At 37.2% G+C, this 72089-nt stretch overlaps 4 protein-coding genes and 1 long non-coding RNA gene across 7 annotated transcripts; all 5 read left to right on the forward strand.

The window, feature by feature from the left end:
* The first annotated feature begins 2243 nt into the window (after nucleotides 1-2243).
* LOC145631069 (uncharacterized) lies at nucleotides 2244-5121 on the forward strand. Its single transcript, XR_014112334.1, has 3 exons — nucleotides 2244-2437; nucleotides 3137-3181; nucleotides 3871-5121. It is a non-coding gene; the product is annotated as an uncharacterized LOC145631069 (long non-coding RNA).
* Nucleotides 5122-15809: 10688 nt separating this feature from the next.
* On the forward strand, nucleotides 15810-18110 carry LOC145633163 (uncharacterized). The gene is made up of 2 exons (XM_081685442.1): nucleotides 15810-16230; nucleotides 16402-18110. Exons 1-2 carry the CDS (start codon nucleotides 15810-15812, stop codon nucleotides 18108-18110), a joined length of 2130 nt encoding a protein of 709 aa, XP_081541568.1.
* A 2450-nt stretch (nucleotides 18111-20560) lies between these two features.
* LOC145632299 (putative methyltransferase PMT7) lies at nucleotides 20561-29647 on the forward strand. The gene is made up of 7 exons (XM_081684638.1): nucleotides 20561-21021; nucleotides 23633-24047; nucleotides 25099-25388; nucleotides 26019-26402; nucleotides 27505-27751; nucleotides 27852-27990; nucleotides 29105-29647. Exons 1-7 carry the CDS (start codon nucleotides 20871-20873, stop codon nucleotides 29261-29263), a joined length of 1785 nt encoding a protein of 594 aa, XP_081540764.1. The 5' UTR covers nucleotides 20561-20870; the 3' UTR covers nucleotides 29264-29647.
* A 2328-nt stretch (nucleotides 29648-31975) lies between these two features.
* On the forward strand, nucleotides 31976-33552 carry LOC145631071 (uncharacterized). Of its 3 annotated transcripts, none has more exons than XM_081683171.1 (3): nucleotides 31976-32007; nucleotides 32601-32962; nucleotides 33142-33552. In XM_081683171.1, exons 2-3 carry the CDS (start codon nucleotides 32678-32680, stop codon nucleotides 33304-33306), a joined length of 450 nt encoding a protein of 149 aa, XP_081539297.1. In that variant the 5' UTR covers nucleotides 31976-32007; nucleotides 32601-32677; the 3' UTR covers nucleotides 33307-33552. The 3 variants fall into 3 exon arrangements, with proteins under 3 accessions (XP_081539297.1, XP_081539296.1, XP_081539295.1); XM_081683170.1 differs by lacking the exon at nucleotides 31976-32007 and adding an exon at nucleotides 32096-32154; XM_081683169.1 differs by lacking the exon at nucleotides 31976-32007 and having other exon boundaries at nucleotides 32102-32962.
* A 30973-nt stretch (nucleotides 33553-64525) lies between these two features.
* LOC145633164 (uncharacterized) lies at nucleotides 64526-66577 on the forward strand. The gene is made up of 3 exons (XM_081685443.1): nucleotides 64526-65018; nucleotides 65103-65749; nucleotides 65888-66577. The coding sequence occupies exons 1-3, from the start codon at nucleotides 64526-64528 to the stop codon at nucleotides 66575-66577; spliced, it is 1830 nt and encodes a 609-aa protein (XP_081541569.1).
* The last annotated feature ends 5512 nt before the right edge of the window (nucleotides 66578-72089 follow it).

Here is a 72089-nt window from a genome sequence, read left to right on the forward strand (position 1 = left end):
AGTAAACAAACATTATTTGGTATAGTTGGTACGAGTTTCACTATTTGACATTGAGGTCATGGGTTCGACTCCTACTAACAGCAATATTGCGATTGGAGATTCAAGGAAAGTCGAGTCGGGTTGACCCGAGTGAGGTCGACCCAAATAGCAACTCTTTTTTGGATTCAAAATATTTTTTTCCGTTGCAGAATCTAGCAACGGATTTTTTTTTCCGTTGCTGAATCTAGCAACAGATTTTTTTAAATCCGTTGCTAAAGCTAGCGACAGATTTATTTTTCCGTTGCTAAATCCAGCGACGGATTTTTTTTTTCCGTTGCTAAGTCCAGCAACGTATTTTTTTTTCCGTCTCTAAATTCATTTAGCGACAAGGTTTTTACCAACGGAGTGATTCCGTTGATATATCCGTAGCTAACTATGTCCAGCGATGGATTTTTAGCAATTAGCAACGGATTTCACCTGTTGCTAAAAGGCCAAATTTTTGTAGTGTTCAATTAAGTATTATAGAGTGTCAATAAAGAATATTTGGAGGTATTATAATCAAATTATGCAATCTCAATTAAGTATTGTAGAAGCCTAATAAAGAATATATGGAGGTATTATAATCAAATTAGGCAGTCTCAATTAATTATTGTAAAAGCCCAATAAAGAATATTTGGAGGTATTATAATCAAATTAGACAATCTCAATTAATTATTATAGAGTCCCAATAAAGAATATTTGGAGGTATTATAATCAAATTAGACAGTCTCAATTAAGTATTGTAGAGTCTCAATACAAAAATTTTGGAGGTATTATAATCAAATTAGACAGTCTCAATTAAGTATTGTAGAGTATCAATACAAAAATTTTGGAGGTATTATAATCAAATTCGGTAGTCTCAATTAAGTATTATAGAGTCCCAATAAAGAATTTTTGGAGGTACTATAATCAAATTAGGCAGTCTCAATTAAGTATTATAGAGTCCCAATAAAGAATTTTTGGAGGTACTATAATCAAATTAGGAAGTCCCAATTTGGTATTATAGAGTTCCAGAAAAAAAAAAAAAAAAAAAAAAAAAAAAGAATATTTGGAGGTATTATAAATAATCAAATTAGGCAGTCTCAATGAAGTATTATTGAGTTCTAATAAAGAGTATTTAGAGGTATTATAATAATATTATTTGTGAGATTAAGTTGCAAAAAATACAAAACAAAGGTAGTATATCTATTTTAATAAATTAAACCCTAATCATTTGAGGTTGCCTATATATTGATTGGAAGGTTCCATTTGAATATTACAAAATATATATATATTTCAACAAAAAAAATTTTGAAGGGAAACATGAAAATATTTAATTCAATACGCATACACCTTTTAAAATGTCTTTTTTTGACTCAAAAAACAATTTTAATCTAATTTTTTTAGTCAAAAAGACATGAAAACATAAATAAAAAAACAACCAAACTACAAATACTTGACTTGCACCAAAAAAAAAAAAAATTACAATTAGACAAAATAGATGCATATAGTTTATGTTGTTCAATTGTCTTAATTCAATGTATTTAGTTTGACATTAAATAATTATTTGTAATTTTTTTGAGGAAAATAATTATTTGTATTAATTTAGTGAATGTTAATTACGAGTACTAGAAAATCCGTACTATGTAAAAAAATCAATACTTAAGAAAATCCCAAAATGTATGAGTAATGCTAAATTTCAAATATTAATATAATATTTAACCCTTTGTTAAGAGAGAATATCATATGTTTATAGATAGAGAATAATGGACAAAGAATCAAATATAACATTAGTGATGAATAATAGCAATAAGGTTCATTTAAAACTTATATTCTCCTTACATATTAATAAGAATATTCCAAAATCTAAATACTTATAATCAAATTTAGAGTATTTTTTTTGTTCAAAAAAATAAAATAATAAATTCAGAGTATCTTTTAAAATTAAATGTCAACGTTAATTTGAGAAAAAAATAATTATCATATACTACATATATTTTTTTATATATACACTACATATTCATATATTGAAAAAAAGATAATTATATTGAAAAAAAAAAGATAATTAAAGAAATCTATAACCATTATAAAACATGCAAAAGTATTCACTGTAGCTGACTAGCTGGTGAATAGTTCTTTTGCGTGTTATTACCTAGACGCCCCTAGATTAAATAGAATGCCGAGTTTGCCCTTGCTGTCAATTGCTTTCTGTGTTGCCATGTGTGATGGAAAATCCAGCTGTTCTTCATGCCTTTGTTTGCCTGACAGCTAAGGTGCTGGTTGCTTGTACAGGTAGCTTTTTGTGTTGAATTCCTGATTTAGTCTTGCTTACTTGCTTTGGTTTGGGTGTTTTTGCTGGTTTGTTTGGCGAGCTTTTCTACTTGATGGCTAGGTCTGGAATGGAGTTTTCTTGCTGTGGTTGGAAGTTTCAGAATGGCTGGTATGTTTCCGTTGCTCTTTTTACTATCTAGCCTTTCAGTATTTGGTTTGTTTCTTGCATTGGAATGCCTTACTTGGGCGCCACTGCAATGTCTGTGTCAAAGGGAAAAAAATTAATGACTTTGATGTCGGTGAGCTTGTTGACCATAGTCTATATATATAGCTTAAGGGTGTTCTTTTCTTTGGACATGGCAAGCGATCCATGCGCAGTAACAGTTTCTTTTTGGCGGTGGGCGATCTGAGTTCCCTGTGCGGAATTGTTTGTGTGAAAGGTGGTACTTTGTTATGGATGATATTATATTACTTATAGTATAGGCTTCATTTGTCCATATGGTTTCTGTTTCGGATTCTCTAGCAAATTGAGCCTTAATTTACTAATAGATTATTATATGTACTGTGATACAATGACTAATATTGAATATACAATTCTACAATGTGTTGGATGTCTGTTATAATTCCCTATACTTATGTGTCTATGCTCATTGAATGTTCATGATAGTGGTGTCAGGTTTGTTTCTGTTGTGCACTCTCTGAGAAATGGTGATAAAATTGTCTTTATCAAGTGGTTTATATAGTGTTAGTAGTGTGGATATCAATACATTAGGTGGATGGGTTAGATTGCTGTGGTAATAGGAATATTGACAAATAAATTGATTGATTTGCATGTTCTTATTTCGCTTTTTTTCCTTTGGGCTTACAGGTTTGCTGCTATTGTTGTTTGTGGTGTTGTTGGACATTTGTTAAGGTACTTTTTCTGCTTCTTTTTATGTGTTTGATGTTGGATAGTTAAGACCCTTTTTAAAGATGTGGTCCTTTACTGGTTGGTTAGCTGCATATAATAGTTTTGGGGTTTGTTAATTAAGTGGTTATGTAGTCTATTTTATGTTCGATTTAAGTAGAAATAGTACTTGTTACCTATTATATGTAGAGCCAAGGTAATATTTGTTTGGTTGTTTTTATATGGCATAGCTCTTCAGTGTTAGCTACTGATAGAGTATGAATTAGTGTTCACCAATGGTTATCTTTAATTGAGTACACATGGGAGGGGATTAGACATGGACTGGAACAAAGTTGTACATTTTGTTGGACTAATCGAGCTGCTTTCTATATATGCCTCTTCAGATTTAGAGTTCCTTTTTGTTATAGAGCACCAATGGCATGATTGTTCTGTGGTGGAGTGTTTGTGATTTTAACAATACTTATTTACCTGTATCTGTGTTTAGTACAAGATATCTGTCCTCTGCTTCTAGATTCCTTATATGATTTGCCTTTGTTTCCATTATAGCTTTCCTTTTCTGATTAGATTCTTATTAGTGGAATTTAGTTATATTTTTACGGTCTGGTGTGCGTAGGGTTTAGTAGTCTTGTTTAGGAGAGAAAGCCCTTTTCTCTTGTTAGATGATTTGTAGCTGAATATCGTTTTTGCCATTACAGGTTATGGCTAGACGGTCAAACAGAGTTTTTGTCCCTTTTCAGCCTCTTTTGGAAAAGGTTGTTGCTTGGCTGCAGTTCCCTTCGCCCGTTTATGGATTTATAGATGCTACTAAGAATAATGTCTTTGTGCGAGTTAGTAAGCCAAACTCTCGTGCAAGGTTCATTTTCTACGGTGGAGATGCCAGTTCAGTTGAAGAATCTCGTGAAAGAGCGGCCCACAAAGCTGTGAAGAGATTGATGTGTCGGTTTAGTGTGCGCGTGTCTGATTTTACTTATGAGCGCATTAAGATGTATCGATTGTGTGCGAAGTTGTATAAGAATAGATGTGTTGAGTTAGTGCAGGACGGAGAAGATTTAAGTCGTATACGTGCGGAATGCAGTACAAGGGAGGATGCGCTGTTTCATGATGTTCATGTGTCATTGGATTATGCATAGTTTTTGGGAGTTTTAGTTAGGAAGACTGGTGTTTCTGTGACTGGCATTGAAACCACTAGATTAGAAGGACATGGCTATATGTCTTGGTTAACGGTGACTTGCCCTCGTAACAGTATTTCCATGGAGTGCATTTTCAGTGACCCCTGTTCTGAAGTGTACATTGCTGAGCAGCGAGTTGCGAAGAAAGCATGTTTCTTTATAGCTTCTGTTTGCAATCTAGAAATAGTTGATGCTAATTATGGTGCTGTAGCAAAGATTAGTGGAGAATGTTCTTTGATAAGGGAGAAGTATATGGTTTTGAAGGGTCATCTTGAATGCTTGGAGAGTAGTTCAAAGCAAATTGATTCTGTTAATGGATTAGGTACTGCTGTATGTGTGACGCCGACTGATGAAGCAAATCAGATTCCAGTTTTAGCCCTCCCACCAAGTCTTCCGTCTAAGCGCAGAATTGATAGGAGCGAGCCATCTACCAGTGGTGTGGGAATGCAGATTCCTGACAGTCTTGTTACTGGTCTGTCTGATTTAATTAGAGGCTGTCTATAAGTGTGCTAGGGTTGAATAGCTATGTTTAGTATGGCTACCTGCCTTTTGGATTTAGGTGATTGAGGGTGTGTGAGCAGATGGTAGTCTTTTGTTTAGGATATGCTAGACTAATTAGGCAGCTTTTGTTGATTACCAGTAGACATGAAAAACATATGTAATAGATGGTATCTTGCTGCTGAAATTCTGTACTTGAATATTTGTGTTGTAATGGTGTTCTTAATTCGACTGTAATGCCACCATGGCCTCTTTTTAATGAATGCAGTTCATTTGTGCTTCTTATTAAGTATGCCCTCTTTGCCTATGGTCTCTTTAACATGAACTTTTTTGGGTTTTGGAATTTCCTGATTCAGTATTTAAAGTGTTGTTGTTTTTGTCTTTATGGGCCCTTTTACAGAGGCTACCTGTGTTCCTTATTGTCCTACAGTTTATGGTTTTTCATTTTTACGGGTATTACAGATATTGTCAAGAGAAGGTTTTGGAGAGTCCTATTACGTTCCAATTCTTCGAGCTTGCTCTGCAGTGGTGGCAATGGGTACTGCCTTAGCTGAACTTACTTCCACTTTGTCTCAGTTAATATATCTGTGTTTTTGTGCCATTTGCTACCCTGCAGTAATTGGTATATGTTGTATGTTAGATTGTCGTTATGGCATTCCTCGTCTGTCTCGGCAAAGCTATAGCAGATTGAATAGGGCATCACAAAGAACATCGCAGTCAGCGTTTGCTAGGTATACAGCTTTAACGGATGTTAGACTATTTATGATATGTATTATTGTGTTTGTAAAAGAGACAACTTTACCTTAATTTGCAGTCCCTCTTTACCAGACACTCAGTGTGCTGCTAAACGCCCTCGACAAAGTTGCACCTCAAATCGACAAAAATGCATGCAGGAACTTAGTGCTCCACAGCTACATAGGTACACTATATCCATTGAAGTAGCCATTTTTGTGGTTAGCTGTGCTATGATGCATATAGTAGTATTTTAGTAATTAGTTCAGAATCATTTGTAGGTGTATTATCATCTTTATGCTAGGCATGTGTGCCCATCAAATGTTAAGAGTAGTTAAAATAATAACTTGGCCTTTATTAGCAGCCCGTCTTTACTGGATGTTCAGTGTGTTGCTAGACGCTCTCGACAAGGTCATACCTCAAAGCGGCAAAAATGTATACAGGAGCTAGCGCCGCCACAGCTAAACAGGTATACTGGATTTATTCAAGTAGCTTTCTTTTTGCTCATCAGTGTTGTTCTATGTGTGTTGTCATCTTGCTGTTTAGGCCAGCATCATTTCTTGTCTTCATATTGGTCATCCGTTGCTGTTTGATTGTGTTAGATATGGCGCTTGCTGATGCTTATAATGGCTATACTATATAACAGTGGTTAACGCTAGGCATTCTATAGATGCCAGAATGCCTGTCTGAGATAAGTGGCTGCTACTAGCTGTACAGATGGCATAGTAGTACAGTATTAGCTTTGCTGCATTGTTGTACAAATGGTATAGTAAGACACTATTTGTTCTATGCAGTGGTGCAGCTTCAAAAGTACCTCTCTCATCTAAAAAGAAGGCTAAACAAAGTCATGTAGAAGGTAAATTGGTATACTTATTATGCACCTTGATTTGTTTACTATCGTGATTCATACCACATTACCTATATGCTTGCATTTTCTTGTGTTCCTGTTAGATATCCTTGGTGCTGCTACAGATCGAAAGCTTCCAATTGAACCTTTTAGACTTTCTTTGCCTGATTTTTGTGGCAAGTGTGGTGCAAAGAAATTTATGTTTGAATCTTTGCATTTCTGTTGTGGGAATGGAGATATTACGATAGCTGCAACTGATTATCCTCATGAGCTTGTTTACTTGTTTACTTCAAAAGATGAAGGCGTTGTGCATTTTCGAAAGTATGCTAGATTATACAACAATCTGTTTGCATTTAGTTCGTTAGGGGGCCATTATTATGCAAGTACTTACAAAGGGATGTATCTATTCAAGCTGCAAGGCCAAATGTATCATTTTGTGCCAGATTTATTGCCTGATGATAGCAATCCCAAGTACCTACAGTTATACTTCTATGATGGTCAGCATGAAGCAGAAAATAGATGTTGATCTTAAGTTTTGATGATGACTTAAGGAACCTAAGCAAACCCATAAAGGCTTTAACATGTGTCTATTAGCTTTGATGTATTTGACAGGTTCTTATAGGCAACGAAGTTCTAGAGTCAGAATGGAGCATGGAACAAGTCTAAAGAATGAGCTATGGACGAGTATAGAAGACAATCAGAAACCAAGTTCCTTGAGTGAGGAACTGAAGCTCCAGAGTCGAAGCTTCACTGAGTTCCAAGAAGTCTATTGTATCTTTATTATTTATTTTAGGCTTCTTGTATATTTGCTAAGTACATTGATAATTGATAGGATTTTAAGTGGATTTAATTTCAGTTTATAAAGATTTTATTTTCCTTTGTTTAAAAAGATTCTATTTTATTTTCGGAAAATTATCTTTTAAGAAAAACTATCTTATTTATTTTAAAGATTTTCTGTTTTGATTTTATCCTAATATTTTGGAAAATCTGACTTGGTAAAACTAATTTTGTAAACGTCTTTTTACTAAGTCAAGGAGGTTGAGAAAATAAAGGAACCACTTCCTTATTGTGTGATTCAGCTTGCTGCCCAAGCCTCCACGAACTACAATTCCTTATTTCATGGAAGTTGTGGTGTAGTGGGAGTTAAGGCAGACGTGAGGTGCTTCAACTGATTTTCTCTTATATAAATAGGATTAGATTTCTGTTTTGAAAAATACACTTGAGCATTACAATACTTAGCTTTTCTAAAAGAGTAAAAAATACACTTGAGCATTACAATACTTAGCTTTTCTAAAAGAGTCAAAAATCCACTTAAGTCCTTGAGTGTCTTAGCATCTTAGAAGTTTTAATCTTGAGTTGTATTGGGGTAGAGTTTGGGTAAACTCTAGAGTGTTTAAGTTGCTTTGAGTGAAGCAAGGAGAAAGAGAGAGATTAGAGTGCTTAACTGATTGAGGGATCAGTTGAGGGGGAACTTAAGTTCGTAGAGGAACTTGAGTTTAGAGTCTTAATTTGTAATAGGTTGTTTGCCCTATTATTATTAAGAGTTGAGTTTAAAATCCCTAGTGGTCGTGGTTTTTCTTCTTGATTAGGGCCAAGAAGTTTTCCACGTAAAATCTCTCTTGCACTTTAAAGTTTTTGTTTAAGTTTATTTAAGAATTTCGCAAAAATTACCCTAGTTCCTCAACAATACAATTCACCCCCCCTCTTGTATTGTTCATTTGAGTCAACAATTGGTATCAGAGCTAGTTCCTCGAAGAAATCAGGAAACCCTGACGAGTTAAGTTCCTGGAATCAAGATGAACAATCACGAGAAACTGGAAGAAGGTTACTCTACGCAGCGTCCTCCTATGTTCAATGGAAAATTCTACACCTATTGGAAGAACAGAATGGAGATTTTTATCAAAGCTGACAACTACCAGGTTTGGAGAGTGATCGAAGTTTGTGATTTTGACATTACCAAAACTACGAGTGAAAATGAGGTAGTACCTAAACCCATGTCTGAATTTGATAAGGAAGATTTTGAGAAAATGGAAATTAATGCACTTGCTGTTAAATTACTTCATTGTGGTCTTGGACCCCATAAGCACAATCGTGTTATGGGTTGTAAAAATGCTAAAGAAATTTGGGATTTACTACAAGTTACCCATGAAGGTACTAACGAAGTAAAACGCTCTAAAATTGACTTGCTTATGTCAAAATATGAACGGTTTGAAATGCAACCAAAAGAATTAATTCAGGAAATGTTAACTAGATTTACTAACATCATCAATGAGCTTGTTTCTCTTGGAAAGCAAATCCCTATTGATGAGCAGGTCAGAAAGGTTCTAAGAAGCCTCCCTCAAGATGAGAGATGGAGAGCCAAGGTAACAGCCTTACAAGAAACAAAAGACTTCACAAAGTTCAATATTGAGCAACTTGCTGGTTCCCTCATGACTCATGAGTTGCACCTAGGAACAAGCAACAGTGAAGGAAACCGAGGAAAAGGCTTGGCTCTCAAAGCTGGAGAACAAGAAGAATCTGAAGTCGATGAAGAAGAGGCTGCCATGCTGGTGAGAAGGTTCAAAAGAATGTTCAACCGAAACAACAAGTCAAGGAACTTCACCAAGAAACCCTCTACTTCAAAGACTGACTCTGGTTGTCACAAATGTGGATCTCTAGAACACTTTATTCGTGAGTGTCCACTTTGGGATACAGAGAAAAGTAAAGGGAAGGCAAAGGAACAAGTTAAGAGCAACAACAACAAAACTCCTTTCAACAAAACAGACATTAGGAAGGCTATGATTGCTGCATGGGAAGATTCTGAAAGTGAAGATGAAGAGGAACAACCTAAAGAAGAAACTGCTCATCTCTGTCTGATGGCCAAACGTGATGAAAAGGCCTACAATGATGAGCTTGCTAAAGAGGTATTCCTTGATCCTAATGTACTTAAGACTTATACTAAAGATGCTCTCATTGATTTAGTGTTTGAATTGGAAGATGACTGGACTCACACTAGTATACGTCTAGGTGAATGTCAAAGAGCTCTCAAAGTCTGCAAGGAACACAGTACGTGGATTGAAAATCAACGAACTGATGTTCAGAGTAGATTTTTCGAACTCTTTGACAAGAATCTTCTCTTAAAAGAAATGAATGAGAAACTCAAGTTTGAAAATATCATGGTTAATGTAGAACTAACTCAATACAAACTTGCTAATGCTGAAGTGTCTCCAAGTTCCTCCTCTGAATCCTTGCCAAAATTTAATGAGGATTTTGAAAAATTAAAATATGATCTTGATGAGTTAAGAATTGAAAAGGCAAAACTGGAGAAGGAACTTGAGCTTCGAAAAGAAAGAAGCATTAGTCAGTTTGGAATTCCTAAGTGGATTGAGAATGCTCAAACCAAAAGAACTGAAGGTCTAGGATTCATACGTTCTAAGCATAAAGGCAAGAAAAATTATGTGGACCTACCTAGTCATAAAGTTTGTACCTTCTGTGGTAAAACTGGTCATCTTGTTGCTACTTGCAACAAGAAGGAACAAACCGTTAACAAGAATGTTAGGCAAGTTTGGGTAAAGAAATCTGATATTGCTTCAACGTCCAAGGAACCCAAGGAAACCTGGGTTCCTGAATCTAACCATTGAGTTCTTTTGCAGGTCCTAGTGAGGGGGAACAACACGTAGTACCTCGACAGTGGTTGTTCAAAGCATATGACAGGAGATAAATCAAATTTTCTCTCACTAGAGGCCTATCCAGGAGGAACCGTGACCTTTGGAGACAACAAAAAGGGTGAAGTAATTGCTAAAGGAAAAGTAGGAAGGTCCAGTTCTCATTCAATAGAAAATGTACTTTTGGTCGAGGGTTTGATGCACAATTTGCTGAGCATATCATAATTTTGTGATAAAGGAAACTCTGTAAGTTTTACCTCTGATTCATGCAACATCATTAATGATAAAACAGGAAGGGTTGTTCTTGAAGGAACTAGAAAGGGGAACACATACATTGTGGATCTAAATTCTGTTCCAAGGAACAACCTTACCTGCTTGAGTGTCATTAATGATGATCCTTTATTATGGCATAAACGTTTTGGACATGCTAGCTTCTCACTCATGGATAAACTTAGAACTAGGAACTTGGTTACAGGGCTTCCCCCAGTCAAGTTCCTCATAAAACATATCTGTGATGCATGTGTGAGAGGCAAGCAAGTAAGGTCTTCTTTTAAAAGCAAAAACATTGTCAGCACTACAAAGCCATTGGAGCTAATTCATATGGATTTATGTGGTCCCATGCGTGTTCAAAGTAGAAGTGCAAAGAAATATGTTTTAGTTATTATTGATGATTTTTCTAGATTTACTTGGGTGATTTTTCTGTCTAGCAAAGATGAAACTTTTGATGAATTTGTGTCCTTTGCCAAAAGAGTACAGAAGACAAGTGGAAATCAAATTATCCACATTCGATCAGATCATGGAACTGAATTTGAGAATTCAAGATTCGATGACTTTTGCAAAGAAAATGGCACGAATCATAACTTTTCAGCCCCAAGAACTCCTCAACAGAACGGAGTTGTTGAAAGGAAGAACATGACTCTAGAAGACATGGCAAGAACTATGCTCATAGCAAGTAGTCTTCCAAGGAACTTCTGGGCTGAAGCTATTAATAATGCATGTTATATCATTAACAGAGTTATGATGAGACCAATCATCAATAAGACTCCTTATGAACTGTTTAAGGGCAGAAAACCCAATATTTCTCACTTTCGAGCTTTTGGATGCAGGTGCTTTGTTCATAATAATGGAAAAAGGAACATAGGAAAATTTGACGAAAGAAGTGATGAAGCTGTGTTCCTTGGCTATGCATCAAATAGAAAAGCTTACAGAGTTTACAATAAAAATACATTGTGTGTAGAGGAAAGCATTCATGTGATATTTGATGAATCTAATATGTTTATGAATGTGCAGGAACAAGACAATATTGATTATGAAATTGGTATGATTAGAGACAGGGAAGAAGATGAAGAAATCTCCAAGCAAACCAAGGATGTAAGTGAGGAACCAGAGCAAGAACATCAAGAAAATGCTGAAGTTCCTAATCAAGAAACCCCGGAGGAACAAGATCATGGAGAACCTGGCAACAAGGAAAATGTAGAAGAAATTGAAGAAGAAGTGCCTCAAATAGGAGTTCCTGCCATAGAGTTTCAACCAAAGCCATTCAAATACCAAAGGTCTCATCCAACTGACCTTATTATAAGTGATATTGGTAGAGGAACTCAGACCAGATCCCAGATGAGGAACTTCTGTGCCTTTCAAGCCTTCCTATCCATTATTGAGCCAAGAAATCATGAAGAAGCTCTAAAGGATGCTGACTGGATAATTGCCATGCAAGATGAACTCAATGAGTTTGAGAGGAACAAGGTCTGACATCTTGAAGAAAAACCTAAACACAAAAAGGTTATAGGGCTCAAGTGGGTATTCAAGAACAATCTAGATGAATATGGAACAATTATAAGAAACAAGGCAAGACTTGTTGTGAAGGGCTATAATCAGCAAGAAGGTATTGACTTTGAAGAAACTTTTGCTCCTGTTGCTAGATTAGAAGCTATTAGAATGTTAATTGCTTTTGCCTCTTTTATGGGTTTCAAACTATATCAAATGGATGTTAAGTGTGCTTTCTTAAATGGCTTTCTTGAAGAAGAGGTGTTCGTGGAACAACCTCCAGGTTTTGAAAATCCCCAATTTCCTAATCATGTCTTTAAGCTTGATAAAGCTCTTTATGGGCTGAAACAAGCACCTAGAGCTTGGTATGAAAGGCTCTATAAGTTCCTTCTTCAAAATGATTTTAAAAGAGGTAAAGTAGATAAAACTTTGTTTTTGAAATCTGAAGGAACTGATTTACTAGTTGTTCAAATATATGTTGATGATATTATTTTTGGAGCAACTAACGAAAACTTGTGCAAGTACTTTGCTGAGCTAATGAGTGGTGAATTTGAAATGAGCATGATGGGGGAACTCAACTTCTTTCTTGGATTACAAATCAAACAAACAGAAAGAGGTATCGCAATTCATCAACAAAAGTATGTCAAGGAACTACTGAAGAAATATAACCTTGACCAAGCAAAGACCAACCATACACCAATGGGAACATGCACAAGATTAGATGAAGATCTACAAGGAACTAGTGTAGATCAAACCAAATACAGAGGTATGATTGGATCCCTTTTATACTTAACTGCTAGCAGACCTGATATTGCATTTAGTGTTGGCTTATGTGCAAGGTTCCAATCTAATCCTAAGGAGTCACATCTTACAGCAGTAAAAAGGATCCTACGATATCTCAAAGGAACTGACCATCTTTGTCTCTTCTATCCTAGAAGTGATACTTTTGATTTAAAAGGTTTTGCATATGCTGACTATGCAGGAGATTTGGTGAATAGGAAGAGTACTTCAGGAATGGTTCAGTTTCTCGGACCATGCCTAGTTTCTTGGGGATCCAAGAAACAGAATACAGTGGCCTTGTCAACTGCTGAAGCTGAATATGTGGCAGCTGCTGCCTGTTGTTCTCAAGTACTATGGATAAAACAACAACTAAGAGACTATGGTATGAAGTATAATTGCATTCCTATCTATTGTGATAATACTAGTGCCATATGCATTTCAAAAGATCCAGTTCATCATTCTCGTGTGAAACATATTCACATAAGGCATCATTTTCTTAAGGATAATGTGGAAAAAGGCTTAATTAAGTTAGATTTTTGTGAAACTGAAAATCAGATAGCTGACATTCTTACTAAGCCTTTGAGCAGGGACAAATTTGAAAAGATGCGCATGGAACTTGGTATGATACAATTGAGTTAAGAAGACCTCAAGTTCCCCCAAGGTATAAGTCAATCATGCATGCATTGTATGTATCTAACACAATATGTATATGTGAAAACATAGTCCTACGCATTAGAATGTATGGCAATGCATATGGGATTGTGGCTGTATGTGAAGAAATCAAATTGCATTAGGCATGTCTGTGTTATTACAAACTATGTTGATTTGTTCCTAGTTTCTCCAAAATAATCTATAAGATTTTATTCTATCTTTTTGTGAATTAATTAACTAGTCAGTTGATTAATTTTATTTACTCAAAATCTTATCTTTTGAATTATTCCTCATTGCTTATCTTTTAAATTTCAAATTCACTCCTCAAAATTGTTGATTAAATACCCGTGATTGTTTGCATTCAATTTAAAGTTCCTGATCATAATTTTATTAACCTAAACCCTTCATGTCAAATCACATTAAAATCTGACCAAGTAAAAAGTTTATGCCATCCTTCATCAATCGACACCTACCCCATTCAATTAACCTTCTACACCATTCCACAGACCAATTTCACCCTTCTAAATTCCACCACTATATAATGAAGCCAAACCCTAACCACTGTTCCTCACCACCTTACTCCGTAAAATACACACTCCTTTTTAGTGATACCTCTCCAATTCCCATGGAAATCTCACCCAAAATTCAAAACTCTCCTCAAAAAGAATCACCCATGGAAATAGAGACTGAAACCTCAGTCAAAACCGTTGCTGAAAAACCCCAAAACAAACCCATGGCTCGCAGTGATTCGAAAAAGAGAAAGATCGAGGTTGAAGAAGAATTGGACTATGAGGAACTGGGTGAACCAATTCAGGGGGAAAAGTCAAAGTCCGCTGCTGTCAAAAGACTTGAAGCCAGCTCTGAGCGTTTCATTCCTGGGTTTTGTATAAATTTAAAGTGGTGCGAATCGAGTAAGTACTCTCAACTTCTTGATATACTTGAAGCACAAAATTGGATTAAGCTGTTTAGTGAATGTTATGACAATGTGATTGCGCATGCACCTTTAAAGGAATTTTGTGCGAATTTTAAGAATATAAATGGTGTTTGTGTTAGTAAAGTCAAAAACAAGAAAATTAGTTTTGATGCTGATGATTTAGCTGCTGTGTTTGGAACCCCTAATGAGGGATTTGATGAATACTTTAAGGGAGAAACTGGATAAAGTCAAACACATTCAAACAAAGCTTTTTGAAACAAATGAAAGTCAAACGCATTCAACAAAGATATTTGAATCAAATGAAAGTCAAACACATACAAACAAAGCTTTTTGAATCAAATGAAAGTTGAATGCATTCTACAAAGCTATTTGAATCAAATATAGAGCATTGTAAAGAAAAGTTTTACCCGTACCTCCAGGGCCATCAACAAAGAACGCGCCCCCTTTGTGCTGCCTGACATGATCCATAATACACTCAAAAGCAGTATTCTGTGCAAAGTTGAGCTTTGAACGACAGCTTAAGCATTCCTCTGGAATTGGTGCATCAAGAGCATCAACAATATCTTTGGTACGCCTGAACTCATCACTGACCTGAGAAATTAGTTGGTCCAAACCAAAAAAAGAAAGAGATTTGCCCATTGCTTCAAGATGTTGTTCTATTGATCTGACAGTAAGTTGTTGTATTTTCACCATCTGATTCGGAAATCTGTGAGAAAAATCTTCAGCAAGAAAAGTGTAATAGGCATTATTTTATTTTCCTTTGTTTAAAAAGATTCTATTTTATTTTCGGAAAATTATCTTTTAAGAAAAAATATCTTATTTATTTTAAAGATTTTCTGTTTTGATTTTATCCTAATATTTTGGAAAATCTGACTTGGTAAAACTAATTTTGTAAACGTCTTTTTACTAAGTCAAGGAGGTTGAGAAAATAAAGGAATCACTTCCTTATTGTGTGATTCAGCTTGCTGCCCAAGCCTCCACGAACTACAATTCCTTATTTCATGGAAGTTGTGATGTAGTGGGAGTTAAGGCAGACGTGAGGTGCTTCAACTGATTTTCTCTTATATAAATAGGATTAGATTTCTGTTTTGAAAAATACACTTGAGCATTACAATACTTAGCTTTTCTAAAAGAGTCAAAAATCCACTTAAGTCCTTGAGTGTCTTAGCATCTTAGAAGTTTTAATCTTGAGTTGTATTGGGGTAGAGTTTGGGTAAACTCTAGAGTGTTTAAGTTGCTTTGAGTGAAGCAAGGAGAAAGAGAGAGATTAGAGTGCTTAACTGATTGAGGGATCAGTTGAGGGGGAACTTAAGTTCGTAGAGGAACTTGAGTTTAGAGTCTTAATTTGTAATAGGTTGTTTGCCCTATTATTATTAAGAGTTGAGTTTAAAATCCCTAGTGGTCGTGGTTTTTCTTCTTGATTAGGGCCAAGAAGTTTTCCACGTAAAATCTCTCTTGCACTTTAAAGTTTTTGTTTAAGTTTATTTAAGAATTTCACAAAAATTACCCTAGTTCCTCAACAATACAATTCACCCCCCCTCTTGTATTGTTCATTTGAGTCAACAATAGAGTAGGTTGTTTCCTTGAAATAAGAGAAGATGTAATTAGCATTCTTATGCAGGTATCTAAAAAGAATCCATATGCTACCTTCTTTCGATCTTTACGAGACAGGGCTATTCATGCAGATACAAAAATTGTTCTTAATCGAAGTTCAGTACTTAATCAGCGAGTTTATAATGTTCCTGTTGTTGATGACGTAGCTGTGATCTGGCCAGAAACTTATTCATCGAGCGAAAGCTTGGGCCCTCATATATTAGTCACTGGAAGATCTGATGAATCTCACCGAATTTATCATAGTTATGGTTGTTATGATCCCCTTCAGTATCCATTGTTATTCCCTCGAGGAGAATGTGGGTGGACTCAAGGCCTTAAAAAAAATTCTCATCCAAGTAGGAGGTCAGCAGATTCGATTCCAGATCCTATAATGTCCTGTGCTGTGCATAGTGCAGAAGATTTATTAAGTCAGGAAGAAGCTCGTAAGTGCCTTGGGTTTTATATGTTATGTTGCATTTCTTTAGCATGAGCTCGGTCTTGATTTTGTTTTCTTTTTTTTTTTTTTTGATATTCTGTATATCCTGCTGCATATTTGTAATATGTTGTTGTTGTTGCTGGCTTTTGTAACTTTTATTTCGAATTTTTAAGTACAGGTTCAAAGCGGAAAAATACCAAGGCAGATAAGTTCATTTCTGCTAGGGAATACTATGCATACAGGTTGCAAATCCGCCCAAACAACATGTTGCTGCGAGCAGGTAGATGCTTTCAACAATACATAGTCGATATGTATGTGAAAATTGAAAATACCATGCTTGATTACTTCAGAAACAACAAAGAAACAATAAGGGCTGATTTGTATAAAGGTATATTGGATTCAATGGATTCTGGGGAAACTCTTGGTCATAATGTTGGACGACGAGTTATATTACCTCCTACTTATATTGGGGGTCCTCGGGATATGAAAAAGAGGTACTTAAATGCTATGGCTTTAGTACAGCGTTTTGGTAAACCGGATCTTTTTGTGACGATTACATGTAATGCTAATTGGCCTGAAATCAAGGCCGAGCTTGCGGCTGGTGAAAAGGCACAGGATAGGCCAGACTTGGTAGCTAGAATTTTTAGGGCGAAGTTGCTTACGCTTAAAGAAATTATGGAGAAGAAAGTATTTGGAGAGGTTGCTGCGATGGTATATGTCGTCGAGTTCCAAAAAAGAGGTTTGCCACACGCTCATTTTTTAATTGTTCTGAAACCTGAATACAAGCTGAAGTCTCCTGCTGATTATGATAGATTTGTTTGTGCTGAAATACCCATTGAGACAAATCTTACTTTGAGAAGAATTGTGTTGGCGCATATGATGCATGGCCCTTGTGGTGTGTTGAATCCTGAATGCCCCTGTATGCGGAAGAATGGCCTAAAGCTCAGCTGTAAGAACAAGTATCCTAAACAGTTTTGCAATGAAACAACTAACAATAAGGATGGTTATCCTATCTATCGTAGGAGAGAAACCGGGGAAAAGGTTATGATAAGAAATGCAGAGCTAGATAACCAGTGGGTTATCCCTTATAATCCTTATTTGTCTATGCTATTTGATTGTCACTTGAACGTTGAAGTTTGTTCAACAATTAAAGCAGTAAAGTACCTTTACAAGTATTTTTATAAAGGTAATGATCTGATTTCGTACAATGTTGTTGCTTCTGACAGCAATTATGTGGATGAGATTAAGCAATATCAATCAGGTAGATGGGTATCTCCTTGTGAAGCTGCATGGAGAATATTCAGTTTTGATTTGTTCGAAATGCACCCTGCAGTTTTGCCTCTACAGGTCCACTTGCCTGATATGCAGACGGTTCATGTTTTCCCTCATGAAAGGCTCCGTGCAGTTGTTTCAGATTCAAAGCGGTCAAGAACTCAATTAACAGAATTTTTTGCAATGAATGCTGCATCCGAACTTGGGATGGGGTATTTGTATGGCGAGTTCTGTGAACACTACACATGGCATCAAGGTGACAAAAAATGGAAGCAAAGAGTTCAGAACCGAATTTCAGTTGGTAGATTAGCGTTTGTCTTTCCTGAAGAAGGTGAACGGTTTTTCCTTAGAATTTTATTGTTAAATGTAAGGAGTCCTAAATCGTTTGAGGATTTATGTACTGTCAATGGTTGTCTGCTTCCAACTTTTCAGGAAGCTGCTCTAAAGCTTGGTCTTATAGAGGATGATGATGCAGCTAATTCAACCATGTCTGAAGCATGCGAAACTCATATGCCTGCTGCTTTACGGCGTCTTTTTGCTACAGTCTTGATGTTTTGTCAGCCACGTGATCCTCTTGCTTTATGGATTTTAAGGAAGGTGATCAATAGGGTATAAGAGGAAATAGGTGCTAGATGTTACATGAATACACAATCATTTAATAATGGAGTTTAGTAATAGGACGGTTTGTGAAAAACTACCTTATAAAACACTTTTTTTTTTGCGAGAAACTACATAATAAAAAAAGAGCACGCCCAAGTTGATTTCGCAGATAAACCTAGGACGTTTATCAAGGGTCGATTTCGTCAAATTGGCTAGCGAAATAAGGGTATATTTGTAATTTAAATTTGACTGGGAATCTTTGCTTTTAACTTCATACAAATGACGTTACTCAAAAGTGAGTTAACCATGGTTAATTGGAATTACCTCCCATGACCACAACAACCACCTTCGATACCGGCCGGCTGACCGAATATTAAGACACCCTAGTAGCAAAATATGTAAAGTGGGGCTATATTAACCCTTTAGGGAAAGGTATGACAAAGAGGGTGGTGGTTAAGTGTCGTTATTGTGGTCGCCGCTAGTGGTTATGACTTGTGAGGTGGGTTAAATATAGAGGAACGGTGGGTAGATTTGGTAGTAGCGGTGGGGTCGATCCAAAGGAAGAAGACGACTAGGTTTGTAGAGGAGAGAGAAGGAAGTGTAGTACTGTTTTTGGGGTTGATTATGGCGAATGGTGAAAGATCAGAGCCAAACTTCCAAATTCATAGTAGCCAAAAAAAGAAAAAGAAAGAGAAAAGTACTATGGAGTATTGGAGTTGAAGCCTTGAAGGAAGAATTGAAAACAAGACAAAAGCACCTAACTCTAGCTGAAACAAGTTCAGTTAACTATTAACGTCCTTCTGAAAATCGTTTATTGCTCCGTGATGTTACTTTGTCATGCTTTCTCAGAAGCAATTGGACACCTCAGCTGGTAGTAATTGTTTATTGTTAAATTTCGCTTCCCAATGCTATTTTATTACAAGAATGTCACTTGATAAACAAAAAATGTTTATCAAGGGGATTAACTTGTATTTCCTCATAAAAATAATGTTGTAAGAAATTACCGTATGAAAAGGTAAATGTTGTAAGAAACTACCCTTGGTCGAAAAGTTGTCGTTGACTTTTATTTTTTGACGTTGACCATGTCACGTGCCAATTAAAAAAAAGGAGGGAAATATTGACACGTGATGTGGTCAACGTCGGAAAATGAAAGTCAATGGTGACTTTCCGATCAATGATAGTCTCTTACAACTTATAAGCTAGTTTATTATGAAATTTTTTCTATGTTCTCTTTAAAAACGCGGAATGAACATTCCGTTGTTCAGTAAAGAACATACATTTGTTTTGTAAAGAGCATATAGTAAAGAGCATACATTTGTTTTGTAAAGAACATATAGCTATTTCATAAAGAAGATCACATATAGTTGTATTGTAATGAACATATAGTTGTTTTATAAATAACATATACCTATTTTGTTAAAAAAAAAAAACATCCAACTTCATGTTCTTTATATGTATATCTAAAGAACATCCGTAATATTAATTAAAAACATGATAATTAGAGGTGATCAACTTTGGCCCGACCCGATCTAGCCTGAAAATCGGGCGGGTTTAGACAAGCCTAAAAATGCATTTTTAGTTAAAAAAAATCCAAACTCGGCCCGAAAAAAAAGCCGAAAAGCCCACTACATTTTTCCAGTTTGACACGAGATATTATGTTAAGGCCCAGCCCGACCCGAATTTTTTATCACCTCTAATGATAATATATTGTAATGAACATTATTTTTATTCAACCACCATAATCTAAAGACAGAATTCAAAGAATATTTCAAAATATACAATTAACATATGTCACAAATAAAAGTACATTATTCTGACAATCAAAGAACATGAAGATAAAGAACATTATTTAACTGCACATTATGTTCATTACAATTTTATAACATGTTCTTTGCACTTTAATTGAATGTTCTTTACATTTCTAAACAATGTTCTTTACAATTCTATAATCTGTTCATTTCACTTAAACTAAATGTTCTTTATATTTCTATGCAATGTTCTTTCCGCTTTTTTTTTTTTGGAAGAGATGCACCATGTGGATCGTGCATCCGCCTGCACGAACCATGTATTGAGTTTATTACAACAATTTTTTATTATGTAGTTTCTCATAAAAACAGTGCTTCATAAGGTACTTTTTTCATAAAATGACTTAATAATATCCAAAAATAATACGGAGTGAAAAACTGAAAATAGTCCATTGTTGAGTTGTAATATCGAATACTTTTTTTTTTTTTTTTTTTTTTTAAGGAAAAAATATCGACTAGTCTTATAATTAACTCTATTTTTTTTTTGGGTAATATTGTATGAAAATTACTTCATGTCTATGATAAAAATGTCATACATTAACTACCATAAATAACACTTTTAGTTTCGATTCAGTTCAATTTATTCTAATTCTTACAATTTGACCGACACTTATTTTCATTTTCATCCCTCCCAAAACTAATTTTTCCTATCTTCTCATCACTTGAAAACGGCATACCATCACGTGGTTTCTGTTCTGATCCAGCTTTCTTTCACAAAACACAACTCTTCTCTTTCTTCTGAGAAGAAACACAAGTCTGATATTCCTTCAATACTTCCTTTTTTAATTCAAATTTCTCAATTCTAAATACTGTTTTTAATGTTCTTCCTAATTTTCTCCAATCATCAACACTGTTAAATTTCCTTAAACAATTCTTGTATCTCCAATTCCCCTTGTTCTCTGACACTGTTTCCTTCTCTCTCTTCTTTCCCACTCAAATTGCAGATCTCACTGAATTTTCCCAGAAAAATATGGGAATTAACAGGATGTTTCCAGATTCCAAAGGGGGCCAAATGTTGATGGTGGGTTTGATTTTGATTGCTGCCGCTTTTTATGGAGGCACCCTCTTTGCCAATAATGCCCCTCTTTTGGAAATGCCCACTTCCTCCAATTTTTCTACTGGTAATTTTCTCAATTTTTGCTTAAAAATCCAGTCTTTATTATTTTCTATTATTAAAGATTCAATCTTTATATTTCTTGCATTTAAGTTTAATATTTCTGTAAATTGATTTAAATTAATGTTAGTAGGTTGTTTATTGTATTTTGCTGCTGGGTTTTTGTTGGATGTTTGTGTTATGAGCTAGAAATTATATTACACTCCGTAGAAAAGTTAATGGATATGTGATTTTATAATGTTCAATTTGTTTGATTGGTGAAGAATATTGTGCAACCTTGGAATAGACATTGTTGATTAGCAATTGATTAGCTCAAACAATGAATTTCTGAGCTTTGTAATTATGATACTTAGTACTAGATTGGCGAACCTGGTTATTGGGCAGGGTGTAGCGGGTCGAAGATTGGTTGTTGTTTCATTAATATACTTCAATATCTTGGGAGGTAAAGCATTAATTGAAATTTAAAGATTGGGGATAGGGAGGTGGATCAATGGATCATAGTGTGTTTTATGGATCTTAGGGGCGGGTAGAAACCGTTTCCTTCCCCACTTTTTTCGATTTGGGATAGCATTTGAAATTTTGGCAGCTTCTTGACGCATTGTTTCACTTCCAAGCTTATGATAAACTGAGTCGCGTCTCGCTCAATTGCTCTGTTGATTTTGAGGTGGATATTATTTTTGATAGTATCCAACAAGATTGGAATAGTTGATCCCCTTGATGCCAATTGCCCACAAATTGGACATCACAATATTTTGGGTGAAGAAAGAAAGTACCCTGCTGTAGTATGAAATTATGCATTTATGGAAACCATCAAACTTGGTGTAATTCTTGAAGACTTGTTGCAACATAAATCATGTTATGAGGGTACATAGGGCTAGGAAATGACCATGTTCGCTGAATCTGTCAACAAGATCTTTCTTACTCTTACCATGTGCCTTTTAACCTATAGGACGATTTGCATTTGGATTGGGCAAGGATTAAAAAAAAAGATGCTGAGGAAGCTTTGTATCTTTGGGACGTTGTGGATTCTTTTATAATTGGCATCTTGCTTGAAACATGGTAGCAATTATAGAGGGCTAATAACTTAGTCAATTACTACGTAGGCCTCGATTGTGACAATGATGACATTGTAACTCACTGACCCCATCAATATCAAATGTGCATCCAAGATCAATGATCTACAAGTCTAGCTTTATATCCTATCTCATATTTTTCCTTCCAACTGGGAACATGTTGAGTAAGTTTTCATCATGTTAGGATCTAAATTCAATTTAAGGCTTGAACGAATAGATGGACTTCCAATTGTTGGGAATTGGTAATTTAAATCATGTAGTGTGCTGTGTGCGTCAACTTCCTTGTTTACTGCTCCTCTTTTATACTTGGTTTTGTGACAGACATTATGATAAGCCATTTGTTCTAGAAGAGATTAGGGAGTGTATATATTTGGCATTTGGGCCAAAGAAAGCCCCCTCATTTCTCATGTTGTTTGTTTTTCATGAAAATCACTTTCACTAAACACCACTGTCTTCTCTTTCTTCTTTAATTCTGGTACCGCCATTCGCTCTCTTTTTACCCACTGCCTTTACCACCAAGCCCACCACCATTTATTTGGAACTACTAGAACCACCATAACTCCTTGGTGGTCGCAGTCAAACAGATGTTATGAATCTATCATTTGGGGCTAAATTTGACTGTTAAAAGGTTGAATAGCCTCCTCTGTTCTCTCACCGTTAACATCCTCATTCCCAATTGTGAAATAAAAAAGCTTTGGAGGGTTTGCTAAGGGTTTCAGTGGAGGATATAGAGTGGTGGCTGTGGTGGTGGTTGGATGAATTTTAGTATTTTGGTGGGTTTTCATGGTAAATGGGTGGATTTTTGTGGTAATTTTCTGCGGCTGTGAGGCAGTGCTGGTGGTGTTTGGGGTAATTAAGGACTTAAGGTAGAGTTAAGGGATTAGAATGAAATCTTTCAAGGGTGGGGAATCATGGCAGATTGGCAGAGGAAAGTGGGGGAAACGTAATGGGAATGGGTCAAATGACTCAACAAACAACAAATTAAACACCCCATTAGTGTTTTTTCTTTCATTTGTCGTTCAATGAGTAGGTTTTCTAGAAAGGTCTTGGTCAGTTACATAGCCCTTGTGCCTTGTAACAACTCTGCACCATTGAGTTTGGGCATTGTTCTTTAATCAAAAGGACTAATTGATGTATTGAAAGGATGTTTGGACTGAAATTAGCCACATGCCCAACTACTATATAATCACAATTTCATAAATGTTTTGGGTTCTCGCGCTGTTCAAGAGCAGCAATGAGTCTTTTCCTTATGATATCCACTTGTTCAGTACCCTAATCTTTTGAAAGGCTAAAGTTCTGTTTAGAAGCCAATCATTAAACTACAGAAATCAATAGTAAAGTAATTTGAAATCTTTGGTTTTCACCTGTTTGAAATGTTGTTCTGCAAATGTAATGGAAATATAGTATGTGCACTACACTTTGCACAATTTAAAATATTGTTAGATAGTGCACAAATGATATATTAATTGTAATATCAGCTTTTTTTTTTTTTATTGCTTCATTGATCTAGATATTGTTCAATTGACAGTACCACATATGTTGCAGATTCCTCAAGCTTTACAAATAGAGTTGCACTTAGTTATCGAAGGACACCATTGATGATTTCTCAATCAGGGATGAATGTATGCCCAATCAACTTAAATGAACATATACCTTGCCACGATCCTTCTTATGTGAAAGAATTGCTCCCATCTCTAGATCTTTCGAGGAAAGAGGAACTGGAGAGGCACTGCCCTCCTCTTGACAAACACTTATTCTGCTTGATACCACCCCCTAAGGATTATAAAATACCAATCAGGTGGCCAACCAGCAGGGATTATGTCTGGCGGAGTAATGTGAATCATACTCACCTTGCAGAAGTGAAAGGAGGTCAAAATTGGGTTCATGAAAAGGGGCAGCTGTGGTGGTTTCCCGGTGGTGGTACTCATTTCAAGCATGGAGCTGTTGAATACATTCAAAGGTAAATATCCACAACTTTTACATCATCTTGACTCTAGGAAATAGATGCGTAGTATTATTAGTCTTTGTGAGTACTAGCAATCATGCCCTGTGCTTGGTAGTTTATCCAGCATGGTTTTTGTGTAGAGCTGTTCAACTGACTGTGGCCCATTAAGACCCTGCCCCATCCCAGTGTTATACGCGTTGGATCCAAAATATCCTGTAAAAGGGTCGGGTTGTTGATGGGGCCCTTAATAGGCCGGGGCGGGCTCTTAAAGGGTCACTTTTTTATGTGTGTTTCACGGCCTGGGGCAACCTTGCCTTCTCTCCCTTGGACACATCGCTTTTTTTATTCATCCAAAACAAATCAACGTATCAACTCAAAATCTACTAGTAAAAAAAAAAAAAAAAAAAAAATAAATAAATAAATAAATAATTGAGGGAGAGAGAAACATTATAAACTCTTGAATCTACACATATTTATAAGCCAATTTCATCAATATTTCATTTTTGTAGATAGATAGAAGTCTTCAACTCTCTCTCTGAAGAGTAAACTCAAATTAGAGAGAACTTAGGTGACTTGATGAATCCTGGAAAATACTAGAGGAAGGGGATAAACTATGAAGAGTATAGGAGCGAGAAAGTGGAGCTGTTGGAAATCTGAGAAAGTTAAAAAAAAAAAAATAATAATAAAATAAAATGGTCAAAGGGATTCTTGAATTTGTCGGTGGATGGTGGTGAGGGCCTGAACCATGGAAAAAGTGTGGTAAGGCCCATTAATATGAGTGGCCCTTTAAGTTCAAAGCAGGCCTGGGTCAGATATCCTGCCTCAGTCCATACTAATGTTTATCAAGGTCTGCCCATATGTGCCCGTCCTCTGACCCACCTAGTTGAATAGACCTAGTATTGGGTATAGAAATTATTTACTTTGGTTTTATTGTCAATGTTTGTTCACGTCCTTATATTTCTAGTGCTTCATCTTCCAAGACCTCTACACCATGACTATGTAATGGTTTAAGGCCTTCAGTGCTGTCTTGCAGATAATTGATCTGCTGACTTAATTCTTTATGCAGGTTAGGAAATATGACCACTAATGAGACAGGTGATCTCCGTAATGCAGGGGTGTTTCAGGTTCTAGATGTTGGCTGTGGTGTTGCCAGCTTTGGAGCATATCTACTGCCATTAGATATACAAACAATGTCCTTTGCCCCCAAAGATGGGCATGAGAATCAGATTCAGTTTGCTTTAGAACGAGGAATTGGTGCAATGATTGCTGCCATATCTACAAAACAACTTCCTTATCCCACAAGCTCATTCGAAATGGTACATTGTTCAAGATGCCGTGTTGATTGGCACGAAAATGGTTAGTTACTTTATATTTCTTTCACATGTCTTTTGAGACATTTATCTGATGTCTATGTATGGAACAACGTCATAAATACAGGTAGTTTGGATTGTATTCAATTGTGAATAAGTGGTTTCTAGCAGATGAGTTGTTGGTGAAAGAAGTGGAAGATATTCGTTGATATTCTTTGTTCAATAACATAACATGAAGTTCTCTATGTGTTTCTTTGCTTTTTTCATAAAAATTCTTGTAGATTTTTTGGTTTTTGGCGTAGTATGTCAAGGTGGTTTATGCTCCACGTCTTCAAGTATAATCACTTAACTCTCTAATTTACTAAAAGTATCCAATCCCTGCCTATCTGACAAAACAATGTTGTCTTGGAAAATTCATATCATTTTGTCTTTGTTGGAGCAAGCGTCTAGTTTACTAAAAGTATCCCATCCCTGCCTATGTGACAAAACAATGTTGTCTTGGAAAATTCATATCATTTTGTCTTTGTTGGAGCAAGCGTGTCATATAATGAATGTTTAACTGTGGTAGATACAATTGTAAAGCGTTTTATTTACTGAAATTTTGTCGTGCCAATTTATTTTCCTAACCATGCTTTCACATACAATGAAATAATTTTTCTTTGTACAATATATGCAGATGGCATCCTACTGAGAGAAGTTGACCGCCTTTTAAGACCAAAAGGATACTTTGTATACTCTGCCCCACCAGCATACAGAAAAGATAAAGATTACCCCATGATATGGGATAAGTTGGTGAATATAACAACAGCCATGTGTTGGAAACTCATAGCTAAAAAGGTTCAAACAGCAATCTGGGTTAAACCAGGGGATCAAACATGTGTCCAGCAGAATGCGGAACAAAACCTGGTACAATTATGTGACATGACCAATGATTTAAAGCCATCATGGAATAAACCACTGAAGAATTGTGTAACCTTGAGTGGTGAACTAGCAAATACTGATAAACTTCCTCCACGGCCAGAGCGTCTTTCTGTGTATTCTGAGAGTCTCAGTAGACTAGGTATGTTATTCTTCTAATTCTATAATCTATACAAATTGAATAATTTAATGATTTCTTGCTTTTCTCAGTTAATGTCTCAAAAAAATGTGCTTCCTAAATTTTGTGTCAACTTTTGGAATTAATTAACTAGGGTTAAATCGTAGAAATAAATGAATGCTTGCATTCGTTTAGTTGTAAGGCAGACTAGACTGGAGAATCTTACCACACCGTGTATGGAAGCCCTATCAGGTGTATCAGGTAGCTAGATAAAAAGAAATAGCTTGAATTACTTGGTGCAGTTTTTAAATCCCATTTTGTTAAGATATATTGAATGACTTAATTGATTTCTTTACATTTTTCAGAGGATTAGGGTGTAAAGTATAATTAACTTGTGTAATTTTTCTCATGCAACTAAATCATCTCTCTTTGAAAACTGTATATATTACCAGAAAACGTCAATCTAGACCAGATCAGATCTTATTTCGGTAAAAAAAATCTTCATTGTTGTATTTGTAAAAATTATAAAAAGATACGGAGTATTAGATATTTGAAAAATACACATTGAAACGAATCTAACAAGATCCCAATTGATGATAATTTTTCTTACACTTTGATGTACAACTAAGGTCAAAGTTCAGTCATATTAGACAATCAGATTAGACTAGACCAAACCAGATTACAAAAGTTCAAACCAGAGCAGACGAGACTTAAGAAAATTCAGTACACCTTATTTTAGACTAAGAGAACAAAGCCTTAGATGATACTCATTTAACATTTTTAACAAAATATAACAAATATTGCAACTTTGTATTTAGCAGATACAGGTCTAATAAAAAATTTTCCTTTTTTGTTTGTTTATTTGTTATGGGATTAAGCCTTTGATTGATTGATTTTGTTTGTTTACTTTTTTTTGGTTTTATTTATTTATTTATTTTTTTCTTTTTTGGGTTGTGGCTGCCAAATATTTCTCTTACAATGTACAAGAAATAGAGCTAGTAGCAATAAAATTCCCCAGTGAAAAATTGTAGTTATATAGATAACCATTTTCTTTCTTGGTAATTAGGACAAGTCATCATCTTTGTATGTGTATGGTGACTTGACCCCTTTTGCATAACTTCAATAGGTGTTAATCGAGAGCAATTTACTATGGACTCAGTATTTTGGAAGAATCAAGTTGAGCAGTATTGGATGTTGATGAATGTTAGCAAGACACAGATTCGAAATGTCATGGATATGAATGCCCTCTGGGGTGGTTTTGCTGCAGCATTAAACTCATATCCTGTTTGGGTCATGAATGTGGTTCCTTCAACCGCGAATGATACGTTGACTGCTATTTTCAGTAGAGGTTTGCTGGGTGCTTTTCATGATTGGTAAGAAGCTAGTATACTACATCTGCTATTTTTATCAACTCAATGGTGAGTTTGTAGATCAGCAATTTTTAACCAAAGTTCATGAATGCTTTTTGTTTAGGTGTGAGCCATTTTCAACTTATCCTCGATCTTATGATCTTTTGCACGCGAGTTATCTTTTCTCTCATTACAAAGATCACAACAAGAATTGTTTTCTTGAGGATATCATGCTGGAGATGGATCGTATTCTGAGACCTGAGGTACCATTTAATATGTTTATTGTCTCAATTTTTACAATATTCTTCACTTTAATTTTATGGTACACCTTTCTGAAAGTGAGTTATACACACGTCATAAAAGGTCCTTTGTCTGCTTTGTGATTAACATGGCTCAATATTTTTTGATAATATGATCACAACTTTTTACAAAAATAAAGCATGCATAGTTGCATACCACATACAAGTAACATGATTTAGTGATTTGTGACGGTCTTATGAGATTGCTCAAACATATAACTGATCCAAAAATAAAGCATGCATAGCACATACAAAGTAACTTGGTTTGGTGATTAAAGACGTATAAGACTGTTCAAATATTCCACCTTCCCTTGGACATGACACCTACAAACAAAATACTTGTACCAAGCCATAAAGATCCTGGGTGCTCATCAAGTGAAATCTCATCTTTGCTGGCTTGACAGGATAGAGTGGCTTAAGGCTTAAAAATCCTGTAGGGTCCAGTGTTTGGGTTGGAGGATGACATTTTGTTTTCTATAAAATTAAATTGCAATTCAATAAGAATCTGCTTTCTACCTTCATTTCCATTGTTTGGTTACCAGACATATTAGAGAAGATGGGGGTCCTTTACAATTCTGTAAAAAGGAGAACTCACAAACCAAACCCTTCCTGACCAAAAGCACACACTTGAGAAATCTTCGAGCATGCCCAGCTGGGTATTGATCATCATTCTAAATACTCCAGTCAGAACATGTAATATCTTCTTTCTGTTAATTGTACTTGTATCTTTTAGGCAGTCTGTTGTCAATATCCTCTCACCTTCAACATTGAACCGAGGGCTTTTACACTCACTGTTTATGCACTTCTATAGCAATGTGTTTTGTATGTACAGTACATAAATAGGCTGGTCTTGTGTACAGTTAGTTAGCCATTTCATGCCAAACTTTGCTCAGGTCAATCTGTTTTGTGTCCATTCTTGTGGGTAGACAATTTGTAAGGTGTTTAGGGCTTGATATGTCTTTTAGGGGAAAGAATATATATTTTGATGATGGGAAGAAAGCATAACTACACAAACATCCTTTAGATTTTGACATTTTGTTACCAACTCAAGTCCTGAAGTGGAATATTTTATATGCAGGGATTTATAATTATCAGGGATGAAGAACCAATCATTTCGAGAATTAAGGATCTTGCACCGAAGTTCCTTTGGGATGTGAGTTCATACCAGATGCAAAACAAACAAAATGAAAACGAATCTGTACTCGTTTGCAGGAAAAAATTCTGGGCAATTGTTTGAAAGATGTGTGTTAAACGAAATACGGACAGTCATTAATACAAATACTCCCCAGAATCCCCTGGGTACATCCAGTTGAAGTATATAACAGGTGTGAGTTTGGGACAAAGGAATAGTAGACAAAGAAGCATTTTGTAACTGTGTTAGCTTATTTTTCTTCTAAGTTTGTTCTCATGGTAGGGCTTGGGCTTTTTTTCTTTTTTTTTTTTTTTTTTTTTTGGGAGAAATAGTGATGGAGGAAAAAAAAGGCAATAGTTTAGTTCTAATTTGCTGTATGAATACCATTTAATTAATTTATCAAGGCAATCTAGGTGAGAAGATCAATATTGTTATTGTATACAAGACTTTTGCCTTCGCCTAATCTATGTCTATACCTATATTTATTTATATTTATCTCTAAGGCACATGTGGTATCCTTACCTTAGTAACTTGGTGCCGTATGAGCAATGACATGGTAGGTCAAGACCATTGATCATGGTTATTTAGAAGAGGAAGTCATGCTAGGGTGAAGGAATTTTTTTCTTTTTTTATTTTTATTTTTATTTGGGTACACAGTAGGAAGATGGGGGGGGGGGGGGGGGGGGGGAGGGGGGATGAGTATTGAACCTAGGCCACACTCCTAAAGGAGATGGAGGGACAAACTGTCCATCAACTTCATGATCCTTGCTAGGGTGAGGAATTATTGCAATAGATTTGCAGCTTCCAGTCCACTATGAATCATATTCCAATTTTCTTTATAAAGTGAGGAGATTTGTGGGTAAAAATAAAAAGGATTTTTTAAAAAAATAACACCACAAAATAGCCAAAATTTTGATTATAACACCACAAAATTTGAAATTTTTATTATAACACCACAAAAAACCAAAAAAATTGATTTCAACGCCACTTAACGGATTTTTGGATGGAATCCGTTAAGTGAGGTTCACATTGCCACATGTCACCATATTATTGATTAAAAAAAAATTAAACCTCAAAATTAAACCCATCCCTACCACCACCACTGCCACTGCCGGCATCCCAATCCCAGTCACCGGCACTCCTTCCCTCTCCTACCCCAGCTGCTGGCGCTCCACCCTAGCCTAGATGCGCCTACGCACAACCCTAGCCCAACTGCCAGCGCTCCCTTCCCTACCTACCCAGACCACCACTGCGTAAAACCACCCCCTTTCCCCACCCTTGAAACGGTAAAAAAAAAAGGTAGTTTTCGGGCTTTCAATCGTTACAGTCGTGGTTGGGATGGCGTCCTTTCAAGGCTTGGGTGTTTCAAGGTGGATGGTTTTTGTTCGTGGCTGGCTGGGATGTTTTAAGCGCCGGTTGGGCTTGGTGGCTGGGCTCGAGTGAAGATGTTTCACCGGTGATAGCGGGAAAGGCTAAGTTGGGCTTGCGGCAGAGGAGTAGAGGCGGTTTTGTCAGGGTGGTCGTCTGGAGAGCTGACAATCGGGAATGGAGTGACGGCGGTGGAGGCTGGGAGAATCGACGCTAGTGGTGGCTGGGGTTAGGAGTTATTGTTTTTTCTTTTTTTTTCTTTGTTTTAATCAAGTACACGTGTAAAGTGTGATGCCCACTAATGGTTTTTTAGATGGCGTTAGAAAGTGGTGCTGAAATCAATTTTTTTGTTTTTTTTTGTGGTGTTATAATAAAAGTTTGAAATTTTGTGGTGTTATAATCAAATTTTTGCTTATTTTATGGTGTTATTTTCTAAAAAATCCAAATTAAAATGCTCATGAGGAAATTTCTTCTCAACAAGTGAACGAGACATGATCTCTTAAAAAAAAAAAAAAAAAAAAAAAAAAATGGCTATACAACAACACAAACGGCATAATTTTTTCCATCCCAATGACAACAAATCGTACTAGGATCATTATGACCATAGAAATATGCAAATGGTTATAATATTATACACGTGTTTATATATGACAAATCTTAGTACAAATTGAATTTGGATTGTCGTACATAGTAACATTCATCAACATCCAATAATCTCAACTTGATGTTGCTAAAGGACCAACTCAACCAAAAGTTTAACTTGATGGTTGAGGTTCAGGAATCACAGACTCACCCATATCTGACGCGAATTAATTTCACTTTGAAGGAGGAGTGAATGAGATTTAAAAGTCGGGACCTTTATGTTACGTTGGCTCTGATGTCATGTTAAATTAAAATATCAAATCAATCAAAAGTTTAAGCTGATGATTGAGGCCTATGAATATGTTTTATACTCTATTAGATGCTACCAATAGTGCTTGTGTACCAATTGAATTGCTATCAATTAATATCTATTAAAAGAAAGAAAGCTAAGGATACAAAAAAAACAAAAGTTGTGGAGTGTGGACATCTTTTTGTTTTTTTTTTCCTTTTGTTTTGGCAAATCAAGAATTGAAGATGATAAAAGGATAGATAAGTCCGAGTATTAGTTGTACCAAAGGATAAGTAACTTTTAAAAACGTGGTTTTTTAAAAAAATAAAAAATTAAAAAATAAAAAATAAAAATTGATTTTTGTAAGGACAAAGGCAATTTCGATAAACAGTTTGGATTAATCAAATTAAATTAATGTAGCCACTCAAAAGCTATCGAGATTTGTAAGGCTACTCCGTATTTTTTTTCTTAAAAAAAATAATAAAAAATAAAAATAAATAAATAAAAATTAAAAATAATCTCATTTTGCCTATAAATAACCATTCAAAGTTCTCCCATTCCATATATACTTCCCAACAATACAACGTAACTCAAGAATATTTGTTTTCAGGTAATCCTTCTCTCTCTATCACTTCAATATTATTTCCCTTATTTTGTGTAATGGTGTTACGCAATGCAAGGTTATAAAATCTCTCACTTGATAAAAATTTGTGATTTTTATATCTACAGATCTACTCTTCACCAGTTCACCACCACAGTAATTGATTTTAATTAACCACACTTATAAATATCCAGCATGGTCAAGTCTATACTGAGTACGGAGTATTATGTAACTTAGACATTCGTTATTACTCCGTATTATATAGTGTTCTTACATTACTTTACGTGTTGTTGTGACTTGTGACATTCTTCACTCGTATAGTCGTATAGGTAGTATGTTTAACAAAGAAGAGGGAAAAAAAATATTTCCTTACGTTATAGTTATAAATGTATGAAAGTTACATGATACAAAGTGGTATATGTATATATATATTGTTTAAGGCCTCTTTGACTATTAGATACCTCGTTAGGCCGTTAGTAACAACAGTTGATTTAGCAATGAGGTCTTGGCCTTATGGTTAAGAATGCGGGCATGTTTATGATAGGTTAGTTTGAATCTTCCATCCTAATTCTAGTAACTTGATTTAGTAGAATATTTTGTAGGCTAATTTAAGAGAAGGGAGAAATCATGGCTGATGTGAACGTGACACCAGAAGCCTGTAGAAGATGTGGAAATTGATATGGAAGCTAAGGCCAAGGAGTATGATACACACACTCCTAATGAATTTCCACTGACAACTGAAGTCAGAAACTTTAGCAGAAATCAAGTGCATATGGTGGAGACTCATTTTTGGCAGGGGTTTTCAACTAGTAATAGCTTCCCTGCACTCCCAGTTAATCATGGTGTTATAATGCACCAGGTCGCGTTTCTTGCCTCAGGCGTCAAGTGGGGAATCATCTATGCCGATGGTGATCAAGCCAGTAATCGTAAATTCATTGTTGCTGTTGATGGCATGGCGGGCAAGGTAATGTATCATAACGTTTTACTTGGTATTAAAGTTGCATGCTTTTTTAGTTTAAGGGTTTGTTCTGATTTACTGAATTGAACTATTTATGAGTTAAGGAAATTAGGAAATGAACTAAAATTAAGTGGAAGAGAATAGGTCCTAAGAATATCAAAGTGACTCGTGATGTTATTGTACAGATCTATGTTGAAAGTGGACCGATAGGTCCAGTGGATTGGAAGGTAGTTGAAGTCAAACTGGACAGTCTTTCCGACAGCAAAGCTGATATCACTGACCCAATTTATGGAGGCAGGATTGTGGCCGAGATTACCCGTACCTATGCAGTTGCAAAGTTCTATACTTAGCTAGGCTCACATCACTTGAGCCAGCTTGCTGCAATTTCGCTCTACTTGTTTGTAATGTTGTGTTATGTATCTCGTGTGTTACATGCTATGTATGTTGTGTCTACGTGAGACGGGAATAAATGGTGAAGCTCCCCTCTAGGACCTACATACTCATGATCTTGAGTTCGTAACCAATTGAAAAGGAGGGTGATGCTCCCTAGCTTTCTATGTTTGCAATAATAATCCAAGTGTATTTATTAATGGTTATGAATGTTCTTATTTATTACTTGTAGTCCCTTGACTTCCCTTCAAAACTCATTTCTAACAAACGAACCATAGAAACCTGTGTTAGGGACTCATAATAATATTTTATATATCCTAACAAACGAACCATATAAACTTTTATTTAGGGGACTCATTTTAACATTTTATATGATTTTGGGGACCTAATCATTAAGGGATCATGTGTGAAAGATTATGATCGTTGATGTTTCTCATTAACAGTGTCAAGAATATATACAAATTACAATAGCAATCTTAGGCTATAATTACGGTAACAAACTAGGAAAGGATATACTCTAAATATACACTTAACTAACTAAGATATATACAAGAATATATTAACATATATTCTAACACTCCCCCGCAGTCGTAGCGGGAGCATCACGGACGCTAAGACTGGCACGAAAGTCATCAAACAGAACCCGAGGGAGTCCCTTTGTAAAAATATCTGCAATCTGATATCGAGAGGGAACATGTAATACTCGTACCTCGCCCTTAGCTACTTTTTCACGAACAAAATGGATGTCCATCTCAATGTGTTTCGTGCGTTGATGTTGCACCGGATTTCCAGAGAGGTAGATGGCACTCACATTGTCACAATAAACAATGGTTGCTTTCCGAATAGGCAAGAAAAGCTCAAGCAACAAATTTCTGATCCAACATGAATCAGACACTACATTAGCAACCCCACGATACTCGGCCTCTGCACTAGATTTAGATAAAGTGGGTTGCCGTTTAGAAGACCAAGAAATCAAATTATCCCCTAAAAATACACAATAACCTGAAGTAGATCGCCTGGTGTCGGGGCATCCCCCCCAATCCGCATCGGTATAAGAAACAAGTCTGTCAATAGAGGACTTATACAGATGCAAACCAAAAGACAAAGTACCCTGTAAGTAGCGTAGAATACGCTTCAAGGCACCCATATGCGCATTACGCAGATCATGCATGTGAAGGCAAACCTGTTGAACAGCATATGAAATATCTGGTCTAGTAAAGGTCAGATACTGAAGAGCACCTGCAAGACTCCTGTACTTAGTGGGATCCTCATATGGCTCATCAGGAGAAGCACTGAGTTTGGATTTCGTGTCAACAGGTGTTGGACAAGGGCTACAGTTAGACATGCCAGCCTTGTCAATAATAGAAGAAGCATATTGTTTCTGAGACAAGAACATACCATTATCATCTCGAGTTACAGCAATGCCCAAAAAGAAACTCAGAGGACCTAAGTCCTTCATTGCAAATTCGGAACTCAAACGATCCATAATATGTGTCCTTAGACGGTCAGAAGATGTTGTAAGAATGATATCATCAACATATAACAGAATGTAAGCAGTATCAGATCCCTGCCTATAAATAAACAGAGAATTATCAGATTTACTGTTAGTAAATCCAATAGAGATAACAAAATCTGCAAACCGCTGATACCAAGCTCTAGGGGCCTGCTTTAGACCATAAAGAGATCCTCGCAGTAGACAGACATGATCAGGGCGACTTTTGTCGCGAAAACCCATAGGTTGATGCATATAAACTGTTTCATTGAGATAACCATGCAGAAAAGCATTCTTGACATCCAACTGATGGATCGGCCAAGAGTGAGAAATAGCAATGCTAAGAATAGTACGAATAGTTGCCGGTTTGACAACCGGACTGAAAGTTTCATCACAATCAATACCCTGCTGCTGAGTCTTACCATCTGCTACAAGACGAGCCTTATACCGCTCAAAAGAACCATCAGAATTTCGTTTATGACGAAATATCCACATAGAACGAACAACATTCACATTAGGAGGCCGAGGAACCAAATCCCATGTATGATTATCAATAAGAGCATTATATTCATCTAACATTGTATTTTTCCAATTTGGGTCACGAATAGCACTAACTGGGTCCTTTGGTATAGGAGAGATAGAGGTAGTAGTCATCGTGTTTAGGTTGGAAAAATATTTGGGGTTAGGCTTTATAATACCATCTTTGGCACGGGTGGTCATTTGGTGGGCGGCCGGCTGATCAATGTGGTGGTGATGGAGTGTCGGAGTGGGCTGGAATGGAGGTGGTGAGGTGGACTGGGGCGAGGTGGCAGTGCTGCCGTGGTCAGGGGTGGGTGGTTGGGCAGGTAGGGGCGTGTGACGAGTAGTGGGCTGCTGGGAGCTTAATGGTTGGGTCGTGACAGCACCGTGAGGAGAGGAGGTGTGTGGGCTGGAAGGAGAGAGCCCAGACGGAGAGGAGGAGATGTTTGGGCTGATTGGAGATAGCCCAGATGGTGAGGGAGTGGGCTGGACTGGAGGCTGCTGTGTATGAAATTGGGGTAAGTGATCCGTTGGATTTTGGTCCAAAAAATCGCACTCACTGATTTGAGGTTTGTGAACCTTAGAGAATGGAAATTCATTTTCTACGAATCTAACATGCCTACAAACAATGATTTTCCCATTAGTTAAATCATAGCACTTTGAGCCTCGGTGACTTGGCGCGGGGCCTAGATAGACACAAGGAGTGGACCTTTCTTGGAGCTTATTAATAGAAGTGGCAGGAAAAAGAGGGAAACAAAGACAACCAAAGACGCGTAATTCCGAGTAGATCGGATGGCGTTGATACAACACTTGTGTTGGAGATTTAAACCCTAAGACCTTGGTTGGAAGAATATTAAGAAGATATGTGGCCATTTCTAAAGCATGATGCCAAAAAGAGAGAGGCAAGGAAGCATGAGCAAGAAGGGTCCGAATTATGTTGTTTATCGATTTTATGTGTCTTTCAGCTTTTCCATTTTGAGGGGAAGTGTGAGGACAAGAAAGACGATAGAGCATGCCATGGTTGTTAAAGAATTCTTTAAGAGTACCATTAACATATTCAGTGCCATTATCACATTGAAAGGTCTTAATGTTACGTTCAAATTGAGTTTGGACTATCTTATGAAAAGATTGAAAAATGTGTTTGACCTGGGATTTCTTTGCAATAGGATAAGTCCATAAAAATTTGCTGTAGTCATCAAGCAATAGTAGATAATAACAATGACCAGAAGAACTAGTAATAGGAGATGTCCATAAGTCACTATGGAGAACATCAAAAGGAAAAGCTGTTTTTGACATAGAATCATAAAAAGGTAACTTTGGAAGTTTTCCGAGAGGACAAGAAGAACAAAAAGAATTACAAGCCTTATTACAATCAATAAAATTTTGACTACTTAAAGATCTAAGGACGACATCTCCAGGATGTCCTAAGCGCCTATGCCAAAGATCGGATGAGATAGTAGTGAAATTTGAGTGATTGACGGAAGAGTTGGCTTGATTGTTTGGAAAAATGGGATAGAGGTCACCGGTACTGTCACATCTCATTAGTTTGGCCCCCGTCTGTAAGTCATGCACAGAAAACCCATAAGGATCAAAAGCAATGGAAACCATATTATCAGTGGTAAATTTACGGACTGAGATCAAGTTCTTTATCAATTTAGGAGCATGCAAAACATTTTTTAAGGTAAAGGGAGGGTATGGGTGAGGCAAAGTAGTGCTACCATGACCAATAATCGGAATTAAATCACCACTACCAACAACAATGTTATTATTTTTAATGCTCGAATTGACATAAGAGGAGAGAATACCTTGATCCGCGGTCATATGAGCCGTGGCACCGGTGTCCATATAGTAATTGCTATCCGGTTTACCCAAATTTGCAAGCATGTGCATAGCCGCTTCAATGTCAGTTGGGGACGGATTGAGAGCACTGTAGGCCTGCGGATGCTGGCCCAAAATACCAGGCCCACCTGATCTGGAGTTGGCAGAAGGAGCTTGGGGTCTAGAAGCCCAAGATGAGGCAGGGTATGGGCATGGTGGACTGGGCCACTGACCGGTCCATGGGGTCCATGAAGGAGGCCAATTATACGGGCCCTGCTGAAAAGGCCATTGCTGCCCATTTGTTGAACCCGAATTCTGGGCTGGGCCGCCAGAATTACGAGCCTGCTTATTCGAATTTTTCGAATTTTTTGGTTTCTACTTGCTGTTTTTGGAGGAGGGTCGGGAAGTAGAGGAGTCTGTTTGGTGGCTGCTGCTAGCGGTGGAGAGGAGGGCCGTTGGTGGGCGGTTGGTGGCACCGGATTCCTTGGAAGGCGGTTCTTAATAGTTCTCTCGGCGAGCTTGAGACGGGAACGGCAGCTTTCAAAGGAGGGAAGAGGTTCTTGATTTTGAATAAAATCAACCGTGCCGGCATAAGCTTCAGGGAGTCCGGCTGTCATTTTGAGAATGAGACGAGTATCGGGAATCGGGGCATCGACATCCGCAAGACGATCGGCAAGGGATTTGATGTTATTACAATATCCGTCAATAGAGGTAAAGTTCTCGAAGTCAAGGTCAGCGAGTACTTGTTCGAGATGGGAGGCTCGGGATGCTTTGTTGTCTTGAAACATGGATTCGAGACGGGTCCAAGCACCTTGAGCGGTATCATCTTTAAGAAGAATTGCAGTAAGAAGAGCAGGGGAGATTGAATTGTAGATCCAATTGAGGACCGCAGCATCCAAACGTTTCCAGAACGCAAGGTCAGCAGCTTAAGAGGCCTCATATGCTGCTCGTTCTTTCTTCTCCGTAGGAGGAATAATATGATTGTAAAGGTCATGAACCCTAACAAGCACCTTAAAAAGGGCTGCCCAAGAGTAATACATCCCATGATCGGCATCTAAAGTGATGGGAATAAGGGACTTGACGTTGTTAACGTTCAAGGCTGGGTGATACTTTGATTCTGCCATGGGTATATGCAGCGGAAGAAGGAAGATGAAGGAAGGGGAAAGAGGCAGGAAGCTGGGCGAATTTTGCTAGGGAAGAGGATGAAGGATCGAAACCCTATCTGATACCATGAAAGATTATGATCGTTGATGTTTCTCATTAACAGTGTCAAGAATATATACAAATTACAATAGCAATCTTAGGCTATAATTACGGTAACAAACTAGGAAAGGATATACTCTAAATATACACTTAACTAACTAAGATATATACAAGAATATATTAACATATATTCTAACAATGTGCGGTCGCCAAGTTGCACCTCGTCAGCGTTGCCCTTGCCCACAAACAAGACAGACTATTTATCTTAATATCTTACAAGTTACAACTAAGAAAAGATATACTCTCTCTGTCTCTAAATTACATTCCTACTTCTCTTTATTATGTGAGGAAAAAAATGGTAGAAGTAGGAATGTAATTTAGAGAAGGCAATTAAACCCAAACATTTAAAAAAAAAAAAAAAAAAAAAAAAAAAAAAAAAAAAAAAAAAAACCACATTCACCACCGTGAAACCCAAAAATTAAAATTAAAAAAAAAACCAAAAAAATTAAAAACACAAATACAAACCTAAAAAATTTAAGTGGCTTCGAATTTAACCTTGAATTTCGTTTAACAAGGCTAAATTCGACCATGAAAACACTAGAGTGTTTTCATGGTCGAATTTGACCTTAGAAAACCCTTAATTTGTTAGTGTTGGCGGTGATAGATAGATCGAAAGAGAATAAGAAGAGGAGATAGAAGCAGCTCGAAGAGGAGAAGGAGAACGAAGAGGACGAAGAGGAGAGAGGGAGCATATATATAGAAGGAGAATGAAGAGGAGAGAGAAGAAGAGGAAAGAAAAGAAGAAGGGGGAAAGAGGGGAAAAAAAAAAGCGGACAAGACCCTCTTAGGGTTTTCTAAAGTGTATTTTTTTATTTTAAAAAAAATATTTAGATGGAAATTCCGTCGAAAATTTCCGACAAATTCTTATTCCGTCGAAAAGTACATAATTTCCAACGAATTTATATTCAATCAGAAATTTCCGACGGATTTATATTCCGTCAGAAATTTCCGACGGATTTTCGACGGAATCATTAAACCCGTCGGAAATTTGCAACAGAATTAAAATCCGTCGAAAAATATGATATTTTCGACGGATTTAAGTGTCCGTCGGAATTCGACCTGTTCTAGTAGTGCAACTAAATGGAAACGGAAGAAATATTTGTTATGATGTTTTGAGAAAGAAATACAGTACGGGATGTATAGTTTTGAATTTGAAAATAGAATATAGAGAGTTAGGTTAGAGGAGTTGAATAAGGTTTTGGATAGCTCTCATTGAAGGCCCGTTCTCATTGACTGAAATGAACTGAACTTATTAGAGCTGAACTGAAATGAACTTATTAGAGCTGAACTGAATTGAACATATTAGCTAGAATTGAACTGAATATAATCTGATGAGAACAACCCCTGATTCTTATTCTAAAAAAAAAATAATGTTACAAAATTTCATAATTGCTCCGATTTTGAAGAAAAATGGTGTCAGTATGTTTTGCTTTAGTAATACTCCGTAGTTAATAGATTAATTATAATGGATTATACAATACAATCACATAAGCTAAGATATTAATTAATTACGCAATTGCTAAAACATTACCCCGTACCTCTTAATGAATGCTAAAAGAATTATGCAATGCAATCATATAAGCTAGGGGAATCAAAATGCAATCAATTAAGATCAATTGTCTATTTTGTGCAAATGTAATAAAATAACTTTGTATTTGCTAAGAAGTCTCTCTCTAGGGTGAGTTAGTCCCAAGTTAGGGTTCCTGTGCGTTTGCTCTTTCGATAATCTATCAATTTTCAAACTTTCAAATACCAATTTCTCTGGATTCTGATTGCGGTTAGAACTGTGGGGGACGATCTGGTGAAGGATTGGAAAAAATTGCGATTAACGGATGAAGAAGGAGTGGTGTTAGGGGGTAATTATGTGGAAATTGTCAGTGATGATACTAAAGCCAAAATTGATCTCACGTTGGTGGGAAAACTTTGGACGGTTAAACCTTACAACCTTGAAGCAATGAAAAGAACCTTGGCGAATGTATGAAGATTAAAAGAGAAATTTGCCATTAGGGTCGTTGAAACAAATTTATTTGTTTTTCAATTCTTGTGCGCGGAAGATAAAGATCGTGTTCTAGAAGGCAGATGTAGACACCCAACTGTGTCTCCCCAAAACCAAACCCAGTGATGAGTACCCTTCATGTCATTTGTTTATCGAACAAAGCGAAAGTGTGAAAAGTCTAGTGATGAGGATGTTTTTGTTAAAATATCTCTTCTTTCTGTTTTTGAAAATATTTCTTTTCTTACCTTATTTTTGAAAAACGTGCATTCTAGTTTAGTTTGGTCCATGATTAGGGTCCAATAATAGTGTAGTTGGATGGGATTTGAAAAGAACTTTCCAACGATATATTATAAGCCCAATTCCGATGAATAATGAGGAAGTTATGGCTAAAATACTAAACTGGACCCGGTTTGGTTTTTATATGCGGCCCAATGATCTAGAGGAGGGCCTATTATTAATTATCATTCCTAAAGCTATTAGGATTGATTATAGTCTTTTAGAATACTCTAGAAGGTTCTTTTAAATCCTAATGGAGTTAGGATTGTTAATTATGTTTCAAAGAGTTTGAAATTGAATAAAACTACATTTTTTTAGAATCCTTGTTTTGTACGAAGTGGAATATATTCAGATTTTATTTTCGTGCCTCATAATCCTTATCCAAATTTTATATGGTTGGATAGATCTTGAAATTATCTTTCCAATGATATATTATAATATTAAATCCGAGCTATAACGAAAAAGATATGAATGAGATACAAAACTCTATCCAAAACTGACACCCTTCCACTATTTTGACCCTATCTTTTTATCTACAAAATATTGTAATTTGATTCTAATTGGGTTGGAAATTAGGCTTCAAGAGATTTCCAACGACATATTATATGACTTATTTGGACTTATGGATCAAAAGATATGATAAACACAAAATCCGCAAAAACTGTTTTCCAGCGCCTGGCGCCAATCCTGGCGTCTGGCGCTAGAGTCCAGCATTTGGCGCCACGCGCGTGTTTGACGCTGCGATTGAGTTTTATTCTTGTCGAAACTCTGACTCGTTTTTTTATCCATCCGACTGATTTTCTCTATAAATAGCCTTTTAAAATTCTGTTTTCAATCATCAATTCTCATCAATTCTTATTCTTTCTAATTCTAACCAACTCTCATCAAGAAATTCTTGATATAAACTTCTCTCTCTTTTCTAAACTAGCCTTTTCTCAAATACAAAATTTTGCATTCACAAGACCTAGATACACCTAGCATAATTCGAAGTTGCCTTCGCCTTAGACGTGAAAGGTTTTAATTTCTGAGGGTTTGGTCCCAAATCTTTATTTCAATTATTTAATTTAATTGTTTGTTTTATTATTTTCCTTGAAGTTACTAACGTGTGCATTTTGTTATTAGAAAGAGGTACGAGGCATCCAAGTAAGTGCTTTAATTGATTTATTGTTATTATGATATAGAAATCATGCTTAGGTTGTTATTATGATTCCTAGTGTTATGTTAGGGTGATTTGCTTATATCAATTATGATTTATATGATTCTTTCTATTTTCTTTCCTAATATTCATGTTAGTATCATGTTAGGGCTATATATTTGATCTTTATTGTTTAGTGACATGCCAGGATTTGTTATTAATCTTGTTAGTATCATGCCTAGGATCTTGCTATTATTATGCTTTAACATGATTAAGATAAATATGATTATGATTATGATTTTTAATTATTATTATGATTTATTATGTTGCTTGATATTTATTGTTATTGCTTGATCACACCTTTTATGCATGTTTAAAGGGAATTGGTACTTGTAATCACGCTTAATAAGATAATTAATAATCTTGTTTAGGGTTAATATGATTATAATTCAAGTGATCGCCAATAATAGTTTTATTTGTGCATTAATATTCAACCAACATAGATAAACAGGTTTAGGGTTAATCCTATTGATTGCATGTTAATCAGAAAGCGCACATGAATACTATCTGAATAAAGTAGAGGCCTATTATTAGGGCAGGTTCAATCTCTTTTAGGTTGGATTTGTACCTTCATCCCCGAACCCTATTTGGTTCAAGACCTTATGGAGTTGACGATCTCTTGGATCGTTAAGGGGTGTAACCTTCACCTCGTGAGCGGTTTACAAGTTCCTAAAAAAACTTGTTGGCGACTCTTTTGCTCTATCTTCTTCCCTTTGGACGCCACCGTACTTTAGTGTATGATCACAGTGGGGTTCAAGCTAGGGGATTAATGCTTGAAATATTCCCTACATTTTTTGGCGACTCCGCTGGGGAGAATTTCTATTTTAATTCCTGAAATTTATTTCGGCATTGATTTAGAATGAGTGGATGAGACTCGAAAAGTTCTAAGTATTTCATGTGCGTAATTTTGATTAACATTATTGTCATATGCATAAAAAAGATCTCATTGGAAAGACCATCCGTAATGAGTTAAAAACATAGGATTTTTACACGTAGGAAATTTGAGGAATATCTTTCACAACTAGGATCGAAATAATGCTGCGCAAAACTAGAAAATTTTATCGAGCACAAAAAGCTGCTGAGGCATGTAGGAACTAGCGTCGGGAAACAAAGTCTAGTGCCACTTATTTGACTTTAGCGCCAGGAGACAGCTTCTGTCGCCAGGCGCTAAAGCCAAATTATGGCCCCGGCCTTTGTTTGCTGGCGCCAAGTTCTTCCAACACCGAGCCAGAAATAAGCGTTCTAATTTTGACCAGTTTTTAGCACTATTTGCTTGATCCTATTTCCTGATTGAGTTTTTCTCACTTTTCTAAAACCCATATGTGTTCTACATATGGACATAACCCCCTGGGAATTCATGCTCCATTTACCTGATTGAACGCTCTGAGCAACAAAGGGTACATCCGAGAATGTTGAATTCACCAAACCATGGAAGCGAGTTTTTCTAAACTCGCGGTGTCTCATCCACTCGCGCCAACCCTTCATGGTTAGGCTTGCGCGCAGTGCATCCGGACAATTAACCATGGACCCTCTTTGACTAACCCATATCCCGAACTTTAGAGAACTAGAGTCATGGTTAGGTTGCAAACTCATTGCGTCATATTGTGACTACTTGACTACTTGTGCATTCTTTGCTTGTGCATACTCTGTGTTTTTCCTAACCGTTTGTTTGACTTGTGATTAAGCCTAAATAAACTAATTAATGACTAAAGGACTTTGTTTAATTAATTAATTAATTAATTTGAGCTAATAAATATGTCTAAAATCGAGTCATAGTCCCTTTAAGTCAATCCGGATTTTTATTCCTATATACTGCACAAGCGTCAACTTGTTTTGGTCATAGCTGGAGTTATAGGAAGAACTACCAGTCATGGTTCCAGACCTATTGGAGTTGATGATCTCCTAGATCGTTAAGGGGTGTAACCTTCACCTCGTGAACGGTTTACAAGTTCCTAAAACTTGTTGGCGACTCTTTTGCTCTAGCTTCCTTCCCTTTGGACGCCACCATGCTTTAGTGTATGATCACAGTGGGGTTCAAGCTAGGGGATTAACGCTTGAAATATTCCCTACAGCAGACCTTGGTTTTTTTTATGAGAAATTACTCCTTTTGCAAGAAGTAATTGGTGATGAACAACCGTCTGCGATTGTGTTCAAACGTACCCCTATGTGGGTTCGATTGCTTGACGTGCCTCTAAATAAACGATCACTGGAAGTAATGTATGATGTTGGGGAATTCTTGGGGGGCTTTATAGAGGCTTATGAGACTGATCCCCTAGGGTGGGGGGATAGTGTTCGTATTAAAGTGCTTGTGGATATCAATAAGCCTTTAAGGAGAGGTCTGTTTCTTGCTACGGGGAAAGATAAGCCTCGATGGGTGGATATTAAGTATGAGAGGCTTGCATATTTTTGCTTTTACTGTGGCAGACTTGAACACACACAGAGAGAGTGTCAGTTTAAGGAGCAATCGAAAGGGGATGCGGAGAAAATGGTATAGTAGTATGGGCCGTGGTTGAGGGCGTCTCCGAAAAAGAGACTCAAAATTTACATAGCTGAACGTGAAATTGAGAAGACTTGGGTTGAGCGTTTTAAACTTTCAGCAACATCGAAGAAGGTTCCCACTTACAATGACCCGGGCGTTGTGAAGTTGGGTCCGGTTGGGGTTGTAAGGAAACTTGCTTTTTCACCCCGTCCACTCATGATGAAAACGACAGGAAGGTGTCAATGAAAAATAAGGAGGCAGAACTTCTTGTGGTGTTGGATAGTAGTGGCAAAAAGCTTGTTCTGAGAACCTTTGGTACAGCGATGTGTGAAGATGATGAGGTGGTTACATCAAACATTAGCTCAGGAGGTGAAGGGGAGCTAAAAAGAGGTGTTAGTGTGGGCAAGAGTGGGGAGAGTGCAGGAGGGAGTAAGGAGGGGAAACAGGGGCAGGGATTAGATGAATTTATAAGGCAAGAGGGGGTGGTGGGGGTGGACACTAGGGAGACCTCTGATCTTAATGCATGTCTAGACTTGATAGCAGGTGAATCCGGAGTAAAAGAAAAAGACAATAGAATAATGAGTGGAAAAAAAGATAGTGATATGGTCGAGGAAATAATCGGTCGTTGGACAATTACCCTAAAACCAAACAATATTTCTACCTAAACCAACCTAAGACAAGTCTAGGGTAAGTAGAGGATCGTATCCACAGGGAATGGGTAAGGACACCAAGAGTATGAAACGGTTGCAATCTAGTTCGGTCACAAATTGGGGGTTTTGATTAGACAACTACTATGGAGACAAACACTAGGGGGAAATGGGAATCGAATCCAACCAAACCAATGGATCAAATCAATAGGCAAGCATGAACACAAATTGGGTGATAGAGAGGGCACTCAACATTGCCTTCTTTCGAAGCCACAACACTAAGCATTCCTAAACCAAACTCAACTAACAAGATAGGCCAACTAAGTCTTAATAACGGGAAGTAGACTACTAACTCGGGTTTGTCTTTCGATCGGTCCAAGAAAGCATTAAGGCACAAAAAATTGGGATTTCTCACCTAATTGTCGCAACTAAGACTACTACATCATTCAAACAAGGAACCATAATCAAGAGAAATTTAGCATAACATATAAGAGTGGGCTCACAACTAGACCCCATATTTCAATGCTAGCGTAGAAGTGAATACATGAGAAATAAGTGGCCAACCAATTACACATTATGCAATTAACCAATCCCTTAAAAATCAATCATCAACCTAAAATGAACATGCAAGCACAAACATCAATCAACCCATGGCTTGGTTGGGTCTTCACCCAACCCCTAGCTAATTAACTACTCACTAAACATGGTGAAGGACATCCTAACAACAAGTTCTAATTCTAGCATTAAATTAACAAGTTGAGAGAAGTAGTGGGAATAAAGTAGATTGAACATGCAACAACAATTAAACAAGACCAAGAGAGAAATTAACAATTCAAAGTAAGTAAAAACTGAAATTAGAGAGTATGAGATAGAGGAAAGAGATTACTTAAAATGCTTCAAAGTTGAGAAATTGTTGAATTCTAGAGAACAATCTTCAATTAATCTACTACAATGATTGAGTTTGAGAATATCTAAGCTAATTAATGAGGGTTTATAGAAACTAAGGGCCTAAAAAAGCTGAAGGGAAAGAAGATCCCAAAAACTGAAGTCAAGCGTCATATTTCATACGCCCAAAAATTACATTGTAAAATCCGTCAAAAATCGGGCTTCTGAACAGGAGGAGCGCCCGCTCCTCTTGGTAGGAGCGCCCACTCCTATACCTGGAGCGCCCGCTCCTTACTCTTTGCGCGCTCGCTCCTTACTGCAGGTGGATGGCAGAATGTAGGAGTTCAGGGAGGAGCGCCCGCTCCTATTTAGGTGCACGCCCGCTCCTTATAGTGTAGGGGGTAGGCAGATTGTGATGCTGGGATGAGGAGCGGCCGCTCCTTGCTAGGTGCACGCCCGCTCCTTGTTGGTGCAAGCTCCCTCAAGAAGGTCTTCAAGCTTGAGCCACCTAGCCACATTCTCATTGCACCTACAAACACGAGCACACACGTAAAAAGAAACGGGGAAGCCAAAAGATGCAAATTGCCATAAAAGGAGTTAAGAAAAGGGATTATATAGGGGAAAGAGTACAAAATCGTGTTTAGAATGCCATGATAAGTGGACAAATAAAACACTTATCAAATTCCCCCAAGCTAGCCAATTTCTTGTCCCTAAGCAATTCACTTGGCGCAAAACAAACCAATAGATCAGTCCGCTCAAAGAAAAGCACATGTAAAGATGAAAGAATCCTTAAGAAATGAAACTCGAGCATGAGGTATATGCCTAAGATCAACCACGATCATGACTAGCCAAGGTCTAGCTAACCTTCCCGAATGTACTCAACTTTGGTCCATTCAACTTATCTTACCGCGTCCCCAACACAAAGTTCAAATTCCCCCTAATGGTAGTGTCTCATAACTCCTCGAAGGAGCTGGAAGAAACATAGACAAAAGAAGGTTTTAGAACACTCGACATCTCAATGATAAGTACCCTCTCCATACGCTTGTGAACCAACTCCCTCCATCGACAATGGCTTCAACTACTCTACTAATATTACAAAACTCAAGGATTACGACACAAGGTTAAGGCATAGAGAAAACTAGAAGTGCACTGTAATTAAAGCCAAGCTAAGATGTATATACTAAAAGCAAACCCACATGGGTTTCAAACTTTGACCCAAATTACAAACCATGAATAAACTTGAGACAAAACCGCACCCCCAAGCTTATTTAATTGCTAGGGTGGTGGCTATTCATCACTTCTTTTCTTTTTCTTTTCATCAGTTTTTTTTTTTTTTTTTTTTTTTTTTTTTTTTTGAAACTTGGATATTTACATCATAAACTGCTATTCTACTAATTACAATGAATTAAATATTGAACTAAGAAAACAAGATTGGTATGCCTTAACCTTTTTTTTTTTTTTGTGAATAAACAATACATAACAACCTTAATCAATCACTAAGAGTAGTTTAGGCCGCGATCTTGGGAGTTGGGACTCAATTTCTCGATCTAGGTACTAAATCAAGGAGGATCCTTGCCACTCATTCAAAATGTAGTAGGCTTGAAAAATATTAAAACCTCACTTTTGGAAACAATGTGGGATCAAATACTACCTTTCGGGGTTCAAATTCCTTTGATATGGGCGACACCTTATTACCACAATCCTAGACCTTAAGTCTCGTACATTCGGTAAGGTTATTCTCAGACTAGCCTAAACTAGTCAATTCTATGTTCAACCAAGGGCATCTAAACCATGCTTGAAATTTTATTACCAAAATAAAGCAAATATCCATCACATGCAATCCAATATCATCATTGAGGACTAATCTAAAAGTAAAGGGTTTTTTTTTTTTTACCTTTTTTTTTGAAGAAATATAAACAAGAATAGGAGGAAAGGAGTTACCATTGACCTTGATGTATATCTTTCATATATACAAGATGATAAAAGAATAGTGATTAGTAGCAAAGCAAATAAAGATAGAATATCATGAGTGGATCATGCACATAAGAGTTGAACAATCACTCTACAATTCATAAATAAACCGTCATTTGCAAAACTAAGGCAATTATATCACAAGCTCACTTGAATTCGTTTTACCATCAACGACACTAATCAAATCATCAAGCTAAATGACTACAAGCAAAGACAATATATACAACGTCTAATCTAATTAAAGAAAACAATTTTTTTTTTAATTTTTTTTTATTAGTTTTTTTTTTAGAGTTAAGAGGGGGGGAAAGAGGCACTAGCTAAAGAATTTGGATTTATGGGAAGAAGAACTAGCTAAAGAAGATTGGAAAGGAGGGGAGAAAAGGAGGAGAGGAGAAGCTAACTAAAGAATTTGGATTTAGGGTTTTGGATTTTTGGGAAGGAGAAGAAGCTCATCAATAAATATCATCACCAATGGGGAAGCACATAAACCAAACCAAGCTCATTAAAATGCGGACATTCAACCAATAATTAACCAACCAAGATAGGCGGAGCATAATCATATTAAGCACAAAACTAGCAACATCAAATCTCAACTCAACACAAGGCCTAAATACTCCCCCAAGCTAGACATTTAGTTACCGCTTCAATGAAATAAAATAGGCAATGAAGTAACCTCCCCCAAGCTTGGGATTGGCACCGTCCTCGGTGTCCCAAGAAGTGAAAGGGGCATTAAAACGGTAACTAGAATGTCTAGATCATCTATGGCGCCCCGGCGAATAGTGATAATTGTAGTTGAAATCTACATCACTAGAACCGGTCGGGTCGTCTACGTAGGCATTGGCTCAAAAGCAGAAAAGGCACCGACGTATAGGTTCAAAGCAACGAAAGCGCCGACGTACAGGCATAGCGGAAGCAAAGTTTGAGCGAGCTTTAAAGATCGACAAGTGTTGGTCTTCCGTAATTTTCTTTGGAATATTATCGCAACAACTGAGGATGACTTCAAGTAAAGTTATTTTCGACAGTGTTCGCTAAGATTGTGGAGGTTGTCACCAAAGATTTGAGAAGATAGCACGAGATGGGCGGTCTTCGACGGCATTCGCTAAGATTGTGGAGGTTGTCACCCAAAGATTTGAGAAGATAGCACGAGATGAACGGTCTTCGACGGCATTCGCTAAGATTGTGGAGGTTGTCACCCAAGATTTGAGAAGATAGCACGAGATGGGCAGTCTTCGACGACTTTTTCTATGATTGGAAAGGTTGTCACTATGATTCAAGAAAAGTCTCAAGATGTAGCAACATTGATCGACGGCGTTCCCTAGATTGCGGAAGATCGTCAAAACAAACAGCAAGATGGCGTTCCATAGATTGTGGAAAGTTGTCACAAACAACTGAAGGTAATTTCAGGGCGAAATTATCTTCGATCATAATTCCTGAGGCATGGAAGATGATCATAATGCGGATGAGAATTATTTCAAGAGAAATAATTTTCGATGATATTCCCTTGGACGTGGAATATTATCACAGCGGAGAAGGTAGTTTCAGGCGAAGCAATCTTCTAATTTGGAAGCAGTTACAAGGCGTAGCGGTTTTCAAGCGGGATGGCATTCTCTAGCTTGCAGGAGGTCATCAAAAAAACAACAACAGCAATAGCAACAATCGGTTACTTTCAGAGACGTGTGCTCGACGGTGCAAGATACGCGTTTCTTAACTCTTCTATCTGTTTAACTAATTGAATAGCGTGGGCCTTGCCAATAAGGGTAGGTGGGTTGACCATTGTGACAACCCGGAATCGGCCCTTGTTGAACGGGTCGGTTGGGATAGTTGAGGTAAAGGGTAAAGTCTCCCCTCTCAACTTGATGTTGGTAGCTTCTTTCCGCTACAAAACTTTGATATTCATTTTGCTCAAGGAGTCTTCGGTTGGTTAAATTCAATTGGTTGAAAGCATATTCTACATCAAAGAGGGAAGAGGAAGAACCACCTACCCTAGATCAGGGGATGGAGGATGTACTCGCACGATGGGGTATAAGTACATCCTCGTCATTACCGTCCATACCATGTGGGGGCTGCTCACGTGGCACTTGCCACGTGGTCCCCACCGAGCTATTAACCGCCGGGCTTGGGAGAGTGCAATAATGCTTCTCATTGACTTTCCAACTATAGCGAATATTACGGCCCTCAATTTCAGTACGGAACTTCATATCAGTAAGTGCCTTAATGTCAAGCAAAGTGGGGCCATGAATCGGGGTCATTTGGTCTAGCTTAGACCCAAACCCTAGTTTCCTCGCTATAATTGAAATCATCTCCCCATATCTAATCTCACCACTCATCTCTCCACTCTCCCTAATTTCCTCGCATCTTTTAATGAACATGTATCCCATGTTCACATACGCTTCCTCATTTCCTTCGAATCTTGAAGCTAGGAAGAGGCATTTGATCTCCTCTTTAGTTAGCTTCCCTAAGTCTTGTTTAAAGTAACAAGCATAGCTCATGATTCTCATGAATATTCGAAGGACGGGGTGGATGATGTGGCTAGCATGGCTAGACCGGGTTGTGAAATTGGGATACCCCGCAATGGTATTCCACCAAACTTGCTCCTCATAGCTTGAGAAGTAAGTACCAATGGGGTCATAGACTTGGTTAAAGACGGGTGTAGACACCCATTTGTGTCTCCCCAAAACCAAACCCAGTGATGAGTACCTTTCACGTCGAGTCATAATCGAATAAAACGAAAGTGTGGAAGGGTCTAGTGTTGCGGAAAGTTTTATTTCTTTTCTTTTCTCTTCTCTCTGTTTTTGAAAACTTTATTTTAAGAAAACAGCCAATCCAGTTTGGTTGGTCCATGATATGGGTCCAATAGTGGTGTAGTTGGATGGGGCTTGCAAAGACCTTTTCAACGATATATTATAAGCCCAATTCCGATGAATATTGAGGAAGTTATGGCCAATTTACTAAACTGGTCCCGGTTTGAGCTTTAAGTATGGCCCAATGATCTAGGGGAGGGCCTAATATGATTTATCATTCCTAATGCAATTAGGAATTGTTTTAGTCTTCTAGAACATTCTAGAAGGTTCTTTTCATTCCTAATTCAATTAGGACTCTTCAGAGTTTTAATTGGATCAAATAGCATTTTCGACTGAAATTATATTATTTTATCTTCCGGTACGGGAAATTTATCAGATTTTCGAAAACGCATTGAAATCCAATTTGGCGTCCAACCCCAGGCCTTGGCACCTGGAATCAGGATTGGCGCCAGACGCCAGCCATTGGCGCCTGGCGCTAGCCACTGGTCTTGGCGCCAATGAGCCAGGGCTGACGCCAAGGTGTTTTTATGGTCTTCAGACTCTGTTTTGATAAATTATCTTTTTTGGATGATTTTCTCTATAAATATCGTATCAAAAACTTCGTTTTCATTCACCAATTACCAACTATCTTCATCATCTACATCTATCGTTCATCAATTCCCTTTATTCTTAAGTTTTCATCAACTTTCATCAACATTCATTCTTTCTAAACTAACCTTGTTTTTCATACAAAATTCCGCATTCACAAGATCTAGAAACACCTAGCCATATTCGAAGTTGCCTTCGTCCTAGACGTGAAAGGTTTAATTTCTGAGGGTTTGGTCCCAAATCTCTCTTTCAATTATTTAATTTGATTGTTTTGATTATTATTTTCCTTGAAGTTACTAACGTGTGTATTTTGTTATTAGAAAGAGGTACGAGGCATCCAAGTAAGTACTTTAATGGTTTAATTAATTTATGATGTAGATATCATGCTTAGATTGTTATTTTGATTCCTAGTATCATGTCTAGGGTAACTTTAATATCAAGTATGATTAAAAGTACGATGCTTCCTATATTCTTCCTAATATTTATTCATGTTAGTATCATGTTAGGGTTAAAGATTTGATTTTTATTGCTTAGTGACATGCTAGGGTTTGTTATTAATCTTGTTAGTATCATGCCTAGGATCTTGCTATGTTTTGACATGATTATGATTGATATTATTATTATTATTATTATTATTATTATTATTATTATTATTATTATTATTATTATTATTATTATTATTATTATTTATTTTTATGATGATGATTATTTTTTTATGTTGCTTGATATGTATCATATTTTATATTCTTTATTGCTTGATCACCTTTATTGTATGGTTAAAGGGAATTTGTACTTGCAATCACGCTTAATAAGATAATTAATAATCTTGTTAGGGTTAATTGTGATTATAATTTCAAGTGATCGCCAATAATAGATTTGTTTGTGCATTAATGTTCAACCAACATAGATTAAACAGGTTTAGGGTTAATCCTATTGATTGTATGTTAATCAGAAAGCGCACATGAATACGATCAGAATAAAGTAGAGGCCTATTATTAGGGCAGGTTCAATCTCTTTTAGGTTGGATTTGTACCATCATCCCCGAACCCTTATTTGGTTCATGACCTTATGGAGTTGACGATCTCTTGGATCGTTAAGGGGTGTAACCTTCACCTCGTGAGCGGTTTACAAGTTGCTTAAAAACTTGTTGGCGACTCTTTTGCTCTATCTTCTTCCCTTTTGGACGCCACCGTACTTTAGTGTATGATCACAGTGGGGTTCAAGCTAGTGGGATTTTAAAGGCTTGAAATTATTCCCTACAGTTTTTGGCGACTCCGCTGGGGAGGATTTCTATTTTAATTCCTGAATTTGTTTCGGCAATGATTTAGAATGAGTGGATGAGACTCGAAAAGTTCTAAGTATTTCATGTGCGTAATTTTGATTAACATTGTGTCATATGCATAAAAAGGTTCTCATTGGAAAGACCATCCGTAATGAGTCAAAAAACATAGGATTTTACACGTAGGAAATTTGAGAAATGTCTTTCACAACTAGGACTGAAATAACACCGCGCGAAACTGGATGATTTTATTGAGCACGGAAAGCTGCTGAGGCATGTGGGAAGTAGCCTCAGGGGCCAGAGCTTGGCGCCACACTTTTTGCCGTAGCGCCAGACGCCAGTATTGGCGCCAGGCGCTACAGTTAAAAGTTGGCACCAGTCTCTGTTTGCTGGCGCCAATTTCCCCCAATACCGAGCCAGAAATATGCGTTCTAATTTCGACCGGTTTTTCGTATTGTTTGCTCGATCCTACTTCCTGATTGAATTTTTTCTCACTTTTCTGAAACCCATATGTGTTCTACATATGGACATAACCCTCTGGGAATTCATGCTCTATCTACCCGATTGAACGCTCCTGGCAACAAAGGGTACATCTGAGAAGTTGAATTCACCAAACCATGGAAGTGAGTTTTTTCTAAAAACTCGCGGTGTCCTATCCACACGCGTTAACCCTTCACGGTTAGGCTTCTACGCGGTGCATCTGGACAATTAACCATGGACCCTATTTGACTAAACCACATCCCGAACTTTAGAGAACTAGAGCCATGGTTAGGTTGCGAACTCATTGCATCATATTGTGCCTACTTGACTAATTGTGCATTATTGGTTGTGCATATATATTCTATGTTCCTCTTAACTGTTTGTTGATTTGTGTTGAGACTAAAATTAATGACCTAAGGAACTTTGCCTAATTAATTAATTTGAGTCAATAAAGTCTATTTTCTTTTAATCGGAATTGACCTAGTACGACTTTAGGCATACCCCAGTTGGCTAATAATACCGAAAACAGTCCTGGACCGAAGCTCCAATATTGGTGCCAAAATCTGAGTTGTAGTGCCACTGTATGGTGTGTAGCGCCAGACATTTACTAAAAAGTCTGGCGCCAATCACCATATTGTGACGCCAGTCCTGTCGCTTGGCCGACAGTTTGGATTATTTGTCGAGTCATCGCCTAGGGTCTAATTAACCAGTTTGCTAATTAATTCGGTTAATTTTCGCTGTCAATAACACCTCGTCAAGTCATAAATCGAGTCTGGGTCACATAGTCTAGCCATATGGTCATGACACGAGTCTTAACATGTCACCTACACTCACTAGTCTTAGCACACACTCTGAGTATACATCACCATGGCCATGTCTTAGGTTCATGCATGAGTCAGTCTTTTCCGTCATTTGAATTAGGGGGTACATTTTATTCCTAGTTCTTCATATCCTTCCACCTCCATCTTTTTTTTTTCATATTCTATTCCAATCTTTCTTCACTTCCTCCATCCATTGCATGTTGAATAAAGTTTGAGTCAAATAATTAACAATAAGTATCCCCAAATTCCTTTCCCACAGTACTTGGTCGAGGAGAGAAGGGCGATTAATCAAGGACAACACCTTTGTTCAAGTCTTACTTTTTGATAAACCGATTTGTAAAAAGAGGAAGGCTAAGAAGATAATGGCAACTCAAGAAGAAGTCAATGAGCTTAGGAATCAATTGGTTATCATGACTGAGACACTGAAACTCCTCACACTTAAGGTCGATGATCCCGTGAAGCAACAACGGATGGACCTCATGCAAGAGAGTCTGAGCAAGTTATCTAGTGACTATAAATTTCAGGGCATGAGCTCGCAAGGGGTCTCGCTGGATAAAGAACTTCTTCCGCATAAGTTCAATGCCAACGACATCCCAAAATTCAAGGCAACAGATAATCCTTACTTCCATCTAAAAGCTTTCGAAACTATAATGACCATTAAGGGTATCGATAAGAAGGTTTTCCCCTCTCTGTTCCCACTATCTCTTGAAACCGTTTGCCAACAATGGTTTTTCTCCCTTGACAAGGAAAAAACCTCTACCTGGGAATCAATAGTGAATGCTTTCGTTGATAGGTACAAGTGCAATATCCAAGTTGAAATCGACCATAGACAACTTGAGATGCTAAGACAAAAAGAAAATGAAGGCTTTACTTCTTTCTTTAATAAGTGGAGGAAAACTTCCGCTAAGATGATTGAAGTCCCCACCGAAAAGGAATCTGTGAGGATGTTTATCAAGAATCTCCAAGAAAGGTATTCAAAGCACCTAAAATATCAACACAATTTGAATACTTTCAAGGCCGTTTATGACATCGGAATTGAAATCGAAGATGACCTTGCAAAGCAGAAAGCTACTAATAATAACAACCACGGTGGCTGGAAAGGAAAGAAGAACGACAATCCTTCTTCTTCCGAAAACGCCCACTCTAGTAACAATGTTAGTACCTTTGATCTCAGTGAAGTTTTAGCCATAGATAACCAACGATCTAAGAAGAAACTAAGGAAAGACTTCACCCCCATTGGGATGAGCTACGATACTGCCTTCGATCGACTCCATGCCAAAGGACTCATTACTCCCATTGGACCTATTCAAGATCCCGCACCTGAAAAGAGATTGCCTAGTTGGAATCCAGACGAACACTGCAGGTATCATCAAGGTAGGGGTCATACTACTGAGAGCTGTTGGAAGCTAAAGGAGGCTATCCAACATTTGATTGATAATAACAAGCTTCCCATGCCTCCAGTCAACAAGAAGAACGAGTAATGATAAGGCAAACACAAGACAAGAGGCGAGCTTCAATGACAAGATTTCATGACCTCTTTTTCTATTTTCATTTTACCCCTTCCCCAATAAGTCTAGCATAGGCACCTTTTATTTTCTTTTAGATTAATTTTGTAGATTTTTTCCTTTTTCCCTTTTTAATAAAATGAGCATTTATTTCCTTGCATATGATCATTTCATTACATTCCATAAAAAAAAAAAAAAAAAAAAAAAAAAAAAAAAAAAACCATGTCGAATTAAGCACAAGGTATACCAATGATTTGAGGCACCCCTTGTAGCCACATCATATCTCCTTTCACCTTTCAAATTTACAATCCTTTCTTCATAAACCACTTTGAGCCTTGTCTAATGATAGACCTTTCTTTTTTCAACCTACATCTATCTAATCTTGGGATGGGATGGTGTGAAACTTATGCAATTTTCAAAGAACAAAGCTTGAGTGATTTCAGAAAATCAAAATAGCAAAAATAAGCAAAAGCAAAAATAAATAAAGTGTACAAAAGGGCAAGTGTTCCAATGTCTTTGATATGAAAATATCTTTGATAAGAACACGTCTCAGATTGCGTCTCTTATCGAGTGCTCGGTACCGTGCCTGAGAAACATGAATGCCAAGTGAGTGATAGACCGCATGATCGGGATTGCCCACACTTATAAAAATAAAATAAATGCTAAAGCAAAAAGGGCTAAAAAAGAGTAGAAAACCTCAAACATAAAAATACAAATATTCAAAAGTAAGGTTGCACACCTTGGGGGCTTATCTAGGGTCTTGAGCCTTTATCCCCTTCTTCTTTCAGCCTTTAGCCTAACCACGTTACAACCCTTAAAAGACCTTTTTGAGGTATACACACACTTGTGCGAGGTTCGGCTAGAGCTACGTTCGGCTTGATTCCTAACGGATACGTAGGCAACCTCACATCGAGGTGCGGCCGTAATAAACATGCATTCATATTCACATTCATACACTTACACCATGATCATATCAAGGGATCTCCAATGCTCATCCCTTTTCATTTAGAGCTAGACTTGGGGGCTTGATCCCTACATCATTAGCTTATCTAGCCTAAGAGTCACCACCATTTGACTCTTTTCAATATATTTTTCCACACTTAGCTCTTGCGGCCTAGCTTTAGTGTCACTTTCACACACTGCACAGATACATGACCAAATATACTTCCCTTAGGAACCCTTTGTCATGAAATTTTAACACAACGCTGAAGCATGCCTTGTCATATCAAAATCACTCATAATTGTCATTGCATCACGAAGTATGAAGTGCTTAGCCTCCGTGCCTAAGTCACCCAAATACTTTCATCATTGAGTCAACCATTGAGATAGCCTAGGATGAATTAATCCTTGCACCTTGAGAGACAGTATCAAATGACATTTGACTAAGCTCATTCAACATGCATCTTCAAACTTTTGATTTTCTTCTTCACGTCTTTCTTTTTCGGGAGAAAGTCGGTACCCTCCAAAAATGACGGAAATTTTTTGCTTTTTTGCATTTTCGAGTCGCACGATCACATTACAATGCACACACGAGTCATGTACACATTGAGTCATGTCGTATAACTTTGATTTGAGTCTAAGACATGTCATTTCACTTCGAGTCGAGTCAACCTCGAGTCAGTCAACATATCGAGTCAAGTTTATGCCTTGAGTCGTGTCAAGTCGATGAGTCAAGCAACATTAAGCCTTAGGTCAACCCTAAGATAATTAAAGAAATTGCCAAAGTTCTATAGTAAAAAATAAACACAGGTGCAGCAGAACAGGGAAGACCCTACTCCAATTCTTGGCGCCAGAAATATTTCAGCAACGACAAAGCTCGAAGCCTCTCAGAAAGGTGATTTCGACTTCATACAGCAATTTCGGGTTCCTTGGTATGCCAGTTAGCCCCTATAAGCAATTTGACATGATTAAGTAGTCAGTTGGATTACAATTGCAATAAGTGATCGACCTGATGAAATATCGTCTCACTTAGCTTAAAGCGCCTAGGCATTGGCTCAAAAGCAGAAAAGGCACCGACGTATAGGTTCAAAGCAACGAAAGCGCCGACGTACAGGCATAGCGGAAGCAAAGTTCGAGCGAGCTTTAAAGATCGACAAGTGTTGGTCTTCGGTAATTTTCTTTGGAATATTATCGCAACAACTGAGGATGACTTCAAGTAAAGTTATTTTCGACAGCGTTCGCTAAGATTGTGGAGGTTGTCACCAAAGATTTGAGAAGATAGCACGAGATCGGCGGTCTTCGACGGCATTCGCTAAGATTGTGGAGGTTGTCACCCAAAGATTTGAGAAGATAGCACGAGATGGGCGGTCTTCGACGGCATTCGCTGAGATTGTGGAGGTTGTCACCCAAGATTTGAGAAGATAGAACGAGATGGGCAGTCTTCGACGACTTTTTCTATGATTGGAAAGGTTATCACTATGATTCAAGAAAAGGCTCAAGATGTAGCAACATTGATCGACGGCGTTCCCTAGATTGCGGAAGATCGTCAAAACAAACAGCAAGATGGCGTTCCATAGATTGTGGAAAGTTGTCACAAACAACTGAAGGTAATTTCAGGGCGAAATTGTCTTTGATCATAATTCCTGAGGCATGGAAGATGATCATAATGCGGATGAGAATTATTTCAAGAGAAATAATTTTCGATGATATTCCCTTGGACGTGGAATATTATCACAGCGGAGAAGGTAGTTTCAGGCGAAGCAATCTTCTAATTTGGAAGCAGTTACAAGGCGTAGCGGTTTTCAAGCGGGATGGCATTCTCTAGCTTGCAGGAGGTCATCAAAAAAACAACAACAGCAATAGCAACAATCGGTTACTTTCAGAGACGTGTGCTCGACGGTGCAAGATACGCGTTTCTTAACTCTTCTATCTGTTTAACTAATTGAATAGCGTGGGCCTTGCCAATAAGGGTAGGTGGGTTGACCATTGTGACAACCCGGAATCGGCCCTTGTTGAACGGGTCGGTTGGGATAGTTGAGGTAAAGGGTAAAGTCTCCCCTCTCAACTTGATGTTGGTAGCTTCTTTCCGCTACAAAACTTTGATATTCATTTTGCTCAAGGAGTCTTCGGTTGGTTAAATTCAATTGGTTGAAAGCATATTCTACATCAAAGAGGGAAGAGGAAGAACCACCTACCCTAGATCAGGGGATGGAGGATGTACTCGCACGATGGGGTATAAGTACATCCTCGTCATTACCGTCCATACCATGTGGGGGCTGCTCACGTGGCACTTGCCACGTGGTCCCCACCGAGCTATTAACCGCCGGGCTTGGGAGAGTGCAATAATGCTTCTCATTGACTTTCCAACTATAGCGAATATTACGGCCCTCAATTTCAGTACGGAACTTCATATCAGTAAGTGCCTTAATGTCAAGCAAAGTGGGGCCATGAATCGGGGTCATTTGGTCTAGCTTAGACCCAAACCCTAGTTTCCTCGCTATAATTGAAATCATCTCCCCATATCTAATCTCACCACTCATCTCTCCACTCTCCCTAATTTCCTCGCATCTTTTAATGAACATGTATCCCATGTATCCCATCTTTTAATGAACATGTATCCCATGAACATGTAGACACCCATTTGTGTCTCCCCAAAACCAAACCCAGTGATGAGTACCTTTCACGTCGAGTCATAATCGAATAAAACGAAAGTGTGGAAGGGTCTAGTGTTGCGGAAAGTTTTATTTCTTTTCTTTTCTCTTCTCTCTGTTTTTGAAAATTTTATTTTAAGAAAACAGCCAATCCAGTTTGGTTGGTCCATGATATGGGTCCAATAGTGGTGTAGTTGGATGGGGCTTGCAAAGACCTTTTCAACGATATATTATAAGCCCAATTCCGATGAATATTGAGGAAGTTATGGCCAATTTACTAAACTGGGCCCGGTTTGAGCTTTAAGTACGGCCCAATGATCTAGGGGAGGGCCTAATATGATTTATCATTCCTAATGCAATTAGGAATGGTTTTAGTCTTCTAGAACATTCTAGAAGGTTCTTTTCATTCCTAATTCAATTAGGACTCTTCAGAGTTTTAATTGGATCAAATAGCATTTTCGACTGAAATTATATTATTTTATCTTCCGGTACGGGAAATTTATCAGATTTTCGAAAACGCGTTGAAATCCAATTTGGCGTCCAACCCCAGGCCTTGGCGCCTGGAATCAGGATTGGCGCCAAACGCCAGCCATTGGCGCCTGGCGCCAATGAGCCAGGGCTAACGCCAAGGTGTTTTTATGGTCTTCAGACTCTGTTTTGATAAATTATCTTTTTTGGATGATTTTCTCTATAAATATCGTATCAAAAACTCCGTTTTCATTCACCAATTACCAACTATCTTCATCATCTACATCTATCGTTCACCAATTCCCTTTATTCTTAAGTTTTCATCAACTTTCATCAACATTCATTCTTTCTAAACTAACCTTGTTTTTCATACAAAATTCCGCATTCACAAGATCTAGAAACACCTAGCCATATTCGAAGTTGCCTTCGTCCTAGACGTGAAAGGTTTAATTTCTGAGGGTTTGGTCCCAAATCTCTCTTTCAATTATTTAATTTGATTGTTTTGATTATTATTTTCCTTGAAGTTACTAACGTGTGTATTTTGTTATTAGAAAGAGGTACGAGGCATCCAAGTAAGTACTTTAATGGTTTAATTGATTTATGATGTAGATATCATGCTTAGATTGTTATTTTGATTCCTAGTATCATGTCTAGGGTAACTTTAATATCAAGTATGATTAAAAGTACAATGCTTCCTATATTCTTCCTAATATTTATTCATGTTAGTATCATGTTAGGGTTAAAGATTTGATTTTTATTGCTTAGTGACATGCTAGGGTTTGTTATTAATCTTGTTAGTATCATGCCTAGGATCTTGCTATGTTTTGACATGATTATGATTGATATTATTATTATTATTATTATTATTATTATTATTATTATTATTATTATTATTATTATTATTATTATTATTTATTTTTATGATGATGATTATTTTTTTATGTTGCTTGATATGTATCATATTTTATATTCTTTATTGCTTGATCACCTTTATTGTATGGTTAAAGGGAATTTGTACTTGCAATCACGCTTAATAAGATAATTAATAATCTTGTTAGGGTTAATTGTGATTATAATTTCAAGTGATCGCCAATAATAGATTTGTTTGTGCATTAATGTTCAACCAACATAGATTAAACAGGTTTAGGGTTAATCCTATTGATTGTATGTTAATCAGAAAGCGCACATGAATACGATCAGAATAAAGTAGAGGCCTATTATTAGGGCAGGTTCAATCTCTTTTAGGTTGGATTTGTACCATCATCCCCGAACCCTTATTTGGTTCATGACCTTATGGAGTTGACGATCTCTTGGATCGTTAAGGGGTGTAACCTTCACCTCGTGAGCGGTTTACAAGTTGCTTAAAAACTTGTTGGCGACTCTTTTGCTCTATCTTCTTCCCTTTTGGACGCCACCGTACTTTATTGTATGATCACAGTGGGGTTCAAGCTAGTGGGATTTTAAAGGCTTGAAATTATTCCCTACAACGGGCCATTCAAAAATTTCGTTCAATCTCGTTAAGGTTAGGGTCTTCTCGACATTGAACATTTGAAATTTAATTTCACACACTAATGACTCCCCCTCTAGGTTTATGTGCTTCATAGAGACCGTTGATAGGAATTCAAGAGTCAGAGATTTGTAAGTCTCCTCCCTATTGTTTAAGAAGTTTATCCAACCGAAGTTTTCGGCTACCCTCCTAATCCCATCATCGACCCCTAGGAGCCGCATTCAATCTTGATGATAAAAGCGGGTTGGGATGATTTTTCTTTTTGAGAGTTCATTGAAAGCCTTTTTGTACTTTTCCTTGAGTTTATAATTAGGAGGTTGAATTGGGTTAGGATTTTCTTGTTGTGAAGGGGTAGAGGATGTTTGAGGTTCACTAGTCTTTCTTTTCTTAATCCCTCCAATGAATTTCTTCATTTTTAGATTAGAAAAGGCTATTTAGGAATATCACTCAACAACAAACAACTCCACACCACCCTTAACTTCAAACCCCCTTAAAATCCAAGAGTACCTGTTTCACAATACAACCAAAATATATCCCAACACACAATTTTTCAAGAACAATGCACTTCACAATTTCACAAAAATCAAAATCACAAATTCCCAAAGTCTAAGAAATTTCCAATTATAAATTCAACTATTCTAAAAATCATTCACAAAATTTTTTTAACAATCCTCCAAAGACAACAATACTTGCTTAAATTCACCTAATCATGCAACTAGTCACACAAACTAAATGAAATTAGCAAGAATTAAGAAATTTTAAAGGAAGAAGTTGAGTAGAGTAATGGATTATACCAAATAGAGTATGAAAATACTCTAAAATCCTCCCAAACCACTCAAATTTTGCTCCTCCTTCTTCAAGCTTAAACCTTTTACTCTTGTTCTTCAATGGAGGAATTAGGGGTTTTCAAAATTTTGACCAATTTTGTGTATTTTTGTGATTTTTAGAAAGAGAATTGGAAGGGGAGTGAGAATTTGTGAGTTTTTAGTGAAGAAAGTGAAGGATTGATGATGATTTTGATGAGAGAAGGTAGAGAAAATGGGGTCTTTAGAGTGAGAAAGAGGTGGGTAAAGAGGAGAGAGAAGATGAATGAGGTGAAATGAGAGGTGAGAAGTGAAAGATGGTAAAAAGATAAGGGGGAAATCCCTTTTTTTTACACGGCTGGGACAGGAGCGGGCGTGCATGAAGTGAGGAGCGCCCGCTCATGCCTTCAAGAAGGCATACTGATTGCTTTTCGAAGGTAGGAGCGGGCGTGCAGGGTTTTAGGAGAGCCCGCTCCTACAGATTTACCTCGACTCTGCCTCTTTTTTTCAAAAAAAAAATTTTCTATAGCTGATAAGTGGAGCGGGCGTGCAGGGGTCTAGGAGCGCCCGCTCCTAAGCTGATTGAAGTTCCTGCCTCAATTAAAGGACTTAGGAGCGTGCGTGCGGTTGATTTGGAGCGCCCGCTCCTAAGTTGAGATGAAGTTTATGATGTTGCTGAAGGTTTTAGGAGCGGGCGTGCAAAGGTTGAGGAGCGCCCGCTCCTAAAATTGTTGGAGTTCTTGCTTCTCTTGACGTACATTGGAGCGGGCGCGCTAGCTTCAAGGAGTGCCCGCTCCTTACTGGATGGCCGAATTTGCCTCCTTTTCAACTCCCTTAGCAAATTAAACCACCTACCACAAAAACAAACACCAAAAAAATATTCAAACTATCAAGTGTTAGTATAAGCTCTCATCTCTCATTTATTTTTTTTAGAGTAAAGGCAAAAATACTCGGGTTGCCTCCCGGGAGCGCTTCTTTAACGTCACTAGCTTGACGCAAATTCGAAAAATATCCTCAAGGTGGGATAAAGTTTGAAACCAAATTGTCACCATTGTTTTCGTTGTTACGACTTGCCATCTTGGGCAAAATCAAATTGTCTTCTTGACTAACACCTACAACAAATTCATTTTCATCAATTTTCTTTGAATCCTTCTTCTTCCTTTTTCTCTTTGTTTTTCCCTTCCTCTTCTTCTTAGAAGCCTTGATGCCATCCTCTTCTTCCTTGTGAGCATCGGACTCACCTTCTTTAAGCATTGTCTTAAGACAAAAAAGCATGGCAATCACCTCATCAAACCTATTCAAACATTGCTTTGACTCATGGACATTGAAAAGAGGATTAGTAGCACAAAGCATTCTCAACATATGCAAATCATTATCACTAATAGCATCTAAGGTCATGCAATCTTTATGGGGGAAGGACATCCTCTCTTGTGGTCAATAGTAAGACAAAATTCATCATCACCCAAATTTAATGTGAGTTTTCCTTCCCTTACATTAATTATTGCACCACCCATTGCTAAGAAAGGTCGACCTAGGATAATAGGGGTGAGGGCATCTTCCGTCATTCCTAGCATAATAAAATCAATCGGAATGGTGAAATTACCTACCTTGAGAGGGACATCCTCTACCTTACCCTTAGGGAATTTGGTGGATCCATCGGCAAGTTGAAGAGTGACATTAGTGGGTACCAAACCACCTGTACCAAGCTTCTCATAATTCGAAAAAGGCATCAAACTCACACTAGCTCCTAAATCACATAGGGCATTTTCAAAGGAAATGTTCTTAATAGAGCAAGGAATAGAGAAACTTCCGGGATATTTTAGTTTAGTGGGAGAGTGGTTTTTGATAATTGCACTACAATTTTCGGTTAAGCTAACTGTGGTGGACTCACTCATGCCAACCATCTCATCCTCACTTGACTTAGACACCTCACATTGTTTTTCTTCTCTAACCTCCTCATTCTCACTCTCTTTTTGCAAGCTCATGGGTGGAGTTTCATCTATGCTAGTCTCACATCTAGTCATGATTGCCTTACAATGTTCTTCTTGACTAGGCGAAGAGGTGCTAGAATTGTTGCTTTTAAGTGCATTAACTAGTTGAGTTAATTTAGTTTCTAGCATCTTATTATGGACTTGCTGGATTTTTTTTTTAATTTTTTTTTTAATTTTTTTTTTTTTTTTTTTTTTTTGAGAAAAAAAAATGTAGATGGATTAAATGTGACTATGTGTGTGGTCCAAAACATAGGCTCACGTTTTTTTGGATCGATGAGCAATGACGTGGAGAATTGTTCTAAACCTAAATAACAATATCCGAAAATCTTTCTCCGTACGAGTAGTACCATCTTTTGAATTGTTTTAATCCATAGGTGATGAAAGGGGGTTATCTTTCTTCTCTGTCCTGCACCTTATATTTCCCTTTAGTTTGTTTTCTTCTGTTATTTTGTTTTTTCTTTGACTGGTTGAGACACCCAGCTGTCCTTTTTCCATGTATTAGGGTAATCCATCTAGGGATTGGTGTGCTGATGTATATAAAGAGAATAATTGAAATGTACGCATTCATGAATTTAGAATGAGAATGAAATGGAAAAAGACTGAAACTTTCCCTGCTCTATTTCTCTGCTGTTCTCAACATCCTTCATATTAAATCTATTTTTCTCTTCATGGTATCAGAGCCAGGTTACTGATTTTGGCAAAGATTTCTCGCATTCTTTCCAGTTTTCCCTTAAAGTCTCGGTCTTTTTGCTTCCTCCCTTTTTTCCTTCTCAAAGCTTCAAGCTTTTAGCTTTTGTTCCTCAAGATGTCGAAGATCTCTCTTGCGGATATGCAGAATCCTCTGTATCTGCATCCTGGTGATGGTCATAACTCGGTATCTGTTGATAAGATGACTGGAGCTGCAAACTACAGAGAGTGGAGAAGATATATGGAGATAGTGCTGGCCTCTAAGAGAAAGTTGGGATTTGTAACTGGATTGGTGAAGAAGGATGTTAAAGATGAAGTGAAAGCAGATCAGTGGGATACCTGCAACAATATGGTGATTGCTTGGTTGATGTCATGCATGAGTGACTCCATCAAAAGGTCTGTGTTGTTCTTGAACACTACTAGAGATGTGTGGAAGAACCTGGAGATCAGATTTTCTCAAACCAATGGAGCTAGAAAATACAAGTTGTGCAGAGATGTCTATGACCTGAAACAGAATGGTCGAAGTCTAAGTGACTATTATACTGAGATGAGTTCTCTCTGGGAGGAGATTGAAGGGTTAAACTTACTGCCACCAATAACTGAGATGAACAGTGAGGTGAATGTTTTCATAAGTGCCCTCAATCAGCAGAAAGATGAACAACATCTCTTTTAGTTTCTCAATGGTCTGGATGAAGACTATACTGCATTGAGAAGTCAGATTCTTATGCAATCCCCTCTGCCAACTGTAGAACTTGCTTGTGCCCAACTGCAGCAAGAAGAATCTCAACGTGAAACCCTAAAGGGAGGAGGAAAACCAGACCCTGAACCACCTACTGCTATGTATGGGAAAGGAGGAAATGAGGTAGGTTGTTCAGTGTGTGGTAACAAATCTCACACTGCTGAACAATGCTGGAAGGTGATAGGATATCCTTCATGGCATCCTCAGTACAAAAAACAGCAGAAGCAGAAAGGAAAGGAAGGTAACACAGGAGCAAAATGGAACAAAAGAAAACCATTCAATGGTCAGAAAACTGCAGCTAATGCTCAGACTCAGGAAGAGAGTGTATCTATCTCAGCACAGCAGTTGGAGCAGTTGCTAAAACTGGTGCCATCAAGCTCTAAGACAGGCTATGACACTGAAGAAGAGATAGAGTCTGGATTTGCAGGTATGATTACTTGTAATAATGCCTCTAGTAATATGAATGAATGGATATTGGACTCAAGGGCAAGTGATCATATGATTTCTAATGATAAATTACTTGATGAATCCGTGCCTGTGAAAGGGAACACAAAAATTAATTTGCCAAATGGTGGGACTGCAAAAATAACTCACATAGGCAATGTTCTGTTAAAAAATGGCCTGCATCTTTAAAATGTGATGTGTGTACCTGAATTTAAGCACAATCTCTTGTCAATACATAAACTGGTGAGAGATGAAAAGTGTATTGTTAAATTCCAACCTGAATTGTGTGTTATTCAGGACTCTGTCACTCTGAAAACTAGGGCACTTGGGAGAGCTAACCATGGACTATACTATCTGATGAATGATGATCTTGATCTTGCAAATAAGAAGAAGAATGCAGAGGTGAAAAGAAATAATAGCTCAAAGACATTGAAGACTGAAAGAAGAACTGGTGATTCTGTAAAAAGGAAGTTTTTTGAATGTAATGTAGCTAGTGTAGATCAATGTACTTTGTGGCATAACAGGCTGGGGCATGCTCCATTTGAGAAACTTGTTAAAATTGGGTGTGTCTCAAGAAAATGTAAGAACAACTCTGTTTGCTTAATCTGTCCAATGGCTAGATTTACTAAACTTCCCTATCCTGTGAGTGATGCTTGTGCCAAATCTGTGTTTGAATTGATACATATTGATATCTGGGGGCCATATAGGGTAGCTGCTCGAGGAAATTATAAATATTTTCTCACTATTGTCGATGATTACTCTAGAGCCACTTGGGTTCAACTACTAAAATCAAAATCAGAAGCTTACAGTGCTGTCAGTAAATTTATATTATTTGCAAAAAATCAATTCAATGCAACTGTAAAAATTATTAGGTCTGATAATGCGTTAGAATTTGATGATACTAAGTGCAGAGAATACTTTGGAAATCTGGGCATTATACATCAAAAATCTTGTGTTGACAGACCGCAGCAGAATGAGGAGAGTTGAAAGAAAGCATAGAAATGTGCTTGAAATGGCTAGGGCTTTAAGATTTCAAGCAGGTTTAGCCCTGAGGTACTGGGGTGATTGTGTGTTAACAGCAACCTATATCATAAATAGGTTACCTAATTCAGTGCGAGGAAATAAAACTCCATATGAATTGATTTTTGGAGAGAAACCAAATTATGCATGTATGAAAGCATTTGGTTGTCTTGCTGTTGCTTATAACCCAAATCTGATGGGTGACAAATTTAAGCCCAGAGGTGTACCATGTGTTTTCTTGGGATATCCGCAAGATACCAAGGGCTATAAGGTGATGAATCTGCTGAATATGCAATGCTTTGTGTCTAGGGATGTGAAATTCTACGAACATATTTTCCCATTTAACAAAGTCAATAGCACAGGCAGTTACAACACACCCTTGCCAATCTCAGTACATGAGTTGAGTCATGATGGTGATCGTGAGAGTGGTCAATTGACACCTGATATGGATCAAATATCGGTTGATGACGAGGAAACTGGAAATGATCCAGTTTGAATCATGAGACAGAAGATCCTGATCCCCAACAGTGTAAAGAGATCATCACTGAAACAATTCCAAACACTCTAGATGAACCTGCATACACTTCAGAGTCTAATCACGATGCTCAGCAAACTGCTCCTGAATCTCATGAAACTCATTTGAGAAGATCAACCAGGCCACATAGATCACCAAAGTGGCTGATGGGATATGATCGCAGAGTGAGTGTGAAAAGAAGCAAAACACAGAGAGGTGAAACTGAAGTGAATGCTGCTCCAGTGGTGAACTTTGCAATGACACTGGTGAAACCTGAATTTGCTGCTTATTTGAGTCAAGCTGAGAAGACTCAAGACCCTCTGAATTTTAAAGAAGCAGTTAAAAATGAAAAATGGGTGGCTGCCATGAATGAGGAACTACAAGCACTGGAAAGTAATGACACATGGGAGATGGCTGAGTTACCAAGTGGAAAAAAGGCCATAGGGTGCAAATGGTTGTATAAAACAAAGTACAACCCAGATGGAAGTGTTGAAATAAATAAAGCTAGATATGGAATAGACTACGAGGAAACGTTTGCTCCAGTTGCCAAGATGACAACTGTAAGATCACTTCTAGCTGTAGCTGCTATGGAGAATTGGGAAGTATGCCAAATGGATGTCAAAAATGTCTTTCTACATGGAGATCTCATTGAAGATGTGTACATGACTCTCCCAGCAGGCTACACAGGATGGAATAGTAGGATTCATGTAAACAGCACTGTGAAGCACCAGAATACAAACAAGAAGCAACTAGTGTGCAAATTAAAAAAATCCCTGTATGGCTTGAAGCAGGAACCCAGGCAATGGTTCTCTAAGCTATCCACATCCTTGAAAGACTACGGATTTAGTCAATCCAAAACAGATTACTCTCTATTTACTCGAAGTGAGGGGGAGAGTCTGGTGACTGTCTTAGTCTATGTCGATGATCTTTTGATAGCAGGGAATGAACATACAGCAATACAACAGGTTAAAGCCTTCCTTTCATCTGCCTTTCACATGAAAGACATGGGAGCTCTCAGGTATTTTCTGGGCATAGAAGCAGACAGGACAGAACAAGGTATTTTTCTGTCTCAGAAGAAGTATGCTCGTGACTTGATAAAGGAATATGGTATGCATAAGTCTAAGGCTGTTAGAGTACCTATGGAAGCTCACACGAAATTGACACCTGGGGGATCCTTTATCAGAACCAACTGAGTACCAAAGATTGGTTGGGAAACTCATATACTTGACCATTACCAGACCAAACATAGCCTATGATGTTCACATTTTAAGTCAGTTCATCCACAAACCGACTACAAGTCACATGCAAGCTGCAAAAAGGGTTCTAAGATATATCAATTATGCTCCTGGACAAGGAGTCTTATTAGCTTCTAAATCAGCTGCTCTCCTCACAGCTTACACTGACAGCGACTGGGCAGGGTGTCCTATGTCAAGAAGATCGACAACTGGGTTCTGTGTCCTACTAGGCTCCTCACCGGTCTCATGGAAATCCAAGAAGCAGACAACAGTTGCTAAATCCTCTGATGAAGCAGAGTATAGAGCCATGGCTCTTACATCTTATGAAGTGACTTGGCTCACTCAATTGTTGAAAGACTTGGGGTTGAAGAATCTCGGTCCTGCAATTTTGAAATGTGACAACAAGGCAGCTTTATCCATAGCAGCCAATCCAGTCCATCACGAAAGGACTAAACATATTGAAGTTGATTGCCACTTCATTAGAGACAAAATCAATGAAGGTTGCATCAAAACTCAATACACCCCTTCAGGAGAACAATTGGCTGACATATTCACCAAGCCTCTCACCATTTCTCAACAGCATCTCTTATTTCCCAAGCTTGGCGTTCGATTCTCTCACACCTAGCTTGAGGGGGAGTGATGAAAGGGGGTTATCTTTCTTCTCTGTCCTGCACCTTATATTTCCCTTTAGTTTGTTTTTTTCTGTTATTTTTTTTTTCTTTGACTGGTTGAAACACCCAGCTGTCCTTTTTCCATGTATTAGGGTAATCCATCTAGGGATTGGTGTGCTGATGTATATAAAGAGAATAATTGTAATGTACGCAGTCATGAATTTAGAATGAGAATGAAATGGAAAAAGACTGAAACTTTCCCTGCTCTATTTCTCTGCTGTTCTCAACATCCTTCACATTAAATCTATTTTTCTCTTCAATAGGTATAAATGATTGTACCTTAAATGCATAAAAATATGTTTTTTTTTTTGCAATTGTACTCGACCATAATATATACTCCAATACTCCCATGATCATATCCCATCAGTAAATTATTCGTGAGATATCTTTTTTTGAATAGGATTGGCCAATATTGGAGATAAGGTTTATTAATTTTTATTTTAAATCCGGTGAAAAGATTAACTATAGAAATACTACATAACTTTAAAAAAAAAAACAAAAACAAAAACAAAAATCTTGCTAACGAACTCCCCGGGGCGATGGATAAACATTTAAAATATTACCTAAAGTAGTACTTCCTCCGTTTCTATTTAGTTGACGCGTTTGAATTAGGCATATATATTAACGAGAGGAGAGAGGGTGAGAGAGAATGAAAAAACAAGTAGGATAGCTTGTAAATGCAAGGTAAAAAAAGTTACCCCAAAAGGAAACATGTCAATTAAAAAAAAAAATTCCTAAAAAGGAATACGTGTCAACTAAAAAGAAACGAGGGTATTATTAATTTGGGAAAGTATGACAAAATTACGCATCAATTTGTGTAATTAATGTTAATTTTTTATTTAATCTTTCTACTTTTAGCTAGCTTATTCAACGCCCCCAGGGCGTTTGTTAGCTTTTGCCTAAAATAAAATAGGTTTTGTAAAGCTAATTTTTGTTGACCCGAACATTTGCTAACCCGAATTTGACCCGACCTGAATTGACCCGACCCGACCTGAATGACCTGTTTGTCAGGTCTATATTACGCTCTAATACCATGTTAAAAAACCAACTTAACCAAAAGATTAATTTGATGGTTGGGGCTCAGGATTATGTTTTTATATTCTATCACGCTTAAGTAAAATATTTATTCCTTGGATTAACTAACTTTAGTTAACGTGTAAGATGGGTTGATATGTAATAAAGATAGGGTTTATTTTTTATTATATTTACTATTATTTTTTTTACCTTATTGTACTCTTCCTTCTCATTTCCAATTTATATTAATTGGTCTTGCTTTAGGTATTATAGATGTTTCCATGAATAACGTGTTTTGGCAGTAAACTTAGGGTTATTACTTATTAGAGCGAATAGTAGACGTGTAGTTAACTCTAATAATTTCAACAATCAAGACATATATAAATATATTGGAAGAATAATTATAATGTTTTATGTACAACTATGCATGCATAATTCATAATTATCATGTGGAAGTTCTAGATAATGCTACTTTGTTCAATCATTTCATTAAAAAAAAGAATGCTTTATCTCATCTTTTGCCTATAAATTAGCAAATTATTTTGCTCTTACTACATACTTTCTAACAATACAATTCAAGAAATCTCTTCTGCATTATTATAGATAATATTTTATGAAAATTTTAAGAAGCAGGCGGTTGTACCTTACTTGGTACAGCCAAAAAATGCAAAAAGAACATGTAACTATTTTGTAAAGAGCATACAGTTATTTTGTAAAGAACATATAGTTGTTTTGTAACGAACATCCAATTTTATATATTTTTTTCATATCTAAATAACATCTGTGATATTAATAAAGAACATGATAATATTATGTAATAAACTTTATCTATATATATAACCACCCTAATTTGAAGACAAAATTTAATAAACTTTTCACATTAAGCAATGATCATTATGTTGCAAATAAAGTACATTACACTGATTGATCAATGAACATAAACATATGTTCTTTTTATTTATTTTTTTGGTGCAAATATGTTATTTTTACTCTAGGTATATGTTCATTACATTTTGATAGTATGTTATTTTTACTTTAGTTATATGTTCATTACATTTTAATAGTATGTTCTTTTCACTATAACTTTATGTTCATTACTTTTATATATCATGTTCTTTCCTACAAAACGACTGTACGTTGCACCGTACAGGGCGCCTGTAAGAACCAGCTATTGAATATTTTAAGGTAATCACTTTCTCCCTCTTTTTTTTTCCTCTTCATTAAAATTTGCTTTGTATTTGTGCTAAGGCAATACCAAGTACTCGTATAATCTTTCTGTTAGATTTGAAAAGTTGTGCTTTTAATATCTACTCTTGTACTCTTCACTATTAGCATTGATTTTCACCACAATTGATATTTGTCCGTGTGGAGCAAGTCGATATGATACAGAGTATTGAGTATAGACCGTGGAGATTTTTATTTATTACGGAGTGATACATAATTTGTATATTGTCTAGAAATGACATGTTATATTCTTTAATTCGCGATGACTGTAATGCTTTTAATTTTGTTTTACGCTTCGTTGAGATAAATCTTACAAAAAATGCTTAAAAACATTTTTTTTTTTTTTTATACTATCTCTGTTAATGATTATCTGCAACTTTAGGGTATTATTTGAGAGGTTAAAATATTCCAAAGTTGCAGATAACCATTAACGGAAGTAATACTGTGTTTTGAAATGTATGAACGTTACACACTGCATGTCTGTGCTCGAATGTTACTGAGAGTTTTTTAAATTAATTGATTTATTTAGCTTATTACACTATGTTGTAGGCTAAGATACATAAGAGAAGGAAGAAATCATGGCTGCTATGAACGTCACAGCAGAAGTAGTGACTGTTGAGGATGTGGAAATTGACATGGAAGCCAAGGCCAAGGAATATGATACGCAAACACGTGCTGACGGCGACGATTATCAATTGACAACCGATGTGAAAAACTTTAGCAAACACCGCGTGGATAAGGTGGAGACTCATTTTTGGCACGGGCGTACACTTAATAACTTCCCTGGCCTCCCGGTTAATACTGGTGCTGCAATGCGCCAG

Source organism: Chenopodium album, chromosome 5, assembly GCF_948465745.1.
Source record: "Chenopodium album chromosome 5, dcCheAlbu1.1, whole genome shotgun sequence".
In the NCBI taxonomy this organism is placed as follows: Eukaryota; Viridiplantae; Streptophyta; class Magnoliopsida; order Caryophyllales; family Amaranthaceae; genus Chenopodium; species Chenopodium album.

Excerpts from the sequence above, each read along its gene's own strand:
- LOC145633163 (XM_081685442.1), top strand. The coding sequence starts at position 15,810 with ATGCAGGTATCTAAAAAGAATCCATATGCTACCTTCTTTCGATCTTTA. Across the intron at positions 16,231-16,401 it reads ATTAAGTCAGGAAGAAGCTC|GTTCAAAGCGGAAAAATACC; the intron begins GTAAGTGCCTTG and ends TTTTAAGTACAG.
- LOC145632299 (XM_081684638.1), top strand. The coding sequence starts at position 20,871 with ATGGGAATTAACAGGATGTTTCCAGATTCCAAAGGGGGCCAAATGTTG. Across the intron at positions 24,048-25,098 it reads GCTGTTGAATACATTCAAAG|GTTAGGAAATATGACCACTA; the intron begins GTAAATATCCAC and ends TTCTTTATGCAG. Across the intron at positions 26,403-27,504 it reads TGAGAGTCTCAGTAGACTAG|GTGTTAATCGAGAGCAATTT; the intron begins GTATGTTATTCT and ends TAACTTCAATAG.
- LOC145631071 (XM_081683171.1), top strand. The coding sequence starts at position 32,678 with ATGGAAGCTAAGGCCAAGGAGTATGATACACACACTCCTAATGAATTT. Across the intron at positions 32,963-33,141 it reads TTGATGGCATGGCGGGCAAG|ATCTATGTTGAAAGTGGACC; the intron begins GTAATGTATCAT and ends GTTATTGTACAG.
- LOC145633164 (XM_081685443.1), top strand. The coding sequence starts at position 64,526 with ATGTCGAAGATCTCTCTTGCGGATATGCAGAATCCTCTGTATCTGCAT. Across the intron at positions 65,019-65,102 it reads ACCAATAACTGAGATGAACA|ACTATACTGCATTGAGAAGT; the intron begins GTGAGGTGAATG and ends GTCTGGATGAAG. Across the intron at positions 65,750-65,887 it reads AAATAACTCACATAGGCAAT|GACTCTGTCACTCTGAAAAC; the intron begins GTTCTGTTAAAA and ends TGTGTTATTCAG.